Genomic DNA, 70554 nt, shown 5'->3' with positions numbered 1-70554 from the left:
AAGAGTTTTCCAATTGCCATGGCCATGCGTGTTAATGTAATCAAGCAGCTTCTCATCTTCTTCTGGAGTCCATGGACCCTTCTTGAGATTAGCATCATCAGAACTACAGCATGGAGACCTTCCCATTTTGCTGATCACCAACGAAACTAATAATAAACCAGCGGAGCACAGAAGAATCAGGTATCAGATTAGCTGAACTGAACCGCTCTTAGATGCGGGTTTTAACCTTTAAAATTTTGAAGGATACTTGTAACTTGATGATACGAAATGGACCTGCCTGGTCTGGTTTTATAGGAGAATATGACGGACTATCTGATTCAAACGTATGATGTCATTATCGTGCTTTTTGAAGGTTTCCTAGATGAAGGCACCCATTCTTAGGAAGGAACCAGGAAATTCATAAATTTATTGAAAACCCATAAATCCGGATTAGGCAGTACTAGAAGTAGAATGGATGGATCGATAAAGTGGTTTTTTTTTTTGGTATATGAGTTTGGCAAAAAAAAAAGATGTACTGCAATAGTTGAGTTGCTAAGTTATTTAGCAAATCAAAGGGGAGAGGTAACCTCGGCGCTACAAAAAGTCTCATTTTATTAGTATTTATATGCCAGTGAAAAACAAAATAATCGTCGATATTGAATTTCCCAGCAGTTAATGAGCCGCGGTTGACTGCCACTGGATGCCGATGAAATGTTTTCAATGTGCCGAGTGCGGATAAAAATCATGTTTATATTCAAATTTAAAATGTTAATTTACATTTTTTTTTAGGAATTTATAAGTGTGGATAAAATTAATATTCACATTATATTTTAAAATTAAACTTTTGAATAAGTACTTATAATATTTTGTTAATTCGAAACTATTATTAATTAATTTAGCCCAAATGCATAAAAAAGTAATATAATATTTTGATATTTTAATCTTCACATTTATAATGTAAATATCTCTTACTAAAGTTCCACAAAAATATGTATAGTAAAAGAATGTGATAAAACTTACAAAATTGAAACTAAAATTACAATAAAATAAAAGTTCTTGCAAAACACAAAGTTTGCCCGTACGGAGCCATGTGAACTCGATGCATCTAAAACCTACGTAAGCAAGCTAATTACAAATTAGACGACTACTTTGTAGACGACTACACTGTACACAAGTAGAACAAAGCATTTAATTACTACATGCAAGATGACTACACTGTACACAATTATAACAGTATAGAAATTTACATGTATCAAAATTGGAATGAAGCGGAGTGGTATCGTCGTTTGAGGTATAGTGATTTATGGGCCTCCGTTGACGGGGTGGACTTTGGGGTGTACTATACACATCAAGAGGATCGGCAGTTGGACCGAACGTGGCCTGAGGCGGGGTGGAGTATATGTTATTACCAAACATATCAAATGATATCGGTGGTTGCTCTAAGTGGTATGAACTTGAACCACCTATGTTCGGGTGATATGAACTGCTCTGCGACCCATCACAAAAAGCGTCAATCCATTGGTCTGATGTGTTCAAAGTTGGTCCTCTGAGCCGAGCTCTGCCATATGTTGATCCTCTAGGTCGAGCTCCCCCATAGGTTGACTTCTACGTTTGTAGCCGTAATCCGGTAGTATCATAAGTAGCCCACCATATAAATAAACGTGCCATCGAGTCATGAACCACTGCATGTATTCAGTCGATGGACTGAAATCAAACATGCAAGAGTGTATCTCAGGCCGCCTATCGTACCGGGCATTCCATAGTGCTACATAACATTGATGTTCCACACTCCAATCTGTTGTATGTTTCCCCCTCATGGTCTTACCGTGGACATCAGCAAATTGTTGTGGATCAACTGGCACAAATTGTTTACACCCAAACTATTGTATAACTCGATCGACATTGTACCACTCAACGGTTGAGAAGTTGAGCACCGGCGTGTTAATGCACCACACATGGGCTTCGGCGTGAACCCACTGAAGAATAAGGGTTGCAATGTTTGGTGCAGAATACGACATCCACAAGAACTGCACAATATAACATAATGAGTCAAGTCACATCACATACTGCAAGTGGATAAGTTAAACCAACGTTACTTAAACCATATTAATATATATTACTTTCTCTCCGGCGGACGCCTCTATCATTTGGCGGTAAATGATTAATGTCTTGCTTGCACCAATACCTAGAGACGTGACCTATCTAAAATTGAAACAAACAAATTAGCACTTAAACTTGGGAAAATATTATCCACACTTATGAGTCGTTAAATGTTAAGTATAATTTTGTTTTTATCTATTTACAAATGCTCACGAATATAGTTGGTACCTAACAACCGATAGAAATGGCATCATGTACAGAGCCCGGGACTGCAACAGACCCAGACAACCAACCATGTTACTAACTTCATGTTTTGTTGCTTGACAAAGCTCACGGTACAATATGGCCAACGCTGTTGATCCCCAGTTGTAAGTATCGGCATAAGCACCCCTCCGATCAATTGTATAATATAGGCTTGAGCAGTACACATCACATTGTGCTCAGTGGCAGTGCTCGATAACTCCTTAAAATTTGCTTCCAACCATGTCAATGTCAAGCATATGAAATTTTGTTCCCCATCACTAAGGGTTTATCCAAGCAATCTGTGGCATAGTATTAAAGGTTCCAACACTTTGCTTCGGCCTGTGACCACAACACCGTCAACTCGTAACCCAAGCTGCATAGCGACGTCTTCCAATGTGATAGTGCACTCCCCGCACGGAATAATGAAGATGTGGGTCTCCGTACACTACCGCTCAACCAATGCGGATATTAAGTTCTCCCTCAGGTCAAACCTTCGGATCAATGCGACGTCCCCAAATCCCGCCAACTGTAAGTATGACAGGATTCGCTCGTTCGGATCGTACTTGAGAAAATGAAACCGTAACCTCAAAACCCGATACCTATCCTGTATGGTAAATTTTTTATAAAAATATGACAAATCAATTATCTATATAATTTAAACATAAAATTATATATTGAAGAGTAAAACTGAAAGGTTGAGAAAACAAAAACATCACACTTATACCAATGTAGCCATTCTAAGTATTTTTTTTATTTAAGTTAAATTAAATGAGTAATAAAATATTAATAATAGAATGAAGATTTGTCATAAATATTAATAATAATACGTAGAGATCAAATGTGATTTCCAAATCTCTTTGAAGCTTAAGTACTATTAATTCTCTTTCATTATTATGTCTTAATCATAGTTAAGCATTAAAACAAAAGGCAACCATATAACTACAAAAAGTACATCAAACAAAAAAAAACCAATAATGTCATAAAAAACATAGGTGGTATGGGTAAATATAAAAATAAAAAAAGACTTATTTTTATTGAATCGATATCTATAATAATACATAGAGTTTTACATATAATATAAACCAGGCATATTCAAACTCGAAAATTTATCTTACATACGAGAACTTTTATAAAAAAATATATTCACTCGTTAAAGATAAATTTAATCGTAACTCTAATAATTTTGAGCTTGATTCAATCTGATTTGAACACTTATAATATGATATATAGATTAGTTGAAGCTAAATTAATATATATTTCTAGTTTCCTTATGTGAATGCGATTTTTAGTTTTTATTTAGGTGGTGTCAAATTAGTGGAAGACAAATGTAACTTTTTTGTACCCCACAAATGTAACTTTTTTGTACCCCTCAACCCCCCTAAAATGGAAATTTACTATTTAGACCTTTTAAAAAATTTAAAATTTTAAATTAGTAAAGGTAAAATTACACTTTGGCCCTCTAAAATTATAGAAATTCGACTTAATCCTTTAAAAATTATAAAGATATAGACTATAAATGTAGCGCCCCGCTTAATTTATTTTTGTTTCTATAAATTCTGATGTAGACGTGTATCTACTTTAGTGGTTAAGTGTTCTGGGTGTGTGAATGAGGTCTTGGGTTCAAATCTCCCTTTTGCGAAATTTTGTTTTTTTAGATCCAAGCCTTACCCTTGTTGAGTGGGCTTATATAAAATTGTCTGTGAATCCATATTAGAATGAGCCTGCTAGTTCAAGTGGTAAGAGAGTTAGTGTGTTAGAGGTCTTATGTTTGAATCCTTGCACGAGCATTGATGTTATTTTTGCTCAGTTGTGTGATAGAGTTTCGGTAGAGTTGGAATTCTGAGGTAGTTGAGATTGAGTTGTTAGTGGGGAGTTGGGATTTACAAATTATATTTTATTTTTATTTTGTTTTAAAATTTTTCTCTCTTCCAAAAAAGTTTCTGATGTTTCTTTGTTCTTTTCTTTTCTGATTCTGTCACATTCCCTTTTACGCTATTCATCGTGTCTTGATATTTTCGGTGTTCTTTGTACGTCTCTGGTAAGTGTGGTAAGTATGGTTATTGTTTTGGTTAGTGAATCTTTGGTTGATGGGAATCGTTTTGTGCTAAGGAGAAGATCAAGAGGCTGGGGGTTTTCAATCGATGCTATAGTTGTGTGAAATCACCATTGCTCATTCAAAGGTAAGGGTTTTGGTGAATTAAAAGATTGTTTGTTCGATGTAGTTACGATTTAGTATCGTTTTAAGTGTTTAATTCGATGATTTGTTGGTCAAATTTAGGTGTTGTGTGGCTCGAAAGTGTTTTTGCATCGAAATCGTAACAGGTATGTACCCAAAACGTAAAAAATCGAGTTTCGGTAAAAGCCGACAAAGCATTCTGTTGACTTCACACGGGCGTGTGCTTGGCCGTATGTCTGACGAAGGTGCGGCCGTGTGCAAGACACGGTCATGTGATGGTGTGAGTGTGGTTGTGTGGGCCACACGGGCAAAGCCATATTGGGCGTGTGGGCCACACATGCGTGCCCATATATGCCTATAACTCTGAAATATTCCCTAGGGTCGTACGATTTGTTCTGATCGACTGTGGGACTATTGTAGGGTTGGTAAGGGCTAGTCAAACCTTAAATTATGTAATATGATATTCTGATAGTTTGCCTTGTGTAGGATACCAGTATGTACATCTATTCTGTTAAGTATATATATGCGATCTGTATATGAGCATGATTTGCATGATATTACGTGATTTTTATATGTATAACATGTCTATTTCTGTTGGGTTACACACTGAGTTTATGAAAACTAACTTTGGTTTTTCTATTCTGTACAAGTAATCCACAAACTTAGGCGGATCGATGCAGTGGAGTCTTCCGATGACCACAAGTTTGTGAACTATTTTTAATTAAAGGTTTTCGTTTAATTAAGGCTTATTTCTAAGAGTTTTGTAATTAAGGGACTTTTCGGACTGTTTGGATTTATTTTGGATTTGGATTTCTGATTTAACTTCTTAATTGCGACAGTTGGCTAAAAGTATAGTTTTTACTAAAACAAAGGTTTTCTGAAAATACGAACGGGATATTTGAGTATAACAATTTCTAAGACTTCTGCTATAAAATATGTTTTGGCAACAGAACTAATTAAGTAACATTTTTAGCAATAGTCATAAACGAGTATGGGCCATAGAATTGGGATGTTTTATCAAAATGACTCTATTTTCAAAACCCTTCTTTGTAATATCCCAAATTCGGCCGTAACGTTTAGACCAGGTTTGGGGTATTACATTTAGTGGTATTAGAGTCAGGTTGCAAAACTCGGGCTGTAAATTTTGGGTTCCAAAACAGTGTTTCAAAAGAACTGATTTTCAAATAATTTAAGATCACTCTGAGTAAGCATGTGGTACACCGAGTCTCTGGCGTCGATCCTGTAAGTAATTCTGAACTTAGATAGAATATTCTGAAAATACTGTAGTTAGCTCTTTCTGAAACTATACTGAGTTAGTTAGTGACTAAAACCTCTGGAAAACTTCTAAACTTCTGATAAGTTAAACATAAAATATTTGCTAATAAATACAAGAATTGATGCATAAAATTTTATAATGTAGATAAATTTGAAAATATACGACGAGCACAATAAATTTGAAAATATACGACGAGCGCTTGTAAAACTCACAGTCATGGTATTTGTGGGTGCGGTAGGGGCCATAGGGGGGCTCGAGCTGAGTCTTCCTCTTTGGGTAGTATGAAACTTAAACACGAGTGAGGCACTGGTTTCACCTGCTCCTGAGACTGGGTCTCAAAGCTACTGGGCTGGGGACGACGCACTGTCCCAAGCCATGTTGAGGGTGTTGGAAATGGTCACTGGACCTTATTCTAAATCTCAGAGCCGTGGGTCGATAACTGAACGACTCTAGTCCAATGGAGTTGAGCTATTTAAGGGCGTCACTGGAGTCATCTCTACTGTGGTCGAGTATTGGTTGGAGGCCACTAAGATGATTATGAACGATATAGACTGTACTCTTGAGCAGAAACTAAAGGGTGTAGTCTCTTTGCTTCGCGACGAGGCGTATCAGTGGTGGTTGTCGGTTGAGGAGGGTACTCAACCAGATTGTCTAAGCTGAGATTATGTTAAAACAGCTTTCTAGGGGAAATATGTGGGCATGAGCTATGTTGATGCTCGTAGACGTGAGTTCATGAATCACACGCAAGGTGATAGATCTGTGGTCGAGTATGAGGCTAAGTTTCTAAGGTTGAGCTACTACGCTCGAGGCATGGTGGCGTATGAGTATGAAAAATGCATCTGTTTTGAGAATGGCTTGAGGGATAATTTGAGGGTATTGATTGCTTCATAGAGGGGGAGAGAGTTTGCAGTTTTTGTGGATAAGACGAAGATCGCTGAGGGGGTTAAACGCATGGAGTGCCAAAATAGGGATCATGATAGAAGCAAGAATAAGAAGGATTCGAAGCCCTCTAATTCAGTTCAGAGGCCTAAGAAATGGACCAAACTTGATGAACCGGTTAGAGTAGGGGTTCCTGTCGCTTCTACTAGGATCCAGCCTTGTGGTGACTGTGGTAGGCTCCATTCGGACGAGTGTTGAAGGAAGTTGGGGGCTTGTCTGAGGTGTGGGTCTTTGGAGCATCAGATTAGAGAGTGTCCACAGTGTATTGATTAGATGCAAGTTTTAAGATCGAGTTCTATACAGTCTCAAAGGGTAATTCAACAGCCACCCAGGGGTCGTGGACTGACTAGAGGTGGTAATGGTATGGGCCGATGACAGAAAACACAGGGCTAAGGTGTTAATCAGACTGAGGCGAGATAGCCTGCACTAGTTTATGCTACTCAACGCTGAGAGGATAGAGACGTTCCTGATGTTATCACGGGTACGGTCTTTATTTTTTATGTTTCTTATATTGTTCTGATAGACATAGGTTCTACACATTCCTATGTAGCTAGTACTATTTCCCAAAACTTGGGGATATATGTTGAGTGTGCTTCTAGTGAGATTACAATACTAAGTCTATTGGGGCAATCTGTTCGAGTTGGTAGACTTTATAGGAATGTACAGTTAGAAGTATAAGAGACTGTGTTTCTAACAAATTTGACGGAGCTACCATTTGGGGAGTTCGATTTAATTCTGGGTATGGATTGGTTAATTGAGCACCAAGTTAGCTTGGATTACGGGACTAAGAGGGTTGTTTTGAGGATCGTGGATAATAAGGAAGTGGTTGTGATTGGTGAGCACCAAGATTACTTGTCTAATGTGATCTCCGCTCTAGTGGCTAAGAAATTAGTTCGGAAAGGGTGTGAGGCGTATTTGGCTTATGTCAGTGTTTTAATTTTTTGGGACTCTTCTATTGGGGATATCAGAATAGTGAAGAGATTTCCAAATGTCTTTCATGAAGAGTTACCGAGGTTACCTCCGAATCGGGAAGTTGAGTTCGGCATTAAGCTTCTATCAGGTATAGCTTTGGTGTCCATCACTCTATACCGTATGACACCGAAAGAAGCTTACAGAACTTAAGGCTTAACTTTAAGAGCTTCTGAATCGTGGTTTCATTCGTCCTAGTGTGTCTTCGTGGGGGCACTGGTTCTGTTTATTAAGAAAAATGATGATACCATTGGGATGTGCATCAACTACCGGCATTTAAATAAACTAATTGTGAAGAATAAGTATCCACTTTCGAGGATTGACGATTTGTTAGATAAGTTTCAAGAGGCTTCGGTGTTCTCGAAAATAGATCTTCGTTTTAGGTATCATCAGCTTAGAGTTAAAGAAGCTGATGTTTATAAGACCGTGTTTAGGACTCGTTATGGGCACTACGAGTTTCTAGTTATGCCCTTTGGTCTGACGAATGTTGCAGCTGCATTCATAGATTTGATGAACTGAGTGTTTCAACCTTATCTGGATCAGCTAATTATGGTCTTCATCGACGATATTCTAGTTTACTTTAAGACCGAGCATGAGCATTATGAGTATCTTAGAGTAGTGCTTCAGATACTCTGAGAGAAACAACTCTACGCTAAGTTGAGCAAATGTGAGTTTTGGTTACGAGAGGTAACTTTTCTAGGGCACGTGGTTTCTGCTGAAGGGATCCGAGTTGATCCTAGAAAGATTGAGGTGGTGCTTGATTGAAAATAGCCTAAGAATGTATCTAAAATCTGCAGTTTTCTGGGTCTTGCGGGATATTATCGATGGTTTGTCGAAGGGTTCTCTCTGATAGCAGCTTATTTAACTAAGCTTCTGCACAAGGGAGTTCCTTTTGTCTAGACTGATGTGTAACAATCGAGCTTTGAGAAGCTCAAGTCTGATCTGACTCAGGCTCCTGTTCTGATACAGCCTGAACCTGGTAAAGAGTTTGTGGTCTATAGTGATACATCACACGTCAGTTTGGGATGTGTACTTATGCAAGATGGTAAGGTTGTGGCTTATGCGTCCCGTCAGCTTAAGACACACGAAGAGAATTATCTAACACATGATCTCCAATTGGCTGCTGTGGTTTTTGCGTTAAAGATTTGGATGCACTATCTGTATGGTGAGAGGTGTATCATCTACGCTGATCACAAGAGCCTCAAGTACCTTTTTACTCAGAAAGAGTTGAATCTTAGACAATATCGATGGAGCTCAAAGATTATGATTGCACGATAGAGTATCATCCTGGTAAAGCCAATGTGGTGGCTAATGCTTTCAATCATAAAGCGATGATTGATTTAAGGGCGATGTTCGCTCGTCTTAGTCTATTCAATGATAGGCGTCTGTTAGCTGAGTTACAATTTAAGCCGACTTGGATTGGTCAGATTCGAGATAAACAGTTAGGGGATGAGTCTCTAGGTTTATGGTTTCGTTAGATTGAGAGTGGTAATACTTCTGATTTTAGACTAAATAAGGATGGAGTTCTATGTTTTCGAGGTCAAGTTTGTGTACCGAATGATTCTGATCTAAGGCAGTCGATTCTGAGGGAGGCGCATAGTAGCCCTTACGCTATGCATCCCGGTGGTAATAAAATGTATCGGGATCTTCATAAGTTATACTGGTGGTCGGGTTTAAAATAAGAGGTAACGGATTTTTTTACTCGTTGTCTAACGTGCCAGCAAGCAAGTTAAGGCTGAGCACCAGTTGCCTTCGGGTTTGCTACAACCTGTTAAGGTTCTCTTATGGGAATGAGAACGCGTGACGGTTTACCAAGTCTGCTCATTTTATTCTGGTTCGGACAAACTATTTTCTATAAAAGTTAGCGAAGCTCTATATCTCTGATATTATAAGACTACATGGGGTTCCGATTTTGATAATTTCTGATAGGGATCATCGCTTCACTTCTCGGTTCTGGAAGAAACTGCGTGAGGCTATAGGTTCGAGATTGAACTTTAATACTGCATTTCATCCTCAAACCGATGGTCAATCTGAGAGGGTGATTCAGATACTAGAAGATATGCTTCGGAGTTGTATGATTGATTTCTGAGGTAGTTGGAAAGTTTTTTTCTGCTAGCTGAGTTCACCTATAATAATAGTTTCCAGTCTAACATCCAGATGGCACTTTACGAGGCTCTGTATAGCCGTAAGTGTCGTACTCCGCTATGTTGGATTGAGTTGGGTGAGTATCGGGTTTTGGGTCCTGAGTTGCTTTTCGAGACTGAATATAGGGTTAAACTGATTCGGGATCGTCTGAATGCGGCTTCTAATAGAAAAAAGTCTTATGCAGATCTGAAAAGGAGAGATATTGAATATTCTGTGGATGACTCCATTTTTCTTAAAGTTTCTCCGTGAAGGAAAGTTCTGAGGTTCGGTCCTAAGGGCAAGTTGAGCCCTAGATTCATTGGGTCGTACCGGATTCTGAAGTGTGTGAGACCAGTCGCTTGTCAGTTGGAGCTACATTCAGAGTTGGACCGTGCCAATGATGTGTTTCATGTCTCGAGGTTGAGACGGTATTGGTCTGATCCATCTCATGTTGTCTCTGTTGAGACGATCGAGGTTAGACCGAACTTGACTTTCGAGGAGGAGTCGATTCAGATTTTGGATCGAGATATTAAGGTTCTGAAGAGGAAGTCTATTCCCCTGGTGAAGGTTCTGTGGTAGAATCATAACACCGAGGAAACCACTTGAGAACCTAATGACTCAATGCGTCTGCAGTATCTTTATCTGTTCGGATTAGGTAAATTTTGAGGTCGAAATTTCTTTTTAGAGGGTCGAGTTGTAGCACCCCCTTAACTTATTTTTGTAACTATAAATTCTGACACAAATGTGTATTTGCTTCAGCGGTTAAGTGTTCTAGGTGTGTGAATAAGGTTTTGGGTTCAAGTCTCCCTTTTGCCAAATTTTGTTATTTTAGATCCAAGCATTACCCTTGTTGAGTGGGCTTATATCAAAATTGTCTGTTAATCTATATCAGAATGAGTCTGCTGGTTCAAGTGGTAAGGGACTTAGTGTGTTAGAGGTCCTGTGTTTGAATACCTGCGTGAGCATAGATATTATTTTTACTCGATAATGTGATAAAGTTTCGGGGGAGTTGGAATTCCGAGGTAGTTAAGATTGAGTTGTTAGTGGGGAGTTGGAATTTACCAGTTATATTTTTTTTTATTTTTTAAAATTTTTCTCTCTCTTCCAGAAAAGTTTCTGTCATTTTTTTCCTCTCCTGTGGTTTACTGTCAATTTTTCTTTGTTCTCTTCTTTTTTTGATTCTGTCACATTCTCTTTTACACTATTCGTCGTGTCTCGATATTCCATTGTTCTTTATGTGTCTCTGGTAAGTGTGGTAAGTGTGGTTATTGTTTTGGTTAGTGAATCTTTGGTTGATAGGATTGGTTTTGTGCTTAAAAGAAGATCAAGGGGCTAAGGATTTCCAATCGGTGCTATAGTTGTGCGAAATTACCGTTGCTTATTTGAAGGTAAGGGTATTGAAAAATTAAAGGATTGTTTGTTCGATGTAGTTACAGTTTAGTATCGATTTAAGCATTTAATTCAGTGATTTGTTGGTCAATTTTAGGTGTTGTGTGGTTCGGGAGTGTTTTTGCATCAAAACTGTAACAGGTGTGTACCCAAAACGACAAAATGTACTGAAATAATATAAAATAATAAAATACGAAAATAATATAGTTTTATTGAAAGTAATAAAAATCGGGAAAATAATAATACGACCAAAGGGCAGGGGAAAGGGTTTATTGCGGGTTTTTTAACAAAATATTACAAAAAAAACCAAAATATTATAAACTTTTTCTTTATTTACCAAAATAATAGAGGAAAAAAAAGGGTGATGGAGGGGAAAAAAAAGGCGGCACAAATATGTGGCTAATTACCTTTTAATCCCTCCTTATTTATTATTTTCTTTTATTCTCCCTTAACACACTAAATTAATAAATTTCAAACATGATGCACTGAAATAATGTAAAATTATAAAATACTAAGTTTATGATATTTTTTAAAGTAATAAAATGCGGAGAAAAAAAATGAACAAATGGCAGAAGTAAGAGTGTATTACTAACTTTTATAAAATTCAGAAATAATTAATACAAAATATTTCAAAGAAAATATACTGAAATAATATAAAACAATAAAATACGAGAATAATATATTTTTATTTAAAGTAATAAGAATCGAGAAAATAATACGAGCAAAGGGCATGGGTAAGGGTTATTTTTTTACACCAAATTAATTTAAATAACACCTTTTATAACAATATACGTAAAAATTTTACAGCATTAGTTCAATTTCGACCCGATCCCGACGACTGCCCAACATGAAAGTTTCGGTTAGGGCATTTATTCCGGCTATGACCACTTAACCTGCATATTCCACAACGCTTTCCGTCAGATTTCTCCCTAATGTCCATCTCATTATGGATTCTGCTTGACTGCGGACGACCCCTTGGATTCCTCCGTAGCCTTCTGTCTGGGACAAGCTCGAAAGTGATCGGCGGCACCTCCCATGTAGATAGGTCCGGCAGGATGGGGAACTCATTCTCCCAGACACGCAATGTGCGCTCCAGCGTGTACACATCATCGACATATTGTTCAGCATCAAGGTTGACTTTAGCACGCACTGCCACGACATGCGCACAGGGATAATGAAGTGTTTCGAACTTCCTGCACTCGCACCGTCTGTTCCGGAGATCAACTCCGTAGGACCTAGGTCGACGACCGCTGTTCTCAGTAACTCGAAACATTTCCAGTCGTCGTGAATATATTTCTACATTCATTGACCTCGCTAATCGACGGTTTACGAAAATTGCATCCCGGACATGTTCGACAAACACATGTCCCGCCTAAATCTGGTCGACTTGCTGCTGACCCATTATTGGCATCAAAGTATCCAGCCTGTAGAAAGTAGAAGAAGATACCGATGCAATCGGAAGATGACGTGTTTTCAACAAGACAGCGTTGATCCCCTCGACTAAGTTTGTGGTCATGTGGCCATAACGAAAGCCCTCGTTAAAACTTTGAGCCCACTGCCACGGCTCAATTGTACGCAACCATTGTCGGAAAGATGTGTTTGTCTACCCCTCCATGTCACTCTCAAGTCGAATCATTCTTTGCCGGAAAATATGTGGCTCTAACTCGTACGCTGCATACGAAAAATAAGTTCTAGTAAGTCAATAACATCAAACATTACAACTTATATTGAAAAGATAATGTTATCATTTACCCATTGCCACGACTTGTCTCTTCCAGCCTGCATTCTTATAATCTTTATGGAAGTTAGACGCAATGTGACGAATGCAGTAAACGGATCTCCACGGCATACCGGAACGCCTAATAGCTGCAATTAAATCCTTCCCTCTATCAGAGATGATGCAAATGTTATCGTTCCTAATAACATACCTCTGCAGATTTGTGAGGAAAAATTCCTAAGACTCCATGTTCTCTTTATCTACGATAGCAAATGTTACCGGGAGCACGTTTCTGTTACCGTCTTGAGCAACTGCAAGAAGCAGTATCTGTGTATATTTTCCATATAGCCAGGTCTCATCCACCTGCACAAGTGGCTTGTAGTGGGGAAATGCCCGCACTCATGGATCGAACGTCCAGAACATCCGATGGAAAATCCTTTTTGCCGACTGTAACTGGTCATCCGGGCCGTAATATGGACTTGTCTGCAACTCAATCACAGTCCCCGGTAATACTCCCGCATAGCAGCTATCCAACCTTGAAGCTCGTTACACGACGAATCGTAATCCCTATACAGTTGCTCCATCGCCATCTGTTTAGCTATCTATGCCTTCCGATATGAGACTCAATACTGGAATCGTGCTTGCATTTCTGTAATGAGTACCAAAACTTTAATGGTCGGCATGTCCTTCACCATTGGCATGATACACTTACAAATAGTTTTCGAATCAAGTTTTCTATGATCTTCTGTCGTACGTGTTGATGTGCATGTATGAGGACCAACAAATTTTCGTATCTCCCACATCTGAGAACTTCTAATGAATGCAGCTCGTACCCACCAATTGCAGCCTTCTGCTGCCTTCCAACACTCCTCAACATATATTGTCGGAGTAGACACGGTGACTTTATAATCCACCGATATCTTCATGCTGTACCGTTTAATGACATATTCGCACTCTTCTTTACAGCTGAATCTCTGGCCTATGAATAACTCATCATCATCAGATGTTACGGCCAGCCCGTGAGAATGAACTATTTCAGGGTACTCCGGAAACTCAGCTACATACGCTGCTGCGTCAGGATCTATGAGCGACATGAGTGGCCCAGGATTATTGTGTATCACAATACGCCGCATCTGCTCCCCGACTGAAGAAGCGTTAATGCCTTCATCGTTGTTGACATCTTCATCGTCAATATCATCAGGTACATCGTCCATATCGGGATCAGCGTCACTATCGACCTCTTCATCCCAATGATCACCACCACCTTCTTCTTCGCCGGCACCTTCTTCTTCACCACCAACCATGTCAACATCGGGTGTAATATTCAGGTCGATACCCATCCCACCCATAGTTGATTCACTATCAACGTATGATATTGGAGCCACCATATGCGGTTCTTCAGCCCTGTATTCTTCATCAGATGCATTAACATCTTCATTTTGCTCCATACCGACTAACTCAGCAAATAAGTGAATCGGTGCATTCTTCTCACTCCCATTCCCACAGTAGAGATCGACCATTGTCTCCACATCTTCGTCGTCTACAAGTTCCATTTCGATGAATTTGACTGGATTTGTCGAAACTGGAAACTTGTAGAAAATTTTTGATACCCTTCTCCCACAACGTCTATGAATTTTTGCATTAATCCTTGCCTTCATTTCATCGAACAATACATTTCTATTAAATCTCATTGCTATTTGTTGCCGACATTCAAATACACATCCAACACTTATTGTCAAGATGACTCCATCGAAATAAACGCATACAAGAAACTTAGCATCTATCTTCAATATTTAATCTGTCAAAAAAAATAAAATCTCATAAAAATTCTTGAACGGTAACTAAATTACTTAAAAAAATTTAATGTTTAACCACTAATCCTTATTACTAACACACTAATAATATTAATAATTTTATACGAAAAATAATACACACTAAAATTATTAATTTGGTAAATAAAAATAATAAGTAACCATAATAATAATACTAGTTTTTTGCTAACAATAATATTACTAAGTTACATCTCAATACATTAATAACATCTTAATACTAACAACAACAACAACAACAACAACAACAACAACAACAACAACAACAACAACAACAATAATAATACTAACTAATACTATTATTTTGAGTTTTATTAATCTTAATAACTAAACTAAAACTAAAACAAAAAATATTACAAAATATACAAAATAATAACAACAATATAATCAAAAAAATTTAAAAAAAATACCTTCTTTTTCTCTCATTTTCTCTTCTTTTCCGCAGCAACTCTTCTTCTTCTTCTTCTTCTTTTATTTTCTCCCTTCAGCTGGACAAATCTCAGATTTATAATACAAATAGTGCCGCCAATCAATATGGCACCATTGGTGCCTCCAATGGCATTGGCACCATTGGTGCCGCCAATGGTTTTGGCACCTTTGGTGCCGCCAATGCCATTGGCGTGACAAAGGTGCCGTCACATCGGTCAGATTTTTTTTGCAGGTTTTTTTTGTTTTTTTATATATTTTGGTAAATAAAAATTATATATATTTTGGTAAATAAAAAAAATTTATAATATTTTGGTAATTTTTTTATTTTTTTATAATATTTTTGTAAAAAACCCTATTGTTTAGTATATATATGTGGAAAGAAAGATGAAAAAAAAAAACCAACCAACCCATCATCTTCCATGCATCCAACGTGAGGAGAAGAGAGAAAGAAAGAAAATTTTGCTTTCTTTACAATTTGGTCCCTCCTTCAAAAAAATTACCATTTTCACCTAAAAATCAAAAGAATTTTCATATCCATCAAGATAGAAAGATAACAAGGAGACTATGGGGAGCTAGAATATCAAGTTAGATTCAAGAAATAGAGGCTATAGGAGAGAGAAAATCAAGTTAAAGATTGAAATTAATTGAGCAAGGTAAGAGCATCAAGATTCAATATATTTTTGAGTTTGATATTATTGAAAAAATATGAAATTGATGTTAATGTAGGGTTTTATTATATAAGTTTTTATGTTCTTGATATGTTAGTGAAGAGAAAATAAGAGAAAGTGATGAGAAATAGTGTAGAGAAGGAAAATAAGAGTGTTATAAACTTAGTAATCAATATTTTGCACTAAAATAGTTTTGGACAGTAGCAGTAGGTTAAATTTGAAAAATCACCATAAATTGTGGAAATATAATTATAGGATGAATAAAATATGAAATTAAATATTATTGAGTCTAGTTTCTTATAGAAGAAACGATGTAAGTAATAGAATTGTAAATCATGAGATATAATAAATTTTGTGAGACAAGGTCAGAATGATTTCGGGTTCCCTTGTACTGACTTTGGAAAATCATCAAAAATTGGAGAAAAATAATTAGAGGCTTACATTTATATGTTTAAATACTTAATGAGTCTATTTTCAATAGAAACAAACAGAAACATCATTAGAATTCTGTACGAGGAGATAATTAATTTTTAGTGAAGAATGGTCGGAACTGTTAGACAGCAGAATAGGGATGACTTTAAAGAATAAACTGTACTTATTGGCTAAGCCAAAAATTATGAAAATTTTATGGTAAGAACATATGTGAGTCTAGTTTCAATAAAATTTATGAATCTTAATTTGGAGTTCTGTATCTCAAGATATAAATAATTTAGTGACTACAACTCAAGTGGACAGCTTCGAATGAATTTATATAAGTAAATGGTGAAATTATAGATAATGTTACCTATAAGCATGTTATATACATTAAGGATGTGGAATGGAGAGGAGGAGGAGGAAAATATATGATTATTTAACTAGCATGAGTTTTCATTAAAAATGACCAATTTACATGTTTTAGGTCTAGGGACTAAATTGAACAAATGTGAAACTTTAAGGGTAAATTTGTAAAAATGTCAAAAAGTGACCAAATTGCATGAAATGGATTGGTTATTTATCTAAACTACAAAATTGAATGAAATTTAGAACAATATTGGGTGGAAATATGAGAAAAATAGAAAATTTCCAAAATGTCCCTGAATTTTGGTATTTCTGCAATTTAGTCCGGTGAGCTCGTATGAGCTATATTCTATATAATTTTAATTGAAGTGAACTCTATTTGGTAATGAATATTATATATGTGTGTGTGTGTGTGTGTGTGTGTTTTATTATTGGTAATATGTATAATTATTTGATGCATTTAAATGATTATCGGAAGCTCGATTGGGTTGGAAGCTTGTTGGAGATATATCACATTATCCGTTGGTTCTATTGGTAATTTTGGATGATTTGATTCTGGTTATAATGACTTGTATAAGTTAAATTGGTTAATGTTAGCTCATAAATGTTTTGATTTTAATTGGTCATAAATATGAATGCTTGATGAAATGAAATGTCTGAAAATTAATTTGTAAGCTCCGATAATGCTCTATAACCCTATTCTGGAGAAGGATACGGGTTAGGGGTGTTACACCATTAGTTATGAAATTACAATAATAACTTTTTGTTTTTTAATCCGGATCACGAATCTTGGTGATCTTCTCTATCTAATGGATGGGGAGTCCTCTTTGAAATCGTTCGCCCTACACCCACCCCCAAGTATATGCTTCAACAGGAATCACGCACACAAGGGTAGATTGATACAATATAAACCTCTGGTAAAATGCCCCCGTAACCCAGCGGATAAAGTACATTACATAATCCGTTTTAGGGATTGGCGACTTACCCATTCCGTGACTTTGGCACTGGACGTTCCAAAAATGGGTACTATCGGGTCGGGTGAATTCAATAATAGACGCCTGGTGGTATTCCAGCTTTCCTTCTCCTTTCAGGACCTATCCGAAAGAGAATCCAGTACTTCTCAGTCGTGAATATCTGAATAGGGCGAACCGCCCCGTGGATATCTTTGCTTCGGAACAAAACAATTAGAATTAGGCTTGGTCAACTGGAATGTGTATGGGATCTGAACCCTTATTAATTATATTGAAAATACTTTAAATTTATCATTTAACCAAGACTTTATTTTGATTTAATTATACATTTTTAATTTTACTATGCACGCTCTATTACCTCCATCGGTCATTGATTTTATACCATTTTTAAACACATCTATATTTTAAATTTATAGCTTCACATACATATATGTATGATAAGAGTTTTAGTAAGAAATATATCATTAGAAGATGTATGAAGAATTTAAATAAAACAAAACTAATTGAACTTAAATATACACACTGCATTAGACGAACCATTAATGGCATTCACCCCAAATAACTACATGATTATCCAAAATAATTACAAAGTTATCAAAATAATATTTAAATATTTTCAAATATCATGCGCCACTTAATTTCATAATCTTTAATTTTTTTTAATTTATATAGTTTTGAAATATTTTAATATCATAAGTTTTATATTCTCTCCATCCCAATAAGTTTGTTACATGTAGATTTTTGATAGCCGAAGTTTTTAACTTCTTATTATTATTTATTGTTGATAAAAAATTAAAAATTATATTTTTAAAACCTTGAATGAAATTATTTTTAAATTTCTTTTTCTAAAATTAATTATTTAAAATAATTTGGATCGAAGTTTTAGAATTTTGACAAAAAATCAACGAGGAAAGTTTTATCTAGTTTTGATACATATGAATCATAACCGAGTGGAACCATGAAGAACTAGTGGGGATTAAGTGCATTTTTTATACCCTTAGCAGCCATACTGCATGCCCAAAAAGTAGAAACACTTGAAATATATTATATACACGTATGTATTAGGTATTTTGTGTTGCCATTAGATCGATCCACATATTGCCAGGAATGTAGGGTCCCTATTCCATTGTTGATCATCGGATGTGGGTTTCGGGCGGCATGCATGTTAACCTAACCTCACTCGCATCTCATCAATCGATATAAATATATGGCTATGAGTAAAGTATCGATTCCCCATTAATCTAAGATAGAAAAAACTCCACGTTATGAACTTATATTTTTCAGCCTTTTATTAATTGGAAAGGAATTTACAGCCATTTAATTTGAATAAAAATAACCAAAAAAATTTTACAAGAAAAGGTAAATTTTCTCCTACAACTAGAGGTTCTCATGAGTCGGGCCGAGCTGAGTTCAATTAAAAGTTTAGGCTCATTTATTAGGCCCAGACTTGGCCTAGCCCGAAAAATGGGCCTAAAATTTTGCCAAGCCCGACCCGGATAAAATGCTAAAACTCGGACCCGACCGTATTAATTTTTTTATAATTTTTAAATATACAATACATCAAAATACTAAAAACATCAAAATAAATATTTCCCAACAAATTGAAAATAAATTTTAAAAAATATCTAGACTTAAATAACACTAAGATAAATACAACTTAACAAGCAAATGTCTCTAAAATAATAACAAAATTAACAAATGCCATTAAAATAATAACAAAATTAACAATAAAATAAGTTTTATACAATATCCAAATAATAACAATAAAATATTAGGAACATAATAGTAAAATGGTAGCAAAATAGGGAAAAAAATAAGAAAATAACATTCAAAAACAAAAAAAAAGCAAATTTTTTTGTCTTTTAGTGAATTCGGGCCAGGCCCGGGCCAAAATGCCTTACACGAGGTCCGGCCCATTTTTTAAATAGACCTTATTTTTTTGTCTAAGCTCATTTTTCGGGTCTATACTTACCCAAATCCTCCAACATTTCAGGCCAACCTTTAGGTCGGCCGGGTGGCCTCTTCCCAAATGAATTAATAAATGAAGAAATCCGCTAAAGGGAAATTAAAGGAAAAAATGAATGAAATATTTCTCTTTGATCAGGTTGATGTTGTCGAGTATCTTCACATGAAATGCCTCTACCTTTGTATGGGAGATGATGGGGACGATGTCAAACTGCAAAAATAAAAGCAATTAATATATAAGTGTTAAATAAATAATGTAAACATACTAATTAGTGTGACTAACAAGAAAATTAAGCAAACCATATAAAAAATAAGAAGACTTACTCAAGAATATCTTTCCAGAAGGAGCTATCAGTTTCATCACCCATTAGCTTCTCCCAAGCCTGGAACATGGAAGTGTCTGCAGGTGACATGGTTGAGCTGTGATTGTAGAATAATAAAAGAAAACTGCTCAAGTATATTGGATGCTAACGTATTGTTATATACAAGCAGGGAAAGAAAGTAACAGAAAATAACAGAAAAATAACTACTAATTGACTAACAAGAAATTAATTTAAAACTATATGACTAATAGTGATTGGTGTTGGTCTTGTCGTCTCCCATTTGGTTCATGGAAGTAGTAGCAGTCTCAGGAGATTCCGAAACCAATTCAGAAATTAGAAAATCACTCATATTGTTGGCACATAATTAAATTAACCTTGCACAAATAAATTATGAAAAGTTAGAAGAGTGAAGAGACTTGAATATGAAAAGTGAAAAAACTTGAATATGAATAGTGAAGAGACTTGAAGATGAAAAGTTAAGAGGCTTGAATATGAAAAGATACACACATGCATGAATAGTCACAACTCCTAGCATATAGTGATATAGATGAATAGTCACTTACAACTCCTATATAAAGAGTTGTATGTGATGAAGAATTATTAACTTTGTGTGCTTGAAATAAAAGATTATTTGAAAGAATTTTTTCATACAAAATTTATTTCTCTTCTCCATTATATTCTTTATCATTTTCTTTGTTTTATTTCTCCAAATATTAATCATTCAACTACGCATATCTGGGCTTTCATAACCTTCAAAACTTGCCCACGAATTGTCAATTACACCCTGAGACATTGAATGAAATTTCTGAGGAACTGGGGCTGGTTCATCGGCATAAAGAGAGCTTGTCCCATTTATCAATCCTTCATATGGGTAAGATTTCTGGGACCCCATTAAACCAGCAGTAATAGTTGAGAGTTGGTTGGTATTCAGGGTTTGGATTAGGTTTTGCAATAGCTGAGCAGCATCAGCCTGCACTTTAAGAGCACTACTTTCCCAAGGATTCATCAAGCTGCCTAACTGTGCAGCACAAATCAGCTGAGTAAGATTCAAAAGGTGATTGAGATCAGTTCTTGGTTTGTGGGTGTTTGGTTCGAGTCCCATGTTGAGAAGCTTCTTCCTGATGTGGGTGTTCCAAAAGTTCTTGATCTCATTATCTGTTCGTCCAGGGAGATAAGTAGCAATCTTTGACCACCTGTACAAAATTAAATCAAAGCCGTTAAACCTTGAACATGAACAATTGCCAAGATTATTATTGGAATAAACAATATAAGATATAAATATATGTACTTGTTCCCAAGAGTGGAATGAAGGTTAACGATAAGTCTCTCTTCTTCTTCGGAGAATCTCCCCCTCTTGATGTCAGGCCTCAAATAGTTTGCCCACCTTAGCCTGCAACTCTTTCCACATCTATTCAAGCCAGCATGCTTTGGAAGAGTTTTCCAATTGCCATGGCCATGCGTGTTAATGTAATCAAGCAGCTTCTCATCTTCTTCTGGAGTCCATGGACCCTTCTTGAGATTAGCATCATCAGAACTACAGCATGGAGACCTTCCCATTTTGCTGATCACGAACGAAACTAATAATAAACCAGCAGAGCACAGAAGAACCAGTTATCAGGTTAGCTGAACTGAACCGCTCTTAGATGCGGGTTTTAACTTTGAAAATTTGTAGGATACTTGATGATACGAATTGACCTGGCTGGTCTGGTTTTATAGGTGCATGATGGACTATCATATTCAAACCTATGATGTTATTATCATACTTTTTGAAGGTTTCCTAGATCAAGAGGCACACACATTCTTAAGAAGTAACCTGGAAATTCATAAATTTATTTAAAACCCCATAAATCCGAATCCGGATTAGGCAGTAATAGAAGTAGAATGGAGGGGTCGGTACAGTAACCGATAAACGAGATTTTAATATCTTAAACCATGCATGGCTACTTAAATTTTGTTTTTAAATATATCTCGTTTTATTAATCAATTTATCCATAAACATTATATAATAAATAAAATTCAAATTCTCAAATTCATAATCAGTTTATTAGTATAATTAAAACGCAATTCACATTTTCAATCAAGTAGAACTAAAATCAATTCAATATGAAATACAGCCAATTAAAACTTAAAATATATCCATATTTAGATGGAATAAATTTAAATTGGACTCATCCATAATAAAACTTAAAACCCCAAAAAACTCAATCCCGACGAAATCATAAATTGACTGACGGCGACGAACGAAAGTTGCATTAATCACCACCTTATCGTTGGTTTCAACCATGGATAAAGCTTAGACCAGGCAGGGGAATATGACACTGGCCCAGTTTGGTTCGAGTTTAAGAATTAGGTCACAACTGTGCCACTAAAATGGGCTAATTTAGCCCAATATTATACTCATTTCCAAAGTCCACGAAGCATCTTATTATGGTGTTTATTAGCCCTTGTGTTGCTTTTATATGGAACTGGAAGAACCATTATTAACCAAAAGATGATTCATTTGTAAAGTTATTTTATTCATGTTCTTAGGAGACTGACATGAAAAACTAGCCCAAGATAAATATAGTAAACAATAGGTACTAGAAAACTCTATATTTATGCGAAGGACCAATAGCCCCATATTTTATACTCTACTAGTAGTTCAAAATTCAAAGTAGACTTGGATACGAGAGTGAAGCTGATCACACCCTGTCAATAATGGCTCGGTTAGAAGGGCGGGGAGCAATCTTGGAAGCATGTTCAGAAGCATTGGCTAGAACCTGAAACATTCTCAATATCTCAGTTCTGTCTTCCACGTAGTACTTGGCCTTGCTACATTTCTGCCCAACCGTGCAAGCAAACACATCCGCTACTGGGGAGAGATAGGGGCCAGCCGTTGCTCGCATTATCACCTCAAACATGTCCTCATCAGACCTGTCATCCCCAATACACAGAACAAAATCGGGTAGCATTCCCTTTTGTTTCATTGTCACCAGGAGATGTTCCGCAACCAGACCCTTGTTCACACCCTGAATGAGCAGACGTGTGCGCATGGCAGTCAGCACATATATTCTATGCACTTCAAAAATGGAAATGAATGTTTTGAAGTGAGGATTTAAATGATATTGACATTCAAAAGTAATGCCTAAAACTTCTTCCAGAACTTATTCTCTACAAGCTTTCACTAAATTATATAACTCGCTCTACTCCGTTTTGTTAACTAGAAAATGCAATTATGTAATTGATATAAACTGGTATCTCGTTGAACATGTGCTACTAACCTGAGGTTTAACTTCTACAATGTGCTGGCCACTCTTAACCAAAACTGGCTCATTAGCAAGAACGCTTTCGAGGTGATCTAAAAGTTCCTTAGCCTGGCAAAATCCGAAATCAGGATCAGCATCTCGGTAGTTCCACACAAGGGAGCTCTCTTTAGTCTCAATGGCAGAACCATCTGTCGTTTCAGTGTACAATTTCATCACGGGCTCAGCAATCTGCTTCCAATCAAAGTCCGGCACAGAGATACAAGTTTCCCAATCTGCATCATGTTTTGGCCTGGGGAAAAAGATGGTAAATAAAGGGACAAGTTATGAACAATTAGATCCTCTCTATGCAATGCTTTTTCCTCAGTTACAGACAAGGAATAACGACCTTCAACTGATACTGAATCATACTGTAAGCATTGGCGACAAGAATTAGATGTTCATTGAGCTAAAGCAACAGGAAAAAAAAACACACCTGATAAAATAGCCATTCTCTGCTGCAATTCCGAGCTTCTCACAACAGGAAAACCATTCAGTTAGAGTCTTTCTATCTTTTGCACTGACCAGGAAAACAACATTCTTGGGATCTCTACACAGATTGTTCAAGATTCCAACAGCCTCTACATTGGGGATAGTACTTAATGAACTAGTCAGCAGCAAGGTGCTATCGTAATCCAAAAGAATTGCTCGGTTCTTGGTTCTCTTGTAAGCTGCAACAATGTGCTCAACAGAAAGCTTCCTGAAATTTGGATCCATAGCTACTACTCGGAACCCTAAACCAAAACCAATTCCCCAGCACCGCTTCCTTAAATGATCCCGGCAAGCCCTCTCAAGATCCTGCAAAAAGCTACGTGCCCAATATGCAACATCATGTGTACTCACGTACCTGTAATGTTTCTCATGCCGCAATTGCTTTTCTGCCTCGGAGAGAATAAGTGCGGAATCCATAGCGTCAGCCACAGCATCAATGTTCCATGGATTTACTCGAATTGCCCCACTCAGGGATGGTGAGCATCCAATAAATTCAGAAACAACCAACATGCTCCTTTTTGGTCCCAAGGGATTTAGCCCCAGGGTCTGATCTAGCTTTTCGTTTCCTTGTCGGCATATAATATATTCATATGGTATAAGGTTCATCCCATCCCTCACCGCTGTAACCAGACAACACTCAGCTATAACGTAATAAGCAATCCGCTCGTAAAACTGGAGAGGGGTATCAATTAAAACCACTGGATCATATCCTGGTCTTCCAAACGCATTATTAATCCTCTTCACTGTGGCATAAGCTTCAGACCGGACTTCTTCTACATCTCTTCCTCGGCCTCTTGCAGGATTTGCAATTTGAACCAAAACAACCTGACCGGCATTCTCAGTATGTTGCATGAGCAATTGTTCCATGGCCAAAAGCTTCAGGCTGATCCCCTTAAATATGTCCATGTCATCAACCCCAAGCATAACAGTTTGACCCCTAAATTTATTGCGTAACTCAGCCACCTTAGATTCAGTCTCAGGAAGATTCAGCACAGACTGAAGCTGTCCTATATGAATCCCAACTGGAAGAATCTTAATACTCACCGTCCGACCATAATATTCAAGCCCTATGTAGCCACGCTTTGACTGATAAGAAAGACCGAGCATTCTGCTGCAACACGTGAGGAAGTGCCTGGCATAATCAAAAGTATGAAAGCCAATGAGGTCAGAGTTGAGTAGTGCTCTTAAAAGTTCCTCTCTTACAGGAAGTGTCCTATATATTTCAGATGATGGAAATGGGCTATGGAGGAAAAATCCAAGCTTCACCCTATTAAACCTCTTCCTCAAAAATGTTGGCAAAACCATCAAATGATAGTCATGAACCCACACATAATCGTCATCAGGGTTTATGACTTCCATAACTTTGTCGGCAAAAATCTTGTTCACAGAAACATAAGCTTGCCAAAGGGAGCGATCAAAACGACCACCAAGATCTGGTGATAGAGGAAGCATGTAGTGAAATAAAGGCCACAGATGTTGCTTACAGAATCCATGATAGAACTTAGTGAAAAGCTCGGGAGGGAGGAATGCAGGGACACATTTGAAAGTTTCAAGCAATGTTTGGGCCACATCGTCTTGTTCGTTAGGAGGAACCTCCTCTTTAAGGCAACCTACATAGATTACTTCTACATCTTCTCCAAGCCCATCTTTGAGTTGCAAAAGAAGTGAATCTTCATCCCAGCTAAAGCACCACCCCTCATCATCAGTATTTTGATGTACTCGAAGTGGAAGCTGGTTTCCCACGATAATCATCCGTTCTTGAGAAACTGAAGAAGGAGCATCAGAGCTAACACTGTTGCAGTTATCGTCTTCTACCTCCGACAAGAGCCCGGGGACAGTAGCCACCCGACGAAACCTCTTTTTTTCTTGACTAAGAGTTGGGGTACCACCATAAGCAAGGTCCAAGAGGTTAGAATAAGACCTCGAAACCATGACAGCAAAGGATAGAAAAATCCTTCCTGCCTCTGAAAATTGCACAAGACCTTATTGATCCTCTTTTCTATAACTAGTTGACAGAAATCTCCCAAGAGAAAACACTAGCACATCAAAATATAATCAGAATTCAGAAGGAAATATGGAAAACAAACACATGTTAAGTGCATCCTAGCATATCATTCATCAGCCTACCAGATGCGGCATGAATGAAAAATTCAAAAGCGGCATATAATTCTCAAGATGCATGTACCATACAAGTTTCCAATTTGAGAAGACATCACTAAGAAGGGCTTTTAACTCTTCTAAAGGGGAAAACAAATACCTTACAAGTTACAACCTACACTGGTTGGTTTGAAATAAACGCCAAAAAGAACCAATACACTAAAGCCTCAACCAAAAAAAATTAAATCAGACAAGTTCTAATCTAGTAGTGGCAAATTTGCCTCTTGATTTTAATCAGCCTCAACAAAGTAATCAACTAATTACACAAAGCAAGGCTGATCAAAACAGGCAGTTGAAAAATATCAAAATGTACAATCAACCCATGTTCAAATAAAAATAAATAAAGTTAAAAGCTTTATATAGAAGAGCCAGAGAAAGAAACAACATAGGCCGTCAAAAGAGCATGCAGTGATAAAAGGAACCAAGTAAGTGAGAAGTCAAATAATAGAAAGCAGAGCAGATAGTGGCAGGCAATACGAAGACCAAAAACGAAAAGGGTTATTGCAGTGAAGAAGATTAGAAGAAAAAAAAACATACCTTGGGAGGCTATGAGAAAGATTCTGTTTGTGAAGAAGGCAGGCCTTTTAGTTCATGCCAATTCTCATTTGTTGTACCCCCAAGAAAAAGTTTCTTACTTTCTCTTTTATGTGTGAACTTCACAGCATATGGTATTTCTTTGTACAAAGCATCTAATGCTTTTCTTTCTGTGCTGTCATTTTCTGAAAGAGTTGCGTGAGTGCTGTCTTGTTGAGTGATGAGTGAAGGTAAAGAATGAATCCAAACAATGGAAAAGAAAAAGAACCCAACACTGCCACTAACAAGTCTTTTAAATTTTAACTATGGTTAGTTTTCATTACAAACATAGATTAACTCCTCTAATTACCATACCTAACTCAAACTCCTGACATTGATGGCCGTGCGAGGTCGACACGTATCTTCCATGGCCCTAGCTAGTTGGTACACTTTGTTCTTTTCTATTTCTTAGAACTCATCACACTGCACCTTTAACTCAATAATTAATTGCTTTAATTAATTAATTTGGTATCATTAATGATAATGTAACTTTTTACCTCTAAACTGGATAAGGAGGTTTACATTCAGCTCTAGATTAATTTTGGTGTCTATATTTTTTGTTGAGTTTATTTTTAAATTTGCTAATTAGATTTATTTTGATCTCTAAACTTAAAAATTAAAACAAAATCTAAAAGTTTGATAATTTAGTATTCTAAATTTGAAAATTAAGATTTTTTTAGATCATGACGTGGAATAATCTCATAGTTTTAATAACCGAACTCATGGTTGAATAGGTTAGACCACTAATTCTCAATTCAACTAGTTCAATTGTCAAACCAGCAATAACTAAAAATTCTCAAAAATCCAAAAAAAAAAAGAGTAAAAAGAGAGATAAAACCGGTTTTACTTGATTTTTTTAAATTTTTATGAATTTTTTAATTACTGTTGGTCTAAGATTCGAATTTACTGAATCGAGAATTGATGATCTAACTTATTGAAACATCAATTTAATCATTAAAATACTAAATATGACACTCGAATATTGTACGACATCATCATCTAACTTTTTAAAGTGAAAATAGACATAGTTTTGAAGTTGAAACAAGGTTAAAAAATATATATAGATATGAAAGTGAAGTTGAAGAGGAAAAAATCACATTATCCCCCCTTTTTTTTCATGATAGGCTTAAATGAATAATACTTTTCAATTTGAGGAATAAAAGTCATTAACCCCAGGTTAAAGTTTCAATTATAGCAGGTTAGTTTCACAACAACAAATAATTGTATCTAAGAACAGTTGCGAAAGTGACATTCTTAATTTAGTTTATTATTTTAAAATTTTAGGGAAAATATAGTTCTCATATTCATGTGTTTGTTTACACTTGACTTCATGTTTTCTGCTAAATGTTTTACACTTTGAAAACGCGTAAAACATTTTACAAATGTTACCCTAGTTTGACCTTTCACTCATTTCACACTTGTTTTCTCAATTTCTCCATTCTCTTCTTTTCCTCCCATAAAAATTAGTGAACTATGTTTTTATTTTATGTTATTTAAAATTTTAATTTGTTTTATTTTTGAATTTATTGTTTGATATATAGCATCAAAAACAAAACCCAGGGTGGGCTGCTCTGAACCAAAACTGAGAATAAGCCTCCTTTGGATGCAACTGCATCTCAGTACGTTGGCTTTTTTAAGCTAAAAAAAATTGCAACTGAAATGTTAGTAAACGCAAGGCTGTTTGGAAAGCATTGTTCAGTAGGTTGAAAATGCAAGGCTGTTTGGAAAGCATTGTTCAGTAGGTTGAAAATGCATTTCACCTCACTGGAGGCTTAATTACAGACTGGAGCCTTTTGCTCCAGGCAAAATTTAGCAACTTCAGTTGTTTTTTCTTTTCCTCTTTTACCCATATCTTCTTCCGTTCTTCATCTTCTCTTCTCAGCATATTCTGTTTTGTTTCCTTTCTTTCTCTCTTTCTCATGCAAATCTACCATGAATTCTTCGCTGGGTCTTGGCTTAAGGCGATGGTCGTTCTTTGATTTCTAATATTTTTATTTTAATGAATTATGCTGATTGTCATCAAATTGAGAGAAAGTGTAGTAGCCGATGAAGATTACAGATTATCTACTGGGTTTTCAGTCATTAACTTGGAATTGTGGAATTGTGGATTATGCTGTTTTAATGAATTAGAAGATGAATTATGCTGTTTTTGTTGGATCTTCAGTCATTAACTTGGAAGTAGACAAAGAAAAGCATGCGATTGTCCTGCCTAGGAATTTTCTACTTGATAGAATAGTAATTCTTTTTCTGCTTCATGTTAACTGTGTTTCTTCTTTTGCCCTTTCCAGATGGATTTCCAAGAGCAATTCTTCAATGAACGAATCAAATTTATCCATGAAGCGAGGGATGAGAAGGAAGAAAGTTTTGAGAAGCTGCAACAGCAAGAGCGTGAGAAGGTCAAGCAGTCTAACCCCAATCCTTGAAATGCAGAGGAATACAGGCGCAGGTACATAATTTTGATACTTCTGTGAATTTCCTTGTGTAATTTGATTGATACTGGTAATCTTACAGTATGTGACCGTTTCACATAAAAATAGATGGTTTAATCTCATAAGATGAAATGCTGCTAGATATCTCTTTTCTGTTTACCTGTTGAAGTTATGAGATATTCGTGTATTTTTCTTTTCATATCTTTTGAAAAATTATTTGTAGGGCGGATGAAATTGCAAAATTCATAAAGTTCTAGGATGAAGAGATGCAAGCTTTTGTGACAGAGAGGGATAAGCTGATCAAAGCACACGAAAAGAAGATGGTTGGCATGAGAGAGAGGCATTGGCAGGAAGAAGTTGAGCTTGAAAAGGAGTTTGATGCTGAATTGAGCCACCTCATGGAGCAGTACACTCTAGATGGCTCAAAAGTCAACGCCGGCAATACTTGATTGTGGAATTGTAGGGGAATGCGATGGTATGTACACATGTGGTAAAAAAGACTTTAATCTCTCTGTTTCCTGAGGAAACTTCTGTGATGACAGTGAAAATTTCTCCATCTTGAGTTACAACTCTTAAAATAGTATGTTAAAAGATTGGAATATATGGGTAAAAAAAAGTTAAATCTAAAGTTGCATCTATGGTTGCCATATTATGCTTGTGTTGTTTGCTTAGACATGGTTCAAATAAGAACTTGGAATGAATCTACGATTTCTTTCCTATTATGTTGCAATGTTTTGGTTCAATGACATTGCTCTTTCTAGATTATGGGCTGCATCTTTCATACAACTTGAAACCAAAGCTAATCATATGTTTTGTAAAGAAGGAAATAGAAATAATGTTATTTTTGGCTCGGTACGAGGGCTAAAAATTTTGAGGGTGTAGCTAACTGTCAAATTAATAGAAGTTTCGAAAAATATTGTTTTTTGCATGAGCACTTTTTGAGAACAACTTTGTTGTGAACAATTTGTTACGCGCCTTGGCGTAGGATCTAGTCAATTTGTTATGCATTATGATGGAGCTATCTATGAAGCTGTTGTTCAGATTATGCTAAATACATTGCTTATTGAATCTCATCAAACTCTTTGATTACTCTTAAATCCTGTTCTTAGCTGTTTTTTTCATTATACCTATTATTTTACAGCAACCTTGAGAAAGAAAGAAGAGGCTTGATTCTTGCCGGTTTTTTCCCTTGATTTGGATTAACACACAAGTATGCTTTTTTTGTATGACAATTTTTTTTACATGGTTGGAAACCAAATATTCATTTGTTTGTATACGATAGCTTCATCACACTTTGATTGATTCAAATCTAAATTTTTGTGAACAAATATTGTTGTACAATATTAGTTGCATCTTCTAGTGTCTTTCTTTTTTGCAATATATAACTACAATTGAGTATAGATTGAAAATCGAGTCTATAGCTGTGTACATTTATTTGAAGAAGCAATTTGATTGTCAAGAGTTGTTCTAAGTACCTAGGGGCAGTTTAAATAAGAAAGATAGGAGAGATTAATGGAGATGTTAACTATAGGATTAAAGGTGGAGCTTGTCTATTTTTTCCTGGATTCAATCAATAAGTCTTTGTTTTGAATGGTTTTCTTTTGTTGCAAAGGATGGTGCACAGGATGAATTCAGTTTTATGCTGTATTTTAAAATGCTATGATGTATGTATGCTGATCTGCATTTTATTCTCTTGTGTTCTTTGTCTGGTGATGTTCAAATTGTTAGGGAGCTTGTTACAAATACTTTTTAAAATGTCAACAACATTTTATTTCAGCGTATACCTTTTTTTTTTATTCTTGCTATGTCTGGTGTTTGGTATTTCAGGCAGAGCTCGAGTCTTTTAAAATGGAATATGCAAATGCACGACTGGAATGTAATGCAGCTGATGAACGTGCTAATATATTGGCTTCTAAAGTCATTGGTTTGGAAAAGAAGGTACCAAAGTTTTAATGGGTAAATGTTTTCTCTCTTCTCCAATTTCATTCTATTCATAACAGAACATATATCACTCTTGACAATAATGCTGAAAGATCAGTAAGCTGCCATGTTCGTATATGCATGGTTGTAATATATACCACATGAAGGGTGTTTCTTGGACGTATAGTAGAGCTGCAACGTTTTTAAGTGCCAGTTTAACTTAAGTAGCTCTCTAATCCTTTTTTACATTTGATTTGATCCTGTTATTTTCTTGTTTTATATGATATTATTAGCATTTGGAGTTTCTTACTTTATTCCATTGAATATATTTCTAAGGCCAAGTTTCATTTCTGAACTTCTGGTGTTAGCAGAAAAGGTTGGATCCTCCTGCATGTTCTTGTTATTTGTATTCCATAGAGATTGGATCTATAAAGTTGCTCTCTCTCTATTTGCAATGCAAAGTAAACTGCAGTGGAGCATTTCTACTATCTTCGGGTGGAGGATGCTTGTATATATCTTGGATTTTATACCATCCATATACTATAAGGGCATGGTTACATTTTAGAAATTCCTTCCATTCTTCAATTCTGGTTATAAATTATAAGTACGAGGGTTCAAGATATTTAAAAGCACTATTTTTTTATCACCTGATTTCTTGAATTGTTTTGTATGTTTGTTTTGTTTCAAGTTAGATTCATATTTGAACCTACAAGAAAGTACCTCACTTTTTCTTAGCTTTACTGATAATTCAGTCTCAAAGGATAAAATAGTGTAGTATTGCTATATGGTCTGTATAGTTGACCTTCCAATAGTTGTAAAAGGCTTACATGTTATATTAATCTGTAATCCATATATAATTCCTTGCACCAGTAATCTCAGTGAGATTGTATCTTATACTTATGTTGTTACGAAGCTGATATTACCGATTTTAAAAAATGTTTCTGGCATGTGAACAGGCCTCTGAGCACTTATGGCTGAATTTAATGGTGCACCAGTCCCATCTGATTCACTCTCTTAGTAGCTTGTTATTGAACAAATGCAGGTATTGTAGCATAGCAATTTCTTAAGACACTTGAAGTTAAAAGGGGTTGCAGTTTTGGGGTTTCCGACATTAATAAGGGTTGTTGTCCACATTTTGTTTATTTGTTTGGTTTTTCTTTTTCAGTTAATCAGCATGCTTGTATTAATCCAGATGCAACAGTAGTTGGATGATGAATGATATAATTGACTCGTTCAAGCTTTTGATGGTTTTTGAACCATGAACAATAAGAAATGAATCAGATATGTTGATGAAGAATTGAACATGTGGTTTCTATTGGATTTCTTCTGAAATTAAGAAATGAATCATTTTTCATTCATCATTGCATTGCTTCATCTTTAGCTCAAATGTGAATCATTTTGCATTTTCTCTTCTGATGAAAATTCCAATCTATTGGACAAATACACTAGTGTGATGTTGGAAACATGGATCTAAATTTGAAGTGTATGCCTTGGGTTTCAATATAAATGAAGTAGAAATTATATATTTAAATTTGATTTATTATATAAATGGTAAGAATGAAATGAAAAGTATAAAGATATGAAAATATGAATGTTACATTTAAAAAAATATTTTATCTAATTTCTGTTGAAATAATGTTTTGATTGATTGTAGGTTAAACAGGGATTTAACAATTGCTAATGTTATAAAGTCATATTTTGACGTCTTTAATCTTATATTATAACTCCAATGTTAAACTAAATCAAACTTAAAGTTTAAGTTAATTTTTATCACCCCCAATGTCTTATAATATTGTTCAAATTAGTAAAACATTTTAAAGGATTTGGTATGTAGGTAAAATTTCATACAAAGATAGATAACGGAATTAGTTCAATTGAGTAACACTGTTAAACCTTCTTGTTAAACTGAGCTGTTCAACAACTTATGGGCTAAGAATTAGTAAAAACCAACAGTAGCATATTTATGTAATTGTAATAATTCATTTTTAATTATTTATTATTGAAAATAAATATAATTGTACTAATTTTTAATCATTTATTAATAGTGTAATTGTTAAATAATTTTAAAAACTTCTATTATATATCATTTTTAATTTAATATTCTTAAAAGTCATTTTCTATTTTCACCTCACCGCTACAAAACATACACTCCACCACTGTTTCTAATCTCACTGCTACAGTAACTAATCTAATCGCTAGTGTAATTAATCTCACCACATTTGGCCCCAAAATATAAATCTGACTCTAACCTACAACTTGCGGTTGTTTTGAGACCTTAGGGGCTTCACAGTGCCCTTGCTTAGTGCTCACCATTTGTTTTCGCTTTGTTCGCGGCACCACAATAAGAGCCGCCTCCCTCAAGAAGAAAGCTTCGCCATTCTTCAGTTCCACTGCAGTCAGTTTCTTTCGTCTTTGTTTTACTTTCTGATCCTAGGCTTTGGGGCCTGCCCTGGAGATGCCTTCAAAGTCCAAGAAGCAATCGAAGACGCCTTCAAGGCAATCAAATTCCGACCTATCGGCTTCTCCACGGACACCGTCGGTGACTTCTCTTGATTCAGAAGTTAGTGAAGAAGATCTTAGGTGCTCCATTGACGAAGTTTCGAAGCAATATCCTTCTCTTATTGGAAAATCTGCTTTCATTGGACGAGTTAATTATGTTGATTCCGAAACTAGAAGCTGTAAAATTTGGTTGTCAGAGTCTTCTATGGTCGCTTCTTATCTCGCTCCTGGTTCATTAGTATCGGTAATTCATTATGACTGTTTCTACTTTCTAGTATGTGATAGGAAATGTTAGTAACTTTTCAAGGATTGCATTCTTACCCTTGCTGCACCACCGCTTTTCTGCTGCTGAATTATATTCTAATCCCATTGCTAGGTCTCACTTTCTGCTTTGAAGAATAAACATTCAAATGGATTTCCTTTAAGTTCTGTAACAGATGAATATACTCTACCTTTTGGTGTTGGTTCGGCCAATGAAACTACAAAAGAAGTTGGAAACTACTTTGCACTTGCTACAGTTTTTCCATCTTGTAAGGTTCGAATGACCATCTTATGGTAGTCTAACTCTCTTTATATACTATCTTCTCCTTTTTTTGGTATGAATTTAAACAAAAGTTAAAAGGAAGCGGATGCTTCCGCTACTGTTATACCTAATGTAGATGCATTACAATTAAATAAAAGTTGGTTACTTCTGAAAGGATACGGGTAACTACTTATGAAGTTTATGTGGTAGAATATATTTCAGAGGGTCCGTTGGGGCTGCATATTTTGTTAAGGCGAATTGATGGATATCATATAAGTTGTAAATTATGGACTTGATGCTATGTCTCTTAACTTGCACCTTCTTAATTTTGGAAGCTACAAATGGACTTGATGCTATGCTCTACCTTCATCTTTTTCTTTCTTTCCAGGTTTTGAAGAATGGAGTCAGATTGTCTTCAAGCCTTTCATATACACTGGGTTCTCCCTCTTCTGGCAGTATCGTGTTTGTTTACCCTATTCAAAGTGAATTTCAAACTGGTCTTATAAATGAGAGTGAAAAGGGTCATAACCCAAATTCTAATTGCCTCTCATTGTATAGCTGCCAGCAATTGCATCTGGAGCTGACTTCTAAGAATACAGTAAATACAAGCTATGATATACAATCTAAAATGGAATTCTCTACAGGGAGAAGTCATGATCGATTTGAGAATGGAATAACATCTTCCCCTAAGACGCCATTATATCAGTCAAAGCTGAGTTCTCTTCATTCTGCTCAGGTAGATTCACCCTTTTGTGAAGGCTCTGCGTCAAATATCTCCAAACCAAATGGTTTATGTGTTGATTCATTTGATGTTAAAGAGATTTTAAGGGATGAAAGTTCTAAGAAGCTACTAGAGACCTGTGCTACTTCATGGTTGTATTCACGAAATCTATTGCGTGGAAATATTGTGGCCATTCCAATTCTTTCGGAGCTTTGCATTTTCTGTGTGATAGGTGCTGGTATCAGTAACCAAGATTTGGCAAATGGAAGTCATCATAGCTTGCCCCCACAAACTCTTGAACCAATGGAGCATGTGAATAGTGCTTTTGTTGTAGACCACAAGACTGAAGTATACTTACGGTCATCATTGGATTTGTCTTCTGAAACTCAAGCTGAAAGACCTTCACCGTGTGTGCAAAATGACTCTGGCAATGTGAAAACCATTATGGAGCATGATATTCCAGATTTGGGTGGCTTGTCTAAAGAATATGCAATATTGAAGGAAATCATTTCCTCATTGGTGAAGAATGCTTTGTCAAGGTAAATGATATAAATTTGCTCTTGCTTGTTTACGTTTTGGAACTAATAGTATTACTGAGTGGTCTGTTATATAAAATACTAATCTATTCTGTGAAAGTTTTTTGTTTTCCATATAAATAACTATTATGATGTTGAAATTGTCCATTAAAATGAAGATTAGGCATGTTGTAATGCATAGAATGTATTTGTTTGTAAAAAGGTAAATTACAAAGGATCAGATTATGCACTAGCTGGTTAGCATCAGGCTCTAAAACTTGTTTACCTATACTTGATGAAAGTTTGGTCCATGATCAGCTAACTTGAATGAGGTTGTGAGGGCTAGACAATCGAGCCTGTGATGTAAAATCTATATATTATGTGGGTTTCCATTTCCATAACATGGAAAAAATCTCTTTTTATCTTTTAATTGACTTTGGCATTTTGTTGTTACCTATACTTGATGAAAGTTTGGTCCATGATCAGCTAACTTGAATGAGTTTGTGAGGGCTGGACAATCGAGCCTGTGATGTAAAATCTATATATTATGTGGGTTTCGATTTCCATAACATGGAAAAAATCTCTTTTTATCTTTTAATTGAATTTGGCATTTTGTTGTTTTAAGCAGTAAAGTGTTCTTGTTGCTATTTTCTAAGATGTTGGAGTTCACTGATGCATTCATTCACAGATGCTTTTTGTTTTTATCCTTTTTCTCTCTTTTGTTTCTATCCTTTTTCTCTCTTTTGTTTCTCATAGTAAAAGTTAAATGTTGATCACTAATGTAACTGTTTTAGTTTTGGTTTACAAACTACAAAGGGAGTGCTTATTCATGGCCCACCTGGAACGGGAAAGACTTCTTTGGCACGGATATGTGTTCATGATGCTGGTGTTAACCTCTTCTGTGTTAATGGACCCGAGATTGTTAGTCAATATCATGGAGAAAGTGAGCAAGAATTACACAAAGTTTTTGAGTCAGCTATACAGGCTGCACCTTCCGTGGTTAGTTTTGTTCTCTCAAACTTTTGGTTAGTTTTGTTGGCTTTCTTCACTGTGTGCATTATAACTCTATGCTTAGTTGTTGTGACTTTGTGACACCATGAAGTGGATGAACAACAAATTCTTGGGTGTAAGACGTTGTAGCAAAATGTTAACATGTCAATTTTAACCCCTCAGTTTTATCTTTTGAAGGAAAAAATTGAAGGTTATGTCTTCTAAGAATCATTGCTTATCTCCTGTACCTCTTAGATGCATCCTAACCAAGTTCCTCTCTGTAGGTTTTCATTGATGAGTTGGATGCCATAGCTCCTGCACGGAAAGAAGGAGGTGAACAACTATCCCAAAGAATGGTTGCTACTTTGTTGAATTTGATGGATGGGGTTAGTACAACTGATGGAGTACTTGTGATTGCTGCTACCAACAGGCCTGATAGCATTGAGCCTGCACTTAGACGACCTGGAAGATTTGACAGGGAACTTGAGATTGGTAAGATAGAATATTTTGTCTTTGTGATATTAAATTTCATTACCTTGATAATTTTTTTAATGGTAACTCTTCTTACATTCACATGATAAATGACATCATCTACTCCATCTCAAGTACTATGTATTATTTATGATGTTCTCACAAACTGATTTGTTGTGGGTAAAGTCTAATTCAGTTATAATTTAATCAAATATCGAACAGATGGAGTTGTTTCTTGTTTATTTTTCCTCAAAGCTTGCATGGAGGAAGAAATGGAAAGATATTTGAGTTTAGAAATTTCTCTTAGTAGCTTAAAATATTAAGAAATAAATGAATATAATAAATATTCAAGTCTGGGAACTCTTAGTGCACTTACCATATTCAAGGAAGCCTGTGGTATCATAAATGAACTTAGAATAATAGGTTTTGTTGTTTCTTTTGTTGTCCATCCAATTGGTGCAAATACAAGTAGCAAATCTTTTTCCCTGATCTCTGATATGCTTAGATTGATAATTCATATGCAGGTGTGCCATCTCCAAAGCAACGGCTAGATATACTTCGTACTCTTCTCAGAAACATGGACCACTGCATTTCAGATATGCAAGTTCAGCAACTTGCCATGGCTACACATGGTTTTGTAGGTGCTGATCTAGCTTCCCTTTGTAATGAGGCAGCTTTAGTTTGTCTTAGGCGCTACTCTAAATTTAGAGTTTCTTGTCGTGGTTTGGGATCCTGTGAAATGCCAATAACATATGTAGGCCAGTCAGGCAATAATATGGAAGGAATGGAAGGTGGAAGTGGTTTAAGAGACATTTCATCTAGTTCTTCAGATTCTGCATCCTCTTGCAAATTGCCTGATTCTACTGAGATGGTCTCACAAATAACAGCTAGCATCCAGAATGGCATTAACAATAATTCTGAAGGACTGTCTTTGGTGAAAGAAAATTGCCTGCTAAGTTTGGTGTTTGAGGATTTTGAAAAGGCCAGGATGAAAGTGAGACCTAGTGCCATGCGTGAGGTATGTGACTAGAGATATAACTGTTGTTTGGGGAAATCTTTTCTTGCAATTTGTTCAATGGAACTGGTCTCTACTATTGTTATGACAACACCAAATAACAGTTGCCGTGTACACAATTTTATCCTTCCAACATGATTTTAGAATATTTTAACTAAAAAGGATCAAAGCTGATATTTCTTAGAGTTGCAAATTGATTTATTTACCATGTATTCGACCCTTTTTCTCTACCTTCAGATCATACTTGAGGTTCCAAAAGTTAACTGGGAAGATGTTGGCGGTCAAAGGGAGATCAAAACTCAGCTAATGGAAGCTGTTGAATGGCCTCAAAAACACCAGGATGCATTTAAGAGGATTGGTACTCGGCCTCCCACAGGGGTGTTGATGTTTGGACCTCCAGGTTGTAGCAAAACCCTCATGGCTCGTGCTGTGGCTTCTGAGGCTGGATTGAATTTTCTAGCGGTGAAGGGTCCAGAACTTTTCAGCAAATGGGTTGGTGAGTCTGAGAAGGCAGTAAGATCCCTTTTTGCAAAGGCAAGGGCTAATGCTCCGTCAATCATTTTTTTTGATGAAATTGATAGCCTTGCTGTAACTCGTGGGAAGGATAATGATGGGGTTTCAGTTTCTGACAGGGTCATGAGTCAACTTCTTGTTGAGTTGGATGGTTAGTATTAGATGCTAAGCATTATTTCTCTCATATATTTATGGTGCTTTCATTCACATATATATATTTTCTCATATGGGATATAAATGCTCTGTAGTTTTCTTCTTGTAGTATACTGACTGGATTAAAATTCTCGCCGTTCTAGGTTTGCATCAAAGAGTTGATGTTACTGTTATTGGAGCTACTAATCGACCAGACAAGATTGACCCTGCCCTTCTAAGACCAGGTCCTTTCTTTCTCTCTCCTTCCCTGCCACTGTTGATGCACAGGAGAGTGCAGCCAACATTACAACTTTCTAGTCCTTGTATGGCATGAACATGTTTACCTTCTCATATTATCTAACAAAAGATTCATGCAGGACGTTTCGATCGACTGTTATATGTGGGACCACCAAATGAGAATGACCGTGAAGATATATTTCGCATCCATTTGAGCAAAAGTCCTTGCAGCTCTGATGTTAGCTTAAAAGAGCTTGCTCATCTCACGGAGGGCTGTACTGGTGCCGATATATCATTGATTTGCCGGGAGGCAGCTGTCATAGCTCTTGAGGTTTGTGAGTTCAAGCTTTGTATTTTGGACCTTTCTTTATCATTTTTTATTTAATGTTAAGTTGGAATCAGGAGAGCCTTGATGCTGAAGAATTAACAATGTGCCACATAAAAACTGCAATCAGACAAGCACGGCCATCGGAGATTCAGTTGTATCAAGAGCTATCAGCAAAGTTTGAAAGGCTTGTTCACTCCAGCTCTGTGGAAAAGAACTAGGATCTCTGCAGTGCTCAACTAGATTGACTGGGTTCACATTTTGGTAAACATTTCTTCTTTTACTTCACTTTTCTGGATATTCTGTCAATTACACTGAGTAGCTGTGATGTAGCTCTCTTGCTCTAACAATCTCAACATGCGAAATACGCACAGCAACTGAATATATATAATCAATGAGAACTTGCATATTTGCATATGATCTTGAATCTGGGTTTCTGTCAGATTTGGCATTACTGTATATGTGATTTGTCCTTAGGGACTAATGTTCTAAAGCTAACCATTGCTGGAAAGATTTAAAGGAACTATATATATTAATCCAAAAGAGCCAAAGTGCTAAAGCTCAACTGTTCCGTATCAGATCTTATAGGATGGCAACCCCTTGCACTGTTTCTGTTTGAAGAAACCAAACTATAGTGATCAACACACTTTGTGACATAGTTGAAGGCTTTTCTTTTTTCTTCCTGTTGGTGGGGTTTAGAATTTGATAGCATCAAAATTAATAAAAAAACAAGTTTGGTTTCTATCAAGGAAAGATGACTTCTTTGATGTTATTAGTAGTTGAAACTTTGGAGTTCTGTAGTATGAATGTGATTGAATCAATGTGGTTTGTTCTCTCAATCTAAATGCAGGCAGACTGTAATAAAGCCCGTCTCAGAGTTGTTTGGTGGCTTGGCAAAGCAGCCATCATAGGCTCAGAGAATACTTTCATCAAGAACACATTAAACAAAATGTCCAGCCCAGTCCAGTGGCTGTGGAAAGAATGGAGCAATTAATATGTGCATTTTATATCAAATGGAGTTAGTTTTGGCAGTGAGATGGAGTTTCAGTTTAGCCGTGTCTGGTTCAGGATTTTTGCAAGTGCTACCAATGCTAGAAGATGCAGTAGAGTAGAATGGATTTATGGAAACCCAAAATTTTGACTTGGCTTGCCTTGTAAAATGTAATAGCACGTCTATTGATTTGTAATTTATTGATCTTCAGAGTTCTTTGAGGACCCCTATAAGTTTTATCTAATAACCTAATTTCTACTTAGAACAGTGCCAATTTCCTTATCTACTATAATTATTTCCTTTAGATTAGAGCTAACAACAATTGAAATATATATTATCTATTAATTAAGTCCCAAAACTTCAGTGTCATGAATCAAGTATAAAATTAGATATAACCATTAAGAAAAATTCAAAAGTCGGTTTTCCTTTGCACTGCTACAACTTGATAGATCACTGACAGCTCCAAATTGAATGCCGAAACAAAAACCCAGAAGTCCTACGAATCAACTTTATTCATCTACCTCAGACTTCACAAAGAACTCGATATAAGCAATTCGACTAGGTTGTTGATGCTCAGCAGAATCAATATGAGGATGTGAAGTAGCTGATCTAGCAACTGAAACCAAGTGTTGAACTTTCAACATCCCTCCTCTCCCAATGGTCAGTTTACTTCCTCTGTTATCTTTAATAACACTGCTGGGTAGATTCGAAGTTGTTGCTCGAAGAAACTTGTATTTATACCTGCCAAGTTCCAACACAGTAACAGATGATATTGGTTTGCTCAAGTGAAATGGTAAGTATATAATATAAAGAATCAATTGAAAATAAACATACCTATAGGATACTTGGCAATCACAGTGAAATGCAATCACAAGATCCGTATTTACATAATAGGTGAAATCTATCTGCAAGAAAGGATGAGTAGTTTAGCTTCCGAGTGGTCAAAAACCTCAACGGATGTGGAAGTAAAACAACACCTGCAAGTCTCCATGGCCTTCTCCTTTAAACGTAATGCATGGGGGGTCTGGCTGTAGATTGATCTGGATGCTCGACCCTGGCCATTCTAGATCATCAATTGCTTCCTTTAATGCTGCGGACTGAATAAAAAACTACGGTTGTAATTTGCAGCTGTAAGAATTGGTTGAACCTAACAGGATCTTAAAGCAAAAGTGGACATTCCAACCATGTAGTATCATCTTCTTAATAGAAGACAACAATGGTGTCTGGAAAAGCTCAAAAAATCCATTACATCAGAAATTTAGGTGTACAAGGGGTTGAAGCAGCCATTAACCATGCTTTGTTCTTTCTTATATGATATGATCACACCACGAGCATACAATACCTTGACAGTAAAAGTAAGTGGTGTGCTTCCGGCAGGTTCAAAGTTGTAGTCCCATGAAATTGTATCTGGAATTCTTGTCCTGATTTCCGCATAAATACAAGCATCAAGTGAATCAACAGACCTAACAATCATTGAAAAGAAAAGAAAAAAAAAAACAGTCACGCCAGGAGCTGAGTTTTTAAATATGCAGAAATCAACTTAATCATGGATGAGAGTTGACCTTGCTCCATTGACTTATTTAAGTTGAAATTAGATACAATTGGAAATTCATACCGTAGTTACCGGAGTTATTCTCAACGTTGAATTGAAATTCTATTATATTGAGATGCTGATAAAGAAAGAATATGATTTATATACTTTATAAGAAGCTGCATATCAGGTCCTGGGTATTGAATCTCGATCATACTTGAACGTCCAGGTGCAGAAAATGAGTTCAAACAGTCGACAAAGAGGCCCAAGCTTACTCCAAATCGTGGTCGCCCTTCAGCATGATATTCATAGCGAACGAATAGCTGAAAATAGGAAAGGAACGGCTGAAGCTCAAACAGCTACAGATTAACTAAAATAAATGGGGAAAAGGAGAAGAAAATGAGTACCTCACGTTGAAGATAAACTTTGGCTTGAAGACAACCAGTATCCTCCACGATCAAAACGACACCATGCTCTGATAATTCCACCACTGCGTCCTATGCTTATAGCAAAAATAGCAAATTGAAATCCCCAAAACCCTAACCGTAAATTTTCAAAAAAAGAAAAAGAAAAAAGAAAAGAAAGAGACCTGATGGCGTTTCCATCGAACGGCAGAGAGTGCGTCGACCATACCTTGGACGTTGTCCAACTGGCACACCAGATCCGGCGCTTCTGCTTCTACTGCCGACGAGCTCATCTCTTCCCCAATCTCTCTCTCTCCTTGTTTTCCTTTCCCGCCAATTCCCCTTGAGACCTGAAGGACCGGTGATCTACTAATCTTTTCCAGCTCAGCAGCTTTGAATTTTGTAAAATAAAAGATTGAATTTAATTAGTTTGGCATTGATACAGCCCTTCATATCCGCTTTTCCAATTGTATTGGCATCCATAATATATATTTTGTTCAAACACCAAACCAATTTCTTAGACACCGGCCAACTTGAATTTCTACTCTTTTTTTTATGGGATGAAAATCAGAAAACCTAGCATGCTTTGAAGCAATGCATAAATATTTTAAGCTAGCTATTTAACAACTCATATATATATTTATATTTATTTATATAGAAAAACAAAGAATTGCAACTCTTATTACAACACGAAAGCTGTAAAGACATCCTCAACAAAAAAAACCAAAACACCAACTTAGAAAAGAGACACTCCGCCAAAGATTAACCAAAAATATCATTATCATTTACTGATAATCACATGCTATATACTTGAAAAACTATTAAGTGAACTCGAGTCAGCCATCATGTCTTGCAAAGAAACGTCAACACACATTACTCAGAAGACCACATTCTTGCTGCTGGGAAGATCTTTTGAGTTTGCCCTTGATCATCTTGGACGACTTTCTGATTAGGCTGCCAGTACTATGATCACTATCAGAAGCACAATTCCGAATATCACCAGGAGCAAGCATGCCTGCCCAAAAAAAATATAAACATATTAATTCCTTGGAATGAAGGCGGCTTTGTATAGGCAGGTCAGAAGACAGCTTAGGAAAACCCCACACAAGTCCTATTATTACAATTAAAAGAAGGAAATACCTAACGTCTGTTTTAATTGTGTTTTACATGCAATGCACAATTTTAACTTCATAAAATAAAAGAAACAGAGCATTGTATGTTACCAGAGAAGAATTTGATCTCTGGCTCTTTGCAGCTTTCACGAGATGGGATTTTGCCTGTGAAGTGGCAGCCTGGGAATTTTCAATATGGGTCCCGATGTCATCTGCCCCACAGACAAACTTTCAGTACTTCTCTACATGATCCAGAAGTTGAGAACAGCCATAGTTAACTCAATACAAATGGTTAAATATTTTTTTTACCAATCATAGTTCCCTGCTCATGAACTAGCACAGCAAGATCTTTGAAGATCTCGTTCACCTCACCAATTTGCTGCTGAATTTCTTGAATTCCTTGTTCTCTTTCGTCAATGATAGCCTCATTAAATGCAATCTCATTATCCAGCAGCACAACCTCTTGTCTGCAAGGAAGAATACTCAAAAGCTAAAGGCTGCAGTTGGACTATCAAATTCATAAAAATCAACAATAAGATAAAGCAACAGATAAACAGTCTAAACAAATAGCTTCCTTGTATCACACAAGGTTTTTCTCTTAAAGTTCTCTAGACAATACATATTTTAAATATGCATGGAATGGAGAAAAGAATATGATTATAAACCTTTCCATAAGCATCTAGGAAGCACAACCTAGGATCTTTTGATTAGTTTTGATGCTCCAATCTTATAAAGGCATATTGATATACAAGCAGGCAAGTATGCATGTAGACACATAGACGCCAGAAAAAAGAACTGGCACAGAGGGTTCATACAAATCCAGAATTTATTTAGAAAAATCAAAAGTGATCCAAACAGCCTGCAACATGCAATGGGGATGGCTTGCTAAAAATCCTAAAGAACTTACCTTCTTTCAACAAGAAGGGCTCGCTGTTCAGCACTTTTATCAGAACTTGCATCCATCTCCCCTGCCGTGTAGCTGCATATAACAGGAAGAAATCTCTAGTATAAAAATAACATGCCAAAGCCTAAAGCAGGATTGAAGAGTAACAAGTAACAATTTAAATTTGCAACCAGTAAATGGCAGAAATTTCAGTATTCAATATAGAAGTTTTTATGTCATTTGTCAAAACCACGTTGCTAACGACTCAATTTTCCATGTATGCAATTAACACAAACACATAGAACTCACTCTGCCACACATCCATGTACATGTAGGCCCTCCCGTGATACATACCTTGCAGGAAGAGCTGACTGGGGAACAAAAGGGGAATATGAAGTTTCTCTTTCAGCTGCAAGCCGTTGAGCCTTCTGAAACTCTTTCAAAACTGCTTGAAAATCTTTTGCAAGTTTGGCATCTGTTATCTTTTTGCTTGTCTACAATTACAAGGAAACAAAAGGCATCAAATTCTTACTTCGTATGACTTACCATGAATTCAAATAAATAAAAATAATAACAACAAACATCACAGCTGCTTTGCTTGGTTGACATAATCAACCAGAAACCAAACTTACGCTAACTTCAGCATGGTGATCGGTTTCACTAGCTTGTTTAAGTTTAGCCGAAGTGTCCTTCACTAATTGCCCAATATGTAGCCTTGTTTTATGCCTGCCAAGTGAGACATATCAGCTATACTGCCCACTCACGATATAATTAGCATACCGAAACCCACTCAAGAAAATAGAAAGAAAGCAACTGTTTCCCATGCAATACAAGGATGCAGATTACTATATAATCAAGAAAATCCAAGATTAAATATCAAAAAATATATAAACTATCTCGAGAATCGTCACGTTCATCCAAGCGTAAAAGAGAATTCTCTGGTTTTCTCCAAAAGGAAGTCATATTGAACTAGACCAAGGAAATAATTTATCATCCCTAATTGGACTCCCTCGAAAACGCAATTGAACAAAAGTAAACCATAATTGTACGTATTTTGATTCCAAATTAAACAATGATCCATTATAAATCACGTGGACAGTCAAAATTACAGTTTTTCTCGGAGCTCAGGGGTGTCCTTGGGAGTGCCAAGGGTATTGACGAGTCGCTGGAATGTGGAGACGGCGGTGTTGATTTGGAAAATGCCAGAAGCCACAGCTTGCGAAGCGTCTTGCTTTCCGTTGATCATGTTTTGCCTCGACGCAAATGACCGTCCAGCCTCCAGATCTTGAAAGCTCATGATTGCTCCTTCTCTATATCTGTCTTTGTAAAAACCCTAACTTTCTCGAGAAAATTGGTGTCAAAATTTTCTAGAGAAAGGGATGGGAAAACAAAAAGACCAGAAAAGAGGGGATGTTCAATTGAACGGTTAGGAAAGACGATGGAAATTGGGTGAAAAAAAGGAACCTAAGAACAGGGCGAGATTTGAGGCACTGTAACACAGCAATTAAAAAAAGAAATAGAATGGAATTTGACGTATTCAAAATATAATTTCCTTTTTTAATTCCTTTTTTTAAGTTTTCAAACAAATCGAAACTCTGTTAAATACATTATATATTTTTTATTATGTCCATCATGTTTAGTTTAATTGTCCTACTCAATTTTATAAATCTAAAATATTCTTTATTTACTTTACTCCGACAATGTGAAAAGTGATGTAGACGGTGGGGTGATGGAATGTGTACAGCTGACTTGCCACCACGACTGGAGCTCTTTTTTCTTCTTCAGCACGAGTGGGCTCATTGGTTTGTTGATTAAAGGCTTTTATTTTTATTTTTATTATTTGGGGGTCCCTATGAATCTGGATTTTGCTATTATTTGTTTTTAATTTACGCAAGAAAAAAAAATAATGTTGATTTAATCAATTGGATTGAAAATTAGTTAGTTATCGATTCAGTGAGAGATATAAAATTAATTGATTCGTAAATCAGTACAGACTGATTGTAACGAGATAAAAAACGATTAAACTAATGATTGAATCAATTTTTATAATTTTTTAACATTTATTTACTTTGAATCATTCGAACCAATCGAATTGAAAATCGATGACCTAATCGGTTCGACCACCAATTTGGTTTCAAAAACATTTATAAAAACCTTGATTTAGTACTGTATAAATGGATGCATTTTAAGCTTAATCTAATTTTAGGATATGTTTGTCTATCATGTGTTTACTCAATTGGTATTGCCGCTATTACAACAATCAAAATAATGTGGGTTTGAGTGCCCTTAGACCTATCATTTTCTTCAATTTAAGAGTATGTTTGGTATGATAGAAACTGACCACCTTCTTAAAAATTTAATAGGTATAAGAAAGTGATTTTTGCATTTGGTATGCTAAGAACTATTAACAATCTTGTGAATGCAACTTTCCTGTAACGACCTATTTCAGTAGTGTTGGGAGTTAAAGTTATGGGATCACAATTACGACTAGTGAGTCAATATATATTAGTTAATTAATATTTATATGGTATTATATATGTCGAATTAAAATTTGGATGTGAAATTTTAGGGTTCAAATAACTAATTAAATAAAAAGGACTAAAGCATAAAATATACAAAAGTTGAGGTTTATTAGTAAATGTGTTAAATAGCTATAAGAAGGAAATTATTGGACTTAGTGGGTAATAACACCAAATCTCTAGTTACGGAAGGTTTATGGAATTGGTTTTGTTGTAAATATAATGGTCTTTAAATGGCAGATTAGTAAATTGGAAATTAAATTAACTTAAGTGGTCATCTTCTTTAATTTTTCTCTTGGCCATCGAAAAGCACCAAAGGAGAGGGGAATTGAAGCTTCGGTTGTTGAAGGCCTTGCATGTAAGCATTTTAAACTTTTATTTCTAATAGACTCTGCATTTTCGGAACCCTTTGAAGCTAAACCAAGCTACTTGGAGGACTAATTTGATAAAATACAATGAATATAGGGACTGATTTTTTTAGGCTATTCTTTGTGCTGGAAATGTTGGTTAAATTATTAAGTTTTATGGTATGAAAATTTATTATATTGAGCATGGATTCTTGCTAGTGTTAGTTTTCAAGGATTTGAATGTTATAAATTAAAATAGTATAGTGTTAGTCTATAAATTTGCAAGAGTTAGGGACTGTATAGAATTATATATGTATATTTGGTTAGCTAAGGGATTGGTTAAGGAGGTGGATTAATTAAGTTTCGAAATAAGGACTAGATTGTATAAAAGTCAAATATTGAGGGTAAAAGTATAAAATATGATTTAAGGGTAATTGATTGAATTGAAATAAATTATGGTACTCAAATTGAATAATTGAATCAAATTTTTATATTTAGATCAAGAAAAGAGTAGATTGGGCATCAACCGTGGACAGGAAAAGGTCGTCGAGTAGTTGTCTCCGATCCTTAGCATCTATCGTATTCCGGTAAGTTTGTAGTCCATGAACTCGAACTCGAACTCTAATTATTTATTTTAAATAAATTGATAATTACTTTCATATCTTAAATATTTTTATATGTATATGCAAATGCTTGAATTATGAAATGAGGATATGTGGATTATGAAATTACATATGTATTTGTCGGTTTTATTTGACTAGTGCTGGGCGCAAAACATCGTCGGTTTATCCAACTAGTGCTGGGCACACAATTGATATCATCGATTTATCCGACTAGTGCTAGGCGCAAAACATCATCGGATTATCTGACTAGTGCGAGGCACACCTATCGTCGGTTTATTCAACTAGCGCTGGGCGCAAAACTTTGGCACAATTTATCGGTTAGGCACCTAGTGCCAATAACATGTTGTTCAATATGATTAATGTTTAACTGATCCCTTGAAAATTGTTGGTAAATAAGAGATAGCATGAAATGTATATGATGAACTTCATGGTAAACTATGTGGTAATAACCATTATATGTTAAAGGCTCTAAACTTATGGATTGTTAAATACATATGTAGTTCTGTGTTACTGAAATTATTCATTATTTAATCATTCGTTTGCGTGCAGGTTAGGTATTTATATTTTTTACCGTTAACTCAGCATCCAGCGATAATCCCGAACTCAATGTTGGTAATATTCTCTTTTATGTTTTGGCATGTACCTAAGATGTTAAGGTCATGATAAATGGTCATTTTGGTGTATAGTTGATCTTAGTGAAGGTTACATGTAGTGGATGTTGTTATGTAAACTTTTGACTTATGCTTTGTTCTAATACAAATGCTTGTATATAAATTATAAATGATTATATGTTTTCCTTATGAGTTTAACTCTTTGGATGTGAATTTTACGAGTTGAGTAGCTTGGATGTTGTATAGTTTAATGTGGTAAATAGGATTGAGGGTTATTGATGTTTAGGTGTATATATGTGTGTTTTGGTGGAAGATTTTGCATGTTATTTGTTGTATGAAATGTGGTCTCAATGAGAGCACATTAGTTAGTCATTTAGGTAGTTATTAATTGGTATGTTTTGACTTGTTTTGAAGTGTATTTGGTGATAATTTAAGGTTGGTTTTAGGATAGAATTGATGGACAAGTTAGGTGTTAAGTTTGCCTAGTTTCTGAAGCAAAATTTGGTGTACACAACCTGAGACACGAGTTGTCACACGGTCATGTGTCATACACGGCCTATCCACACGGCCGTGTGTCTTAAAACAGTTTGTCACACGGTCTGAGACACGGCCAGCGACACGATCGTGTGACCCAATATCGAATGCACACATGGTCAGGCACAAGGCCTGCGACACAGTCGTGTGACCTTAATTCAAATACACACACGGGCTAGGACACGGTTGTGTGTTTGAACTTCGAATGTCCACACGGTCTGGGTCGTGTCACACGGCCATGTGACCCCTGTTTCCAAATTTTTCAATTTTTTCTTAAATTTTCTGTTTTGATTCGAATTGACCCCAAAATGTTCCCAAACTATTGTTAGGGCCCCGTAAACTCGGTATAAGGCTCGTAAATGCATGTTTGATATAAATGGAATGTTATTTAATTATTTGTAATTATGATTGAACATTTGTGTGTAAGTAATGTTAAATGTTTAAAAATGATGTTGTAATACTCCATGACCCGAATCCGGTGACGTATACAGATTAGGGATGTTACATTTCCTCTGGGAGTTACATTCATTTAACCGTAGGTAGGGGTGAGCATTCGATTGAATCGAATCGAAAATTTTCGAGTTAATCGAGTTTTCGAATCTCATTTTATCATCCTAACTTTATTTGAAGTTTTCTCGAATCGAGTCGAGTGAGATGGAATTCGAATCAAATCGAATCGAATATATTTGTTCGAGTTAAATTTTAAAAAATAATTTTGGGTCATTGTAACCATTGTCACCCATCGTAATAAAATTTGACCACCTTAATCAAATTTTTTATTAACTTTCATCACCTCATAATTTATTTATTAATTTTTTATATACTGGTTAGGTTCTTTGCTTGCTTAGTTGTTTCAATTATCTTCAGATTCTTGTCACTATGTATTTTGGAATTAAAAAATATATTAAATGTAAAAATATGATTTTTTTAATAAAAGTTATTTTAAAAATAAAATGTGAAATTGATACCAATATAAAATTTTAACATGAATATTTTATGGCATAATTAATAATTCAATTTTAATATAAATATTCAATATGACTAAACAATTCAATAATATAAATAATATAAAATCTGAAATTTAATTTAATAATATAAATAGTAGATATAAATAAAATTATTACTATTTATGCTTAGTGATTTTTTTTGGATAATTTTGATTTTTTCTTTGAGAGTAAAGGGTGAGAAGTAAAAGTTTAGGGGGAAAATAAAAAGTTTTGGGGAATAAGGGAAAGTAAATAGGGGGAGTAAAATTTTGGAGGGAAAATATTAAAAAAAAATTGGAAGGAGAAGGGTTTGAGGTAGATGGGAGGTGGGATGGGAAGAGAATAAGGCTACGTTTGGTTCGCTGTAATGGAATAAAGGCGTAATGGAATAGAAGCGTAATGGAATAGAGGCGTAATAGGTAATTCTTTTGTTTGGTTGAATGTAATAGAATAGAGGCGTAATGGTATTCTTGTGTTTGGTTGAATGGAATAGAGGTGTAATAGCATAAGGAAAAAAGCTAAAATGACTAGAATACCCTTAGTAGAAATTTTTTTGAGGTAGATGATTATTGTTATTGTTATTAAATTTTAATAAGATTATTAATATAAATAATAAATAATTTAATCATATTTTAACATAATTTTTATAAAATATAATTTAATAAAAATATATAATTTAATAAAATTGTTAATAAATATTCTTATATGAATTTACTAATAAAATCATAATATATAATACTATAAAATATAATTTACAATAATTATTATTAAATATAATTTAATAATATATAATTTAATAAAATTCTTATTCTTTTATGAATTTACTAAAATCATAATATATAATACTATAAAATATAATTTAAATAATTATTATTAAATACAATTTATAATCTACTTTATTATTATTAAACTGCAATACATATTTAATGTGCTAAAATATCATTTGTGGAACAAATAATTTAATTATTCTACAATAAAAAATATTAGCAGTAATAAATAACTTTAGAATTATATTTTGCATAAACATAATAACAATGAATATTAACAAAATGTTAAATGAGATTCATGAAATTCTATGTCACAATCCATATGTTATACAGTTTTGCCACATCAAAAAGTTAGAACATTGTAATGACATATCATCCCAAATATTACAAACAGAAAAAGTTACGAAAATGTCATTAACAAAATCATAAATTTTAATGGTCAGCAAGAAATCTTCTGACCCATTCCAACTGTACGTCAGAAGGTAAACTAAAGAAAACGAGCATTTGAGTTGGATGATCTGGAATTTTACTCAATGCTCGAAACCGTTCATCCACAGTTAAACCTTCTATTTCACATAAGGTTGGATATAAATTTGACGTTTTTTCTTAGATGCTCTGGTATTCTTCTTACCTTTGGTTAACTACCACATCAGAGGCAATACTCCTACTGATTTGTTCGCCAATGGCCCGCATGTTTTCAGCTAATAAAGTGGCAGCATCATTAACTGAAGAAGAAAAATGACCAGTTGCATCAAAATTCTTTTTTGTCCTCTTTGAAGATGAGGAACCCCTTTGGTTTCTGTTTGGTTGCGACTCCGTAGCAGAAACATCCATGTCATCGAAAAAGACATTAGCATTGTAGTCATAGTATTCGTTTCTTTCTTCATTAATATCTGTAGTAGGTACATCCTCAGCATTTATTTCTTCAAGAACGTCAGTGGCTGTTTGAGCATCTTTCCCAGTCGCTCGATCTTTTGCGTATATGGCAGTAAATTGGTCTTAGTAAAGGAAACTACGATGTCTGAACTGACCGGCTTCTTTATGACTCTACAAAAATGAGGAAATCATATTAGTTATAAGTTTGGTAAAAATAAGATAATAAAGACTTGAACTCATTCTTACCTTTAAATAAGAGTCCCAAACCACATCTTCAGTAACAACGACCTGCCTATGGTCATCCCAACCAAAACCGCTGTTGTTTTGGCCATTAAGCATGCCATACACAATTGACCAATCCCTTTTTAGTAACCTAATCCTTGACTCGATATTAGGTCTAGCCTTCAACATTGCATTGGGTAAAGCCTTTTCTAACATTTTTTCCAACTCGTTTAAGTAACCGGCTTTGAACCCCGTATCAGTGTTAAATGTTCCAACATTGTGCAAGTCCACCATGTAGGAAACCAATGCTGCATCTTCTTCTGGAACCCATTTTCTTTTGGTTCCTCGAGATGATTGGGAAGGAACATTTGATTCTGGAACACCTGACATAATTATCTTAAGAAAAAAACAAATTAAAATTAAGTTTAATATCATGAATCAAAAGGTGAACACTTTATAAAATTAAAATTGAGTTCAATATCATGAATCAAAAACTCAACACTGTATAAAATTATAACACATGATGAATGAAAAGAAATCAAATTATAATTCAACAAGTTTAGTACAATACAAAAAACACAAAAACACCACCAAAGTTTCACAAATTAGATACATAAAATAACATAAACAAATTAACTCAAACTAATTTTCTCCCTAAACCTAACTAATTTCTAGATGCTTTCCATTCATCGAACATTTGGTTGGCTAATTCCATCCTCCAAGTAGCCTAAGCATCCGATGGATGAATATTGACGATATTCGGTTCATCGTCATCTACCACATTACTAGGTAATCCTTCTCCCACATCCGCTTCAATAGGATCAATACTCATATGGGTTTGAATAAAATTATGGAGCAAACAACATGCAATAATGATCCTATTGTGCACCCTTACAGGATAGAATGATGGACTCCTAAGTATTCCCCATCTCATTTTTAATAACCCAAAGCATCTTTCAATAACATTACGTGCTGAGGCATGTTTCATATTAAAAAATTCTTGCGGAGTACTTGGCTGATAACCCTGACGCCAGTCATTCAAATGATATCGTTCTCCTCTAAAAGGTGCAAGAAATCCCTCACAATTTGTGTATCCAGCATCAACTAGATAATAACAACCTATAAAAAAATTTTAATTATTAATTCCCCAAAAAAGTTTGATCTTAATGAATAATTCAAAGTCCTCTAACTATCCACTTTACCATGAGAAACTTTTAGTCCATGCCTCCTACTAATGGCATCTCGAAGAACTCGTCCATCAGCAACAGAACCTTCCCAACCAGGAAGAACATAAACAAATTGCATTTCAGGTGTACAAACACCTAGCATATTTGTTGCTATGTCACCTTTTCGCGTTCGATATCTAGGTTTATCAACTGTTGGAACCCTAATCTTGATGTGGGTTCCATCAAGAGCACCTAAGCAATTCTATATCACATGTTAGAAAACCTTAAGTTAGGATACTAAATTTAAATCTAAATCAACTAAATTATGTACAAGCTATATATAAAACTTATTCCAATACCTTAAACCATTTCCACCTTGTGTCTAAAGAATCTGCTGTAATTGGCTCTGGCTTTTTAAATAACACATCTTGTAATTGTATGACAGCATTTAAAACACTATGAAATGATCTGCTAACAGTTTCCCCGGACCTATTGAAGTGATGCTTGATAACTCGATTTTTAAGGTGATGGGAAATGATATGTAAAAACATTGCAACTTGCTCATCAACAAGCATGTGCCTTGACGACTTCAATCCCCCTAACGTTTGTAACATCTCACATAGTTTGAAAAAGGCAAATCTATTCATCCTAACTTGTTCAAGATAGGTCCCGTCACTAGCATGTACAAGCCTTTTCACATAATCCCGTTGTGCATAAAAATCTAAAATATAGGACCTAATCATTGGTCTATAAGTATGAAGGCTATCGATGGCACCCAATGTAAGTATAAACCAACTCGCAATGTTACAGATTTCCAACCATATTGTCAATGCAATTCCAATTCTTTTACGCCTCACACTTTATGCAATTAAAGGCAGACGAGCCATTACTGCAAGATATTAATGTGTTTCATATTGTCAAATTTATTTAAAAGGGTCACATTTCTCCAATCATAATTTCAATAACAGTAAACTAAAATTAAATAATTTAATTGCCAAAGAACTTACAGTGATTGTGTGAAAAGAAGCCGCTCAACTGTGGGTGGAGGAAGCAATCAAACAAGCCGCTTCAATAGGAAGCAACATCACACTATCAAAGAAAAATGAACAATACTAGTTTAGAATCTTAACCGTATTTTTTGACAACAATGTTACAAATTTAACATTAACAAACCACATTTTTCTTTAAAGAATTTTTAGAAGCACTTTCAATCATAATAACAATGAATATTTGTTTTTCTTTCAATCATAATTTTTAGAAGCACTTTCAAGCATTCAACCCCTTGATTTAATTACGATTTTAACAGATTCACCTTTAAGTTGGTAATAGTTTAAAATTATGGATTAATTAACGTAATTAGATTTTCAGAAAAAAGTTATAATTTAAGTTATAAATTTTGTTTAGTATATTAATTAAAACTACATACTGAATATAATTAGATTATTTGATAATATAATATAATCTTAAATGAAATATAATAAAGAAATGGAATTTACTCTCTATTAAATGATAAATTTTCCACATTTTTTAAAAGAAAATTTTATCTAACAGCTTTTATTGTAGGTTATCAAACATATTTAAAACATTAAATTATGAAAATATTAATTTTAAAAAAATTTCCAAACACTCTATCATCAAACAAGGCTTTTGTAAAAAAACAAAAAGAAGACTTTAAAATAAAATAAAATAATATTACAATGTAGACTTACAAGTTACAAATGGTGTGCGAGATTAAATAAGGGAAAGAAAGTAAGCACTGGGAGGGGAAATTGTAATATAAATCTCTTTCCCTTTTAAATTATTTCAATAGCATTCAGCAAGTTATATTTTCCCAATTTTCTTATTTTCAACAATTCAACACTTCAACTTCCAATTTTACTTAATAAAGTAGTATAAATTATAAAGCCGTTTAAAAAAAGTGTTCTTAAATTTATCACTACTTTTAAAAGTTAAATACATTATTTAAATTGAAATAGAAGTTAAATAATGATACAATAAGTTAATTATTGGTCATATTATTTAAATTTAATTAAAATTTCGTAAATTAGTGACTATATAAAAATACCAATAAAAATTATCCTACACCAATAAATTATCCTACAAAGTCCATTATTGAAATGAAATTCGATCCCAAATTCAAATTTTTCAATACCAATAAAAATCAACTTATTACATCACCACTTGCAAGGTATAACTATAAAAACATTACTATGGAGTAAACTATAAAAAAAATAGTCCAATTTACTGGAATTGCAACTATAAAATACCTCTTGAAATGCAACTAGAGCTTCAGCTTGCCAACTATTTATGTCTGAAGCAAATCGGTAGGTAACAGTCCAATACCTACAAAGGAATCACAGTCAATCACAGTCAATCAGCCAATCAACCTAGTGATAGACAATCGCATTTTAAGCAAAAGAACGAGCAAAAGAACGAGCAAAAGAAAAGAAAGAACAAATAACAAGGGCAGAAGCATGCAATTCATTCAACAATATGAGGTATATATCTATAGGTTCCGTAAAATACAAACAACAGGTTTCATAACAATATGAGGTCTATATGTCAACGTTAACAGTTTCAGGGAACGAATTAATGGTGCCCCCCTGACGTTGCATAAGAGATGATATCTTCCACCCAGAAATATGCCAGAGATGCTAAAACCTGTGATTTTTTTTCAGCTTTCTCAGGTCATGTAAGATTGACTGGTTAAATTCCGCATATAGCGTATGTCAGCAAGTAAAAGCCCCAGCCAGTAAACATTTTGACCCCAAAGAGACAACCACCACACTGACAGGAGGTGCAGGCAAGAATAACTTTATGTTACATAGCATGCACCATGATATCTACATCAACGTGAAGTTAAAATACTTATCTTAATGAAAACAGATTACCAACAGTTCTAGTTTCTAACATGCCAGCACAATTAGAGATTAAGATACAACTGACTGATTGATGGTTACAAGGAAAGAAGATGATCCACAACATGAAGTTCATTTAGTAGGAAGAAAAAATAACATGAAAATTAACAGAACCTAGCACACTGAGAGAGAATGTTTACAAGAGATTACCTATGACTCTATCTCAAGCATTACCTAAAGAGGAAATGGTCAAGAATAAACTAATTCTTACATTACATGCTGCGGTCTTATATAATCTTCCAAGGTGAAAGATTTTTACATCTTTCTGCTCAAACACCCTATCCCTCTCCTTATACGCAGGTTTATGAATATATTGAAATGACTCAAATCAGTTGAACAAGAAACTAATATTATTTAACTTTTCAGATCCTATTCTCTAGAGATTTAAGATACTTGCGGCTGTTCCTTTGTTCTGAATAGGAATAGTCCCTCATTCACTTATGCAATATCGGTTACACACAGGATGCTAACTCAAACTCGAACTCATTACTGTATAAGAAATGCAAATTTTGATAGCCGAGTGTAAGGTGCAAGCTTAGCTTTATATTTTGGAGTTAAAAGTAACTACATTTGCAACCACTCAATTCATGAACAATATCACATAGCTTCATAACGATTCATTCAAATGAAGTTCATAATCAAGCAATTAAACTCACGGCATAAACCAAAATGAAAAAACAAGACCAGTGCTACAAGCCTACAAGTTAACCATAAATTTTCCAACATCATGCATTATCATCCATAACAAGCAGAAACAAAGAATGAACATAGCAGAAGTAATATCAGATAGAAAAACGATTAAATTAAAGTTTTAACATATAAAATGTGCTCTTAGCTTCAGCTCACAAACAGGGAAAAGTTCAAAATCTTTATTTTATACTCTCTAGGTTTAGAAATCAGTATGCCAGAAAATATTTATCATCAAGTACATGTACATATACATAGACATAAGGAAGCAACAGAATCCAATATGTTGCATCTACAAACTAAAAAGAACAATCTAATCATCTTCTTCTCAAAGAATTAAAGTTCACTTACAGAAACCACACAAATGAGATTAACGTTCCTAAAAGATTGCAACTCTAAATAAACTATTCAGTTACAGTAAAAATACATTGTAACCCCGACATTGCACTAGTTTAAGCCCTAGTTTTCAGAAATATTAGATGCCAATTTTTAACGATAGTTACATGATTCAACTAATTTGATGAATCAAGTCTTAAACTTTCTAAAACCTGAAACTAATGCATGATTCAATTTCTAGAAATGTTGAATCTTTCATCATAGACATTAAAAACATAAAAGGGAAAACAAGTTGAAAGAAAAATGTTAGGGCAGACAATGTTTACCTTGATTGAATTGGAAAGGTTTTCTTGACGGTTTATTTGGAAATACTTGTTGGGATTTGAAGAACAAAAGTCTGTTTTTGGACTTCCCTACTCACTGCATTTGAAGAACAAAAGGGTGCGTTTGGTTCGACAAAACAATCAAATGAAAGTGAAACGGGAGCGGTGGAGGTCACTTTGCTGGTCTGTTTGATGTTGGGAGGGAGAGCTCTGGAGGTGGATTTCGGCTTGGGAAGATGAGGGTAAAACAGGGCATAGAAATTCTAAGAATGCTAAACGGGAGCTAAACTGAACAAAGGGCAGGGAATAGAAATCGGTGAGTAAGGAGGAATAGGTACGTAACTGATTTGGCGCGTAATGGGCATTACAGCGAACCAAACGCCGAAATAGGTGGGGCCCACCGATTCGGCGCGTAATGGTAAACCCATTACATCGAACCAAATAAGCTATAAAAGTTTTAGGGGAAAAGTGGGAGGGAGTAAAAATTTTAGGGGAAAATAAAAGGTTTTGAGGGTTTTTGGGAGTAAAATTTTGAGAAAAAGTAAATGGGAGAGTAAAATTTTGGTGGGAAATGGATTTTGGGTAGATTGGCGGTTGGGAGGGGAGGGGAGTAAAAGTTTTGGGGGGAAATGGGAAGGAGTAAAAGTTTTGGGGGGAAAAATAAAAAGGTTTGGGAATTTAGGGTAAAAATGTAAAATATTATAGTTTGATATTTGAATTATTCGAATTATTTGAGTTATTCAAATTCGAAAACTCAACTCGATTCGAACTCGAAATTCGAAAAAAAATTCGAGTTGATTCGAATAACTCGATTCGTTTAACTCGAAATTCAAATTTTTTTCAATTTTTCGAGTCGAATCGAGTTTTGCTCACCCCTAACCGTAGGAATGTGATTCCTTTGAATATTGGTAGGAAAGGAACTTCCTTGCGTAATTGGAAAGTTTAAATTTATCTTTGAGATAAAATCACCCATCTTTTTTGTTATTTGTTAATTTGTTTTTATGCAATACTTTTTTACCATAAAATCATAGAAATTATTTAATTTCAATTTTTAAAAAACCATTTTTCTATAAAAACGGGGTCGACTCTAATTTTGAAAATGAAAACGAATATGGGAGTCGCCACCAATCCTTTTTGATGAGGTGTGATCGGGTCACCTCAGAAAATGATTATTTTTAATAAACGGTTCGATTTATGAAAACAACGCTTTTTGGTCTACGAATTTCAGAAAGACGGGTTCGGGAGTCGGTTACGTACAAGGAAGGATTAGCACCCTCGTAACGCCCAAAATTGGTACCTAATTGATTAATTTAATTAGATAAAACTTTTATTAATATGTATATAAATTTATTAATATATGTAAAAACAACTTTTTCGGAAAATATTTTCAGGAAATCTGTCAAACAGCAGAAAATATTTTACACAGATTCAATCAAACACCAGAAAATATTTTCCAGTAAATCATTTTACAGAAAAGTAAAACATTTTCCAGAAATCATTTTACGGAAAATATTTTACTACCAATCAAACAAACCCTTAGTGTCGAAAATCAAACTTTGAAGAGATTCTTAAAAATTACGATCCTTTGTTAAAATATCTTAAATAAATCAAAATGTATGCTAAAGACCCTTTTATCTCGAGATAACAAAATGTCACGTCTAGTAAGTTAGGATACAACACTTCGAATCCTCGAGAATAAATTTCATTTTTTCATGTCAGGTTCACATATTTTAATTTTAAAAGGATAATCAGTCGTTTAGATTTTACGAAAAAGAATCGAAACCCAATAAGTTAGAACACGACTTCTCGTATTTCTAAATGCAGAACATTGCCTTATTTTGAAAATTTTCTTCATAAGAAATATAAAATTTTGAGTTAAAACTACACATATATATTTATTTTTATTTTAATTATAGTGTGAAGAATGGATATTTAAAAATGGCTCGCAATATATTGTAATAATAATAAAATGATGGTGCATATGAACGAAGCGATGATATATCAACAATAGATAAGTAATAATATCCACTAATAAAATATAATATTAATTAAGTAAAAGAAATGAATAAACACATAAAAGGTGGAATATGCGCTAAAGAAAATAAGAAAGTATGAAATAATAATAATAATAGCAAATGAAAGTAGCAAAAAAAGAAAAATAAAAATAACAGATTAATAATAATAAACTAAAATACAAAGAAATATGAACAAATAAAGAAGTAAAAATATACATAATAATGATAAAAAGAATATATGTACGGGTAAACAAATAAATAAATAGATGAAAATGATAAATATAAATATATAAAAAAATGAATACTGTATTAAATTGAGATTAAAATAAAATTGAGAGCCCAAATTATAAATAAAACACTAAAGGGATTAAATTGAGAGAGGAATAAAATTAAAGATCCAAATTTAAAAAGAAAAAAACGAATTAGGACCCCAATGTGACGCGTGTAAAAATGGAGGGACCAAATGGGGAAATGAAATTATATGGTAAAATTTGCAAATATATTAAATAAATAGGACTAGATTGAAGCATAAATAAAAGGCGGAAGGGTCACGTGCGCAAATAACCCATTTTGCAAAGAAAACAAGCGGATCCTCTAACAGGGGCGGGTCGAAAATCGGGTTAGGCTAAAACGGCGCCGTTTTAGGACCTATGCACACAGGCCAAAACGAAGCCGTTTGGCCTTGCTATATAAATCAAAAAAAAAATTAAAACCCTCATTTGTATTTTCCTTAAAAAAAACAAAGAAAACCTCTCAACCCCTCTCTCCCTCTCCGGGCACTGGGCCCAAATTCCGGCCATTGGCCACCACGTTGGCCACCGATCACCGGCGATGGCGCCGCCGTCTGCGGTGGTCGAAAAAAGCCAAAATCGCCCATTTCACTCCTCTTTTCGAGTACAGCCCAGATTTGGGGTTAAAATAACCCAAAAGACCCTCAAAGTTTAATAAAATAAAGAGAAAAAGAAAAAACAGGGACTTTTCGATTTTCGTCACCACCGGTGGGGGTTTTCGGTGAGCCCACTGACTCCACCACCCTCAACACTGGAGAGACCTCCGACTGCCACTTCTAAGGTAACAAATCTCCTTTTTTTATTTAATGTTGTTTCGAAATGAAAAATAAAAAAATGATAAAATAAAATAAAACAAAAATGAAATAAAATGAAAGTATCACCTTCCAGTTTTTTTTCTATTTTTCATTTTTTAATGTCCCCCTGATTACATTGAAATCGTGGCTTTTATAGCCAAATGCTTTACGTTTTTTTTACTATTTATCTGCTCTTTTTCTTTTCTTGCTTTCGTTTTTGTCCCCTTTTGCAGACAATGCGGAGTCAACAGGCAGAAATCTTTGTCATTCTGGTGCAACATGGGTGAAGGCGTCGTCATCGGGCATCGTGCGCACCGAGGGCGCACATGGGCTAGGCTGCGGCGCGAGGGAAATGATGCTGTTTAGTTTTCTAGGCCCTATTGGGCCATTTAGGGTTTTGGATTTGGGTCGTTTTGGCCTGTTGTACATGGACTGTTTTTTTTTTCCTATTTATTTTTTGGTTTTATTTCGGGCCCGGGCTAAATTGGGCCTCTACAGCTGCCCCTCTTTGCTTATTGTTGTGTAACGAGAACGGAGCAAAGACTTCAAAAAGGCTAATTTTGTCCAGTCTCGCTGAATCTTGACTTCTTTTGGTGCTTCCTTTCTTCAAGCGGCCTCATTCCAGTCGGCTGCGTCTTGTTGCTTCGATCCACTTTACTGCAACTTCAGAGAGATAGAATTAATAGCTTTAATTTGCTCCACTGCAACTTCAGGGAGATAAGACTTGATATGACCTGCTCTACTGCAACTTCAGAGAGATAAGATCTGTTACTTATAGCTTCGATCTGTTCCACTGCAACTTCAGGGAAATAAGATTCGCTATCACCAGTCTGTTCCACTGCAACTTCAGGGAAATAAGACTCGTTATTTCAACCTGCCCTACTGTAACTTCAGGGAGATGATGTTTGATATGATCTGCTCTACTGCAACTTCAGAGAGATAAGATCTGTAATTTATAGCTTCGATCTAATTCACTGCACCTTCAGAGAAATAAGATTCGTTATCTCCAATCTGATCCACTGCAACTTTAGGAAGATAAGACACATAATTTCAACCTGCCACACTGCAACTTCAGGGAGATAAGGTTTGATATGATCTGCTCTACTGCAACTTCAGAAATATAAGATCTGTAATTTATAGCTTCAATCTGTTCCACTGCAAAGCTAGGGAAATAAGATTCGCTGTCTTCGATCCGCTCCACTACAGCTTAGGGAGACAGGATCTACAATCTTCAACCTACTCCACTACTGCTCAGGGAGATAGGACTGGTGACTTAAATCTGCTTCCCTACTACATTGGAAAGATAAGATTTGTCGTCTTTGATCTACTCCACAACTACTTTGGGAGACAGGATCTTCAATCTTCAACCTACTCCACTGCTGCTCAGGGATATAAGGCTGGTGTTTTAAATCTGCTTCCCTACTACCTTGGGAAGATAAGATTCACCGTCTTCGATCTGCTCCACTACTGCTTAGGGAGATAGGATCTACAATCTTTAACCTACTCCACTGCTGCTCAGAGAGATAAGACTAGTGGCTTAAATTTGTTTCCCTACTACCTTGGAAAGATAAGATTCACCGTATTCGATCTGCTCCACTACTACTTAGGGAGACGGATCTACAATCTTCAACCTACTCCACTACTGCCCAGGGAGATAGGATCTAGTGGCTTAAATCTGCTTCTCTACTACCTTGAAAAGATAAGATTCACCGTGATGACTTCACTAATATGTTCTCTGGGGAACATGACCTGTAAGAATCCATTTCATAGACCTATTTTTACCTAGTGTTTAAGATGTCTTGATCAGAATGAATCAAATGCTCCTAACTAGATGTGTATGATTTATATTAGTATGAATGCAGAATGTTATGAGAATGATCCTTTTTTAATGTTTGGGTTGTCATCGCTCGTTGCTCGTCGAGGTTCTATCACCGACGTGTTAGCATGCCTTGTTCAGCTGGTATCTTTAACAGAAAACCTGAAGAAATAACCATAATTCAAACTATTCTTTCTCGAATGTTTTCAACCCTTTAGTTTGGTTAGTTCTAAATAATAGTCTTGTTTCAGGTCCTCGTACTATTTAAAAGTTTTCAGAGTAATGTGCAGAACTTCTTTTGCTTGGATATTATTAGTCCATTAACCGTTATTTCAATAAAATATGCTTGAAAAAGATTATCACAATGGACAAGATGGAATTTTGTTGAGAGCAAAGCTCGAAATGAATAGATTAATCAAGAAAGAAAATTTTGCTAGAATACGAAATGAGAATAAATTAATCAAGATGGCGTATTTTGCCAAAGTACAAATATGAATAAAATGGAAATAGGTGCCCCAGATATCATAGCATGAGCTTCTCTGCCCCAAACTTCTTGAGGACCCTTTTGAACTTGATATGTATTTAGAAGTCCTAGAAGACTTTAATGATGCCCCAAGAGGTAGCATCTCTCCTTCTTGCTAATTTGGAGAGGACAAGACTACTGCATGCCCCACCTTTGATCAAAAATCTGAATTGCCATTTTCTGGGTTTTCAATTCAAAACCCCTTTGGTCTCAAGGCACCCTTTACGAGTTTTCACCTTGGCATCTCCTTTTTCTTTTTTTTCTTTTTCCTTTTTATGAAACATTCATTGATTAAATCTGAACTCGTAGGATTAGACAAGTCCTTATTATCCCTTCCAGTCAAAATCAACACTCTTCCAGATAAGGTCTTCCACATAAGGTCCTTTCCAGTTTGGCATCCACTTCCTTCTAAAGTCTTTTATAAGGGGAGAATCTTCTTCGATACCAGGTCTCCCTCTTGGAATTCTCTAGGGCGAACCTTTTTGGTGAGCTTGCATTATTTGCATTTGATCACGACAGATAAGTTTGAACTTTTCTCTTTGATCGGGATCGAATCCAAAACTTGGAGAGAAGGAGTCTTGACCTCAATGAGCAAAATCACGATAAGCCAAGGCGTTGCCCCGGTAGAGTTTTTTTTTTTTGCGCCGTTCATTTTGGGGCGATATGATGTTAATCTTGAACAGACTGTCGACTTCTGACATCGTGCTGTTGTTTAAATTTAATGCATTGTCAGATACGATCTTTTTTGGCATTCTATACTAACATATGATTTTTTTCAAGAATGTGCTAACTGTTGAATTTATGACATCAATATATGATGAAGCTTCCACAAAGATGAATCGACGACTGTTAGAAACTTTTGGCAAGATCAGCCCAATGACATCCGTTCCCCCATAGAGAAAGGTCATGGCTTCTATTGATTCTTTGTAAGGTAGGACATGTTTATCATCTTGTTCTCTCATCCTTAACAAATCAAGAGATAAGCTACAGTCTCGGTCATCTTCAAAGTCCTGAGGTTCCTTTGGACACATATCTTGCTCAAAAAGAAGTTCTGAGTCAATAGCAGTGTCGCTCATATCATTGATATTTGGAGACCTGTTATAGGGACGAAGGTAGATCCAAAGAATAAAATAATCAAAGAATATTTATCTGTATAGTATGATTATGAATGAAATGGAAACAAAAAAAAAATTTGTTCAAAGTGAGAAACAAAGATGCATTTTATTGACATAAAGATGTTGGACATAAGCCTATCTCACAAAAGGATTCTTATTGCTCCTAGGCCTAGAGCAATAAGTGTGTTTTGGACATTACTCCGAATTAGGTCTAAAAAGTTCGAGGATCTCTTCCACAGTCCCATTGTTCAAAACACTCCCAAGTGTGTAAGGGCAGATGCCTCATAAGTTCTCTTCCCCGGCTCTCTCTTCGGTTACGGTGTTAACATTCCAAATCCCCAACATTTCTCTTGGGTTTTTGACTTTTTCAAAGAATTCCAACTCTTTATTATCCATTAGGCTTTACACCAAAGCTTTGAATTCAGCACACTCTCGGATTTCATGGCCTTCTTCAGCGTGAAACTCACAATAGCTCCTCATCCCTTTTGGTCTCTTCTCCAAATTTTGAATGATTAATCCCATGTCTATCACTTGTTTTAAAACCCATTTTAGAGGGGTTTTTACTTCTGCGACATTGTTTTTGATTCTCTTTCCTCCATTCTCAATTATCATGTTTACCCCCGGGTCTGGATGACTAGGTAACGGATTTACTGCTATATTAGGTCCTGATGGATCGTCAAACTTCACAATGCCCATCTTGATGAACCTTTCAACTAAATTTTTAAATATGGTGTAGTTTTCAATTGACTGTCCTATTATTCTCGCGTGGTATTCGCATTGGACATTCACATCATACCACTTTGAGAAAGAAAGTTTCCGAGTAGGACAGAGATACCACATGTACATCAAATAAATTCTAATATAGCTCTCTGAATGTCATTGGGATAGGTGTGAACTAGAGTCTTTCTATGTTTGGCTTTGAGTTGGATTCTTGCCTTGAAGTGCTCTAATAACCAACGGTTACGACCCTTGGTTGGCCTACAGTGACCGATTTGGGATACCCTTCATTATACATGCTCAGGTTATTCACTTTATGTTCCTTGTTCTTTAGGGTTGATCTTTTGATGCTTTCCGCCGCATCTATCTTCCCACTTCTTATTGTGTTTTCAATCATTTCGCCAGACATTACTATATCTGAGAAACTCATGGTGGCGCTTCCTAACATATGGTTAATGAATGGGGCTTTCAGAGTGTTGATGAAAAGCATTGTGGTTTTTTTTTCCAAAAGAGGTGACTGAACTTGTGTTGCTACCTCTCTCGATCTTTGGGCATATTTCCTGAAGCTCTCATTTTGCTTCTTTTCTATGTTCTGCAGTGTAATTCTGTCAAGGGTCATTTCTGTTATATGGTTGTATTACTTCATGAAAGCCTGTGTCAAGTCCTTCAATGAATGTATTTTGGAATGGCTCAGTTGGTTGCACCATTTGGCAGCCAAACTCATGAGACTATCTTGGAAGCAATGAATTAACAGTTGATCGTTATTAACGTATCCTGTCATTCTTCAGCAGAACATCATGATGTGAGCTTCAGGAAAACTAGTCACATTATACTTTTCAAATTTTGGAGTCTTGAATTTTGACGGGAAGACTAGATCTGGGACCAAACTCAAATCTCTAGCGTCAACCCCGCAATCGTAATCAACATTTTCCATTACTCTGAGTTTTTCTTCCAACCACTTGTACCGATATTTGAGTTGTTTTGGCAGTTCCACCTTTACTTTTTCCATTTCATTTAGATCAGGAACTACAGGATTGGTTGGATTATCCCCTGGAATGGAACCTGAGCCTGTTTGGTAATTCATCGGAGCCGAGGCACCAGCCTGATATTGTTAGGGTCTGATAGTAATGGGTGCCCCTTGAGGGTATGCCTCCGGTTGTGCTTGGGTGTTTGTCGGGGTGAAGCCTAGAAGATAGGTAGGATCTTCTTGATCATCCCTAGAATAGACCATAGGACTTTTCCCTTTATCATGCTCCCCAGCCATTAACTGCGTCAATTGGCTCAATAAATTTCTTTGGGATTCTTGCATGTCTTGTTGCATTTTATCTAGTTTTTCCTGCATCTGGTATTGCATCTCATTTTGCAATTGTTCCAATCTTTCTAACCTCTAATCCATTGCTTTTGTCTTGCGGCGGGTACTGTAGTGATATTTAGTTGGTGGAAGGGTCATGTGCGCAAATAGCCCATTTTGCAAAGAAAACACGCAGATCCTCTAACGGGGGCGAGTCAAAAATTGGGTTAGGCCAAAACGACGCCGTTTTGGGACCTATGCACACAGGCCAAAACGACGCCGTTTGGTCATGCTATATAAATCAAAAAAAATTTAAAACCCTAATTTTTATTTCCCTTCTTCAAAAAAAAAAGAAAACCTCTCAACCCCTCTCTCCCTCTTCAGGCACCGGGCCCAAATTTCAGCCATCGACCACCGCGTCGGCCACCAGTCGTCGGCGATGGCGTCGCCGTCTGAGGCGGCTAAAAAAAGCCAAAATTGCCCCTTTCGCTCCTCTTTTCGAGTACAACCCGAATTTAGGGTTAAAATAACCCTAAAGACCCTCAAAGTTCAATAAAATGAAGAGAAAAAGAAAAAAATAAGGGACTTTCAATTTTCGTCGCCGTCGGTGGGGGTTTTCGGCGAGCCCACTGACTCCACCGCGCTCAACATCGGAGAGACCTCCGACTGCCGTTTCTAAGGTAACAAATCTCATTTTTTATTTAATGTTGTTTCGAGATGAAAAATAAAAATAAATGATAAAATAAAATAAAACAAAAATGAAATAAAATGACAGTATCACCTTCCAGTTTTTTTCTATTTTTCATTTTTGAATGTCCCTCTAATTACATTGAAATCGTGGCTTTTATAGCCATATGCTTTACATTGTTTTTACTATTTCTCTGCTCTTTTTCTTTTCTTGCTTTCGTTGCTGTCCCTTTTTGCAGACAATGCAGAGTCAACGGGCAGAAATTTTTGCCATTCTGGTGCATCATGGGTGAAGGCGTCGTCATCGGGCGTCGTGCGCGCCGAGGGCACATATGGGGCAGGCTGCGGCGCGAGGGAAAGGAAAGAACCCTAGGGTTCCCTGATGCTGTTTAGTTTTTTGGGCCCCATTAGGCCGTTTAGGGTTTTGGATTTAGGCCGTTTTGGCCTGTTGTACACGGACTGTTATTTTTTTTACTGTTTATTTTTTGGTTTTATTTTGGGACCGGGCTAAATTGAGCCTCTACACAATTTATTTTAAATACTGATGAATTAAATTGTAAATTATATTCTAATTTAATACGTAAGAATTATTTAAATCTTATTTTCAATTTAATCGTATATTAATGAGATAAATATATTAATTTTGTTTACTTAAAATAAATATATTAATATTATAAAAAAATTACTTGTTTGTTGATGATAAACTAATTTTTTTATTAATAATAAATATAACTGAAAAGGGTTAAAATTAATTAAATTTGTATTTTTATTTAATGAAGCAATTTCGAAATTTACCAACAAATTTCTAGTAAAGTACTTAATGAACCAAACACATCAATGTAAGTGCTTTCTTAATATACCAAACATTGTAATTTTACTTTCTCAATAATCACATTTCATTAAAATCTTACCATGAGAATGGACCAAACACCACCTAAGAGTTGGGAGAGGTAATGGATAAAAGTAGATTTTGGATCAAAATTTTAAAATATGTCCATGGAAGTTTTATGTTGGTCCTTCTTAATTCATTTTGTCGAACTCTTTAACGGCGATTACAATCATTGGTAAATCTGGAAACTTTTTTAGGAGGGCCAGAATTGAATTATAAGTTCTTGAGATTTCAAAATATGATTTTATCATGTATTAGTTTATAATTTCATCATTTTCGAAAAGAATTAAACAAAATTCTTTTCATTTTTTGAGGGATAAAGTACAATTTTACCACATATAAATTTATAATGTAATAATTTTTAAGGGATTGACTTGTATTTTTTTATGGGAGGGGGGTAGGCCCCTGCCTACCTCCTTTGCATTTTCCCTTAGTTACAATGTAAAATGTTAGTAATTAAATTTGGACATAATTGTTGGTGATTGTATACATTTAGTATGTTTGGATAACCGTTATAATTGTTAGAATTCACTTCCTTGTTGTTGAAAATCATTGAATAAGAGTTTGTTGTATTTTTGAGAGCTTAATGTTACAAACACTTGCCTATTAGAGGTTCAACATTTGTTTGCTCAACTCTGCTCATTATATTAAAGAGTGACTTGAGGTTTTAGGGTGAAATACCTTAAGGGTATTAAGGGTTCTAGTTCAACTTTAAAAGATAATAAAGATGTTTCTATCTCAATCTAAGTAAAATATAGGGATTGTAAAGGTTATATCATGTCCTGGAAATGTAACAATTTAAAGTATAGTGAATTGGGAAAATCCTTGGCAAGTGACTGCATGCGCGTGTGCACAAAAAACAAAACAATTTTATAAAATGATTTAAAGTGTGATTTTAACTGTAACTGTATAGTGTCAGTTGTAATATTTGTAGTATCAATAGAACACTAGAGTATTCCAATGATCGAACTCAATAAATTTTATATGAGAAGAAGGGTTTTCATTTTCTTACAATTTGGACCTTATCATGAAATCTCATTTTTTCTTACAAATTCCTTGATAATTTACATAGCCACCCAAAAGGAAAAGTAAAGCAGAGATACTAGAGAGTTAGAATACCAACTTGGAAGCAAGAAATTAGAGTTGGAGATGAAGAAACTTGAGGAAAAACTGAAAAGATTAAAGAGACAAGATATTTACTTTAAAGATTTTACTTTATTTAAGTTTAGTCAAACTATAGAGAATGTTAAATAGTTGAATTAATTATGAATGTGAAAATATTATGAATGAAATTATATTTGTTCATTGAAATAGTAGAAAAAACTAAATTGTAAAGTAAACAAAATAAGATATGTCGAATGGAATGTTGAAAAGAAAATATAAATGAAGTATGATAATGTAGTGATTACATCAAAAGTGATGGTGTGATGAAATTTCCAAGTTAACTTGTATTTGTGAAAATGGAGACTAAATTGTAAAGCATATAAAATTTTATGATTTAAATAAAGTATTATGATAAATAGTTTAAATAACATGTTAGGTGCTAGATGATAAATTACAAAATGATATTAAAGTGAAATTATATTAAATGATGAATTTTCATGATGCTAAGGATTAAATTGTAAAGTTGTGAAATTTATAATTGAAATAAGAGAATTTACGATAAAATTATATTTTAAAGTTATGAGTTTTAGGGATTAAATAAAAATATGTGATTAGATGAAAGTAAGTGCAAAAGAACCATGGGAAAGAAAATGTTTCAACTAAAATAGTTTCTAAATAACAGTAGTGACTTGACTTTTAAAATTCACCAAAAATTGTAGAAATTGAGTTAGAGGTTAAATAAAATATGAATTTAAAACTTATTGAGTCTAGTTTTGTATAAAATAAATGGTGTAAACAATAAATTTGTAGATTGTGAGATATATAATTTTTGTGAGACAAGATCAGAATGATTTTTGGTTCCTCTGTTCTAACTTTTTAAAAATCATTATAAATTGTAAAAAAAAATTAGGAGATGAAATTTATATTCCTAAAAGCTTAATGAGTTTATTTTCAAGTAAAATAAACGGAAACATAATATCAAACTTGTACTGAAAGATATTTAATTTTTATTTAAGAAGTGTCATAGCTGTCTAGCAGCAGAACAGGGGAAGATTTTAAGAAAAAACTGTACTAATTGGCTTCAGTAGGAATTATGAAATTTTTATGGTAAAAAAATTTATTGAGTCTAGTTTTAAAAACAAAAAGCATATATTAATTTTGAATTCTTTAGGTCAAGATATAAACAATTTATTAACTACCACTCAAGAAGATAATTTTTGCTAATATATATATGTAAATAGTGAAATAATAATTAATGTTACATATAAGCATGCCATACTAAAGGTCAAAGATATTTATACAAATACATGTACATATAGGTTATGGAATGGAGTAGACCTGTCCATGGGCCGGGCCGGGTTTGGACTGGGCCCACAAAAAATTTTCAGCCCATTTACTAGGCCCGGGCCCGGCCCGAAATATGGGCCTGAGATTTTGCCCAGGCCCGGCCCGAATAAAAAATATGGGGCCCGAGCCCGGCCTGGCCCGGCCCGTTTTTAATTAAAATTAAAATTAAAATTATTTTTTTAATAAAATTAAAACTAATTGTTATTAAAATTAATTGTTAGTAAAATTATCAAATTATTAATTGTTAATTGTATTAATTGTTGTAATAAAATCTAACATTTGATTAGTAAATTTATCAAATTATTAATTGTTAATTGTATTAATTGTTGTAATAAAATCTAACATTTGATTAGTAAATTTATCAAATTATTAATTGTATTAATTGTTGTAACAAAATCTAACATTTGATTAGTAAAACAAACTTGATGTTTTATTATTATTATTTTGTAACACTAGTCAAGGAAATGAAAGTAAATAAACTTAAAATAAAAAACTATTACATTTTAAAAATAAAAAATATATATATTTAATATTTTTCGGGCCGGGCCCGGGCCAAAAAAATCTTGCCCGAGGCCCGGCCCATTTTTTAAACGGGCCTAAAATTTTGCCCAAGCCCATATTTCGGGCCTATATTTTTACCCAAACCCTCCCATATTTCGGGCGGGCCGTCGGGCCGGGGACAGGTCTAGAATGGAGAGGAGGAGGGAAATAGTAGAAGAGTTATAACATTGAGAAATTATTGCAAATGATGGATTTATTAATACATAAAAGAAGCTCAACTAAATTGTTAAAATACTGAGTGATTGTTATAAAATAATTAAGGGAGTCCTAACTGATAAATTGATTGGTAAAAGTTGGCAACAGTGATGGTATGTAGAAAGAGTAAACTATTTTTGTAAAGTGTGAATCCTCTAATGGACTTATTTGTAAAACTTCAACTATTGTGACAATTTTATAAACTTTGATATAATCATGTGTTCAAGAAAAGAGTTGTTGGAGAATGATCATTGATGATAAATTTTATATTTGAACATATTGGGTTACTTTGGAATAACTATGAGATGTTTAGGGTGTGAAAATGCAAATTGTTCCAAAACTTCAAATTTCTTATTTTTGAACATCGAACAAAATTTTGGTATTGATACCAGGAGCATAGTATGAATACTTTGAGGAAGGTATCAATACTATGAACACAGTATCGATACTTATGATTTTTATATTAATTTCCTAAATTTCGTAACTTAAATTAGTATCGATATGAGGACAGTGGTATCGATACTTGAAGTAAAGGTACCAATACCTATAGGATAGTACTGATACTTATGACTTATTTTATACTTAGTTGTTGAAACAAAATTTTGTTAATAACTTTATCAAATTTTAATCAAAACCAACATGTTTCAAAATATTATGTTAGTAATATCAAAACATTCTCTGTAAGAAGTTAAGCTTACTAGTTGCTC

The 70554-nt window shown here is 35.0% G+C and overlaps 6 protein-coding genes and 1 long non-coding RNA gene across 11 annotated transcripts in view; 2 read left to right on the top strand and 5 right to left on the bottom strand.

The window, feature by feature from the left end:
- Nucleotides 1–261, bottom strand: part of LOC107933566 (transcription factor MYB39) — a 1540-nt gene extending 1279 nt beyond the window's left edge. The window contains exon 1 of the mRNA XM_016865801.2: nt 1–261. This exon is cut by the window's left edge and continues 143 nt beyond it. Coding sequence (XP_016721290.2) covers nt 1–126 — 126 coding nt within the window. The 5' untranslated portion in view covers nt 127–261.
- Nucleotides 262–20341: 20080 nt separating this feature from the next.
- On the bottom strand, nt 20342–22231 carry LOC107933575 (transcription factor MYB93). The gene is made up of 2 exons (XM_016865826.2): nt 21163–22231; nt 20342–21067 (listed from the first exon to the last, which is right to left on the bottom strand). The coding sequence occupies exons 1-2, from the start codon at nt 21429–21431 to the stop codon at nt 20596–20598; spliced, it is 741 nt and encodes a 246-aa protein (XP_016721315.1). The 5' UTR covers nt 21432–22231; the 3' UTR covers nt 20342–20595.
- A 138-nt stretch (nt 22232–22369) lies between these two features.
- On the bottom strand, nt 22370–26606 carry LOC107933574 (alpha,alpha-trehalose-phosphate synthase [UDP-forming] 5). 2 transcript variants are annotated; one of them, XM_016865824.2, is made up of 4 exons: nt 26342–26606; nt 23592–25683; nt 23135–23408; nt 22370–22882 (listed from the first exon to the last, which is right to left on the bottom strand). In XM_016865824.2, the coding sequence occupies exons 2-4, from the start codon at nt 25577–25579 to the stop codon at nt 22556–22558; spliced, it is 2589 nt and encodes an 862-aa protein (XP_016721313.1). In that variant the 5' UTR covers nt 25580–25683; nt 26342–26606; the 3' UTR covers nt 22370–22555. The 2 variants fall into 2 exon arrangements, with proteins under 2 accessions (XP_016721313.1, XP_016721314.1); XM_016865825.2 differs by having other exon boundaries at nt 23592–25667; nt 26342–26569.
- A 6219-nt stretch (nt 26607–32825) lies between these two features.
- On the top strand, nt 32826–39920 carry LOC107933568 (calmodulin-interacting protein 111). 4 transcript variants are annotated; one of them, XR_001693656.2, is made up of 11 exons: nt 32829–33469; nt 33602–33760; nt 34137–35008; nt 35779–35983; nt 36259–36466; nt 36970–37463; nt 37698–38124; nt 38270–38350; nt 38483–38673; nt 38798–38931; nt 39518–39920. XR_001693656.2 is itself a non-coding variant. In XM_016865816.2 (11 exons), exons 1-10 carry the CDS (start codon nt 33182–33184, stop codon nt 38886–38888), a joined length of 3069 nt encoding a protein of 1022 aa, XP_016721305.1. In that variant the 5' UTR covers nt 32838–33181; the 3' UTR covers nt 38889–38931; nt 39518–39920. The 4 variants fall into 4 exon arrangements, 2 of the variants coding, with proteins under 2 accessions (XP_016721305.1, XP_016721306.1); XM_016865816.2 differs by having other exon boundaries at nt 32838–33469; nt 38745–38931; XR_005916881.1 differs by lacking the exons at nt 38798–38931; nt 39518–39920 and having other exon boundaries at nt 32826–33469; nt 37698–37994; nt 38093–38124; nt 38483–38674.
- A 60-nt stretch (nt 39921–39980) lies between these two features.
- Nucleotides 39981–42015, bottom strand: LOC107933569 (uncharacterized). Its single transcript, XM_016865818.2, has 7 exons — nt 41779–42015; nt 41597–41686; nt 41358–41512; nt 41001–41121; nt 40636–40755; nt 40493–40563; nt 39981–40399 (listed from the first exon to the last, which is right to left on the bottom strand). Exons 1-7 carry the CDS (start codon nt 41884–41886, stop codon nt 40168–40170), a joined length of 897 nt encoding a protein of 298 aa, XP_016721307.1. The 5' UTR covers nt 41887–42015; the 3' UTR covers nt 39981–40167.
- A 197-nt stretch (nt 42016–42212) lies between these two features.
- LOC107933571 (syntaxin-22) lies at nt 42213–45010 on the bottom strand. The gene is made up of 7 exons (XM_016865819.2): nt 44698–45010; nt 44221–44314; nt 43943–44082; nt 43613–43684; nt 43015–43172; nt 42817–42917; nt 42213–42608 (listed from the first exon to the last, which is right to left on the bottom strand). The coding sequence occupies exons 1-7, from the start codon at nt 44883–44885 to the stop codon at nt 42543–42545; spliced, it is 819 nt and encodes a 272-aa protein (XP_016721308.1). The 5' UTR covers nt 44886–45010; the 3' UTR covers nt 42213–42542.
- Nucleotides 45011–45256: 246 nt separating this feature from the next.
- LOC121219875 (uncharacterized) lies at nt 45257–47851 on the top strand. Its single transcript, XR_005916883.1, has 5 exons — nt 45257–45390; nt 46418–46465; nt 46953–47041; nt 47216–47394; nt 47627–47851. It is a non-coding gene; the product is annotated as an uncharacterized lncRNA (long non-coding RNA).
- The last annotated feature ends 22703 nt before the right edge of the window (nt 47852–70554 follow it).

Source organism: Gossypium hirsutum, chromosome D08, assembly GCF_007990345.1.
Source record: "Gossypium hirsutum isolate 1008001.06 chromosome D08, Gossypium_hirsutum_v2.1, whole genome shotgun sequence".
Classification (NCBI taxonomy): Eukaryota; Viridiplantae; Streptophyta; class Magnoliopsida; order Malvales; family Malvaceae; genus Gossypium; species Gossypium hirsutum.
Note: the sequence above shows the minus strand (reverse complement) of the source record. Positions and strands in the feature narration are given on the sequence as shown.

What these genes read in the sequence shown, in the direction of transcription:
- LOC107933575 (XM_016865826.2), bottom strand. Translation starts at nt 21,431, where the DNA reads ATGGGAAGGTCTCCATGCTGTAGTTCTGATGATGCTAATCTCAAGAAG. An exon ending in CATTCCACTCTTGGGAACAA is followed by an intron (nt 21,068 to 21,162) that starts GTACATATATTT and finishes AATTTTGTACAG; the next exon opens with GTGGTCAAAGATTGCTACTT.
- LOC107933574 (XM_016865824.2), bottom strand. Translation starts at nt 25,579, where the DNA reads ATGGTTTCGAGGTCTTATTCTAACCTCTTGGACCTTGCTTATGGTGGT. An exon ending in GAGAATGGCTATTTTATCAG is followed by an intron (nt 23,409 to 23,591) that starts GTGTGTTTTTTT and finishes CTTTTTCCCCAG; the next exon opens with GCCAAAACATGATGCAGATT. An exon ending in TTGTAGAAGTTAAACCTCAG is followed by an intron (nt 22,883 to 23,134) that starts GTTAGTAGCACA and finishes CTGCTCATTCAG; the next exon opens with GGTGTGAACAAGGGTCTGGT.
- LOC107933568 (XM_016865816.2), top strand. Translation starts at nt 33,182, where the DNA reads ATGCCTTCAAAGTCCAAGAAGCAATCGAAGACGCCTTCAAGGCAATCA. An exon ending in CAGTTTTTCCATCTTGTAAG is followed by an intron (nt 33,761 to 34,136) that starts GTTCGAATGACC and finishes CTTTCTTTCCAG; the next exon opens with GTTTTGAAGAATGGAGTCAG. An exon ending in GACCTAGTGCCATGCGTGAG is followed by an intron (nt 37,464 to 37,697) that starts GTATGTGACTAG and finishes CTCTACCTTCAG; the next exon opens with ATCATACTTGAGGTTCCAAA.
- LOC107933569 (XM_016865818.2), bottom strand. Translation starts at nt 41,886, where the DNA reads ATGAGCTCGTCGGCAGTAGAAGCAGAAGCGCCGGATCTGGTGTGCCAG. An exon ending in TTCGATGGAAACGCCATCAG is followed by an intron (nt 41,687 to 41,778) that starts GTCTCTTTCTTT and finishes CTATAAGCATAG; the next exon opens with GACGCAGTGGTGGAATTATC. An exon ending in CACTTACTTTTACTGTCAAG is followed by an intron (nt 40,756 to 41,000) that starts GTATTGTATGCT and finishes TTTTTTATTCAG; the next exon opens with TCCGCAGCATTAAAGGAAGC.
- LOC107933571 (XM_016865819.2), bottom strand. Translation starts at nt 44,885, where the DNA reads ATGAGCTTTCAAGATCTGGAGGCTGGACGGTCATTTGCGTCGAGGCAA. An exon ending in TGAGCAGGGAACTATGATTG is followed by an intron (nt 42,918 to 43,014) that starts GTAAAAAAAATA and finishes TCTGTGGGGCAG; the next exon opens with ATGACATCGGGACCCATATT. An exon ending in AGAGATCAAATTCTTCTCTG is followed by an intron (nt 42,609 to 42,816) that starts GTAACATACAAT and finishes TTTTTTGGGCAG; the next exon opens with GCATGCTTGCTCCTGGTGAT.